Source organism: Alosa alosa, chromosome 12 (assembly GCF_017589495.1).
Source record: "Alosa alosa isolate M-15738 ecotype Scorff River chromosome 12, AALO_Geno_1.1, whole genome shotgun sequence".
NCBI lineage: Eukaryota > Metazoa > Chordata > Actinopteri > Clupeiformes > Clupeidae > Alosa > Alosa alosa.
Window position 1 is genome coordinate 25,508,346 of NC_063200.1, and position 62,173 is coordinate 25,570,518.

At 41.7% G+C, this 62,173-nt stretch overlaps 5 protein-coding genes across 6 annotated transcripts in view; 1 reads left to right on the plus strand and 4 right to left on the minus strand.

Annotated features, from left to right (window-relative positions):
* fgfr1b (fibroblast growth factor receptor 1b) overlaps positions 1–7,980 on the minus strand; it is a 21,352-nt gene extending 13,372 nt beyond the window's left edge. The window contains 2 exon segments of the mRNA XM_048258935.1: positions 1,748–1,945; positions 7,440–7,980. Of these exon segments, the coding sequence (XP_048114892.1) occupies positions 1,748–1,853 (106 nt within the window). The 5' untranslated portion in view covers positions 1,854–1,945; positions 7,440–7,980.
* A 16,964-nt stretch (positions 7,981–24,944) lies between these two features.
* On the minus strand, positions 24,945–31,947 carry kctd9b (potassium channel tetramerization domain containing 9b). Its single transcript, XM_048259910.1, has 12 exons — positions 31,681–31,947; positions 31,218–31,339; positions 31,082–31,125; positions 30,859–30,958; positions 30,590–30,648; positions 30,342–30,470; positions 30,158–30,225; positions 29,974–30,069; positions 27,251–27,400; positions 26,903–27,008; positions 26,636–26,769; positions 24,945–25,760 (listed from the first exon to the last, which is right to left on the minus strand). Exons 1-12 carry the CDS (start codon positions 31,789–31,791, stop codon positions 25,644–25,646), a joined length of 1,236 nt encoding a protein of 411 aa, XP_048115867.1. The 5' UTR covers positions 31,792–31,947; the 3' UTR covers positions 24,945–25,643.
* A 1,944-nt stretch (positions 31,948–33,891) lies between these two features.
* On the minus strand, positions 33,892–39,403 carry actr1b (actin related protein 1B). Its single transcript, XM_048258381.1, has 11 exons — positions 39,204–39,403; positions 38,000–38,064; positions 37,809–37,884; positions 37,514–37,639; positions 37,255–37,379; positions 36,932–37,148; positions 36,722–36,814; positions 36,391–36,565; positions 36,208–36,269; positions 36,046–36,086; positions 33,892–35,744 (listed from the first exon to the last, which is right to left on the minus strand). The coding sequence occupies exons 1-11, from the start codon at positions 39,249–39,251 to the stop codon at positions 35,642–35,644; spliced, it is 1,131 nt and encodes a 376-aa protein (XP_048114338.1). The 5' UTR covers positions 39,252–39,403; the 3' UTR covers positions 33,892–35,641.
* A 464-nt stretch (positions 39,404–39,867) lies between these two features.
* Positions 39,868–44,493, plus strand: marchf5l (membrane-associated ring finger (C3HC4) 5, like). Of its 2 annotated transcripts, none has more exons than XM_048259706.1 (7): positions 39,868–40,021; positions 40,643–40,731; positions 41,556–41,758; positions 42,045–42,175; positions 42,522–42,696; positions 43,775–43,941; positions 44,095–44,493. In XM_048259706.1, exons 2-7 carry the CDS (start codon positions 40,703–40,705, stop codon positions 44,254–44,256), a joined length of 867 nt encoding a protein of 288 aa, XP_048115663.1. In that variant the 5' UTR covers positions 39,868–40,021; positions 40,643–40,702; the 3' UTR covers positions 44,257–44,493. The 2 variants fall into 2 exon arrangements, with proteins under 2 accessions (XP_048115663.1, XP_048115664.1); XM_048259707.1 differs by having other exon boundaries at positions 39,879–40,025.
* Positions 44,494–51,298: 6,805 nt separating this feature from the next.
* On the minus strand, positions 51,299–58,020 carry npy8ar (neuropeptide Y receptor Y8a). Its single transcript, XM_048259705.1, has 2 exons — positions 57,885–58,020; positions 51,299–53,500 (listed from the first exon to the last, which is right to left on the minus strand). The coding sequence occupies exon 2, from the start codon at positions 53,353–53,355 to the stop codon at positions 52,234–52,236; it is 1,122 nt and encodes a 373-aa protein (XP_048115662.1). The 5' UTR covers positions 53,356–53,500; positions 57,885–58,020; the 3' UTR covers positions 51,299–52,233.
* Positions 58,021–62,173: the final 4,153 nt, after the last annotated feature.

The following is a 62,173-nucleotide window of genomic DNA, read 5'->3' on the forward strand; positions in this document are numbered from 1 at the left end:
TCCATATCACTGACTTATGATAAAGCCCTTCTTTCAGCTATCCCACACACATACACACACTTTCACACACACACACACACACACACACACACACACACACACACACACACACACACACACACACACACACACACACACACACACACACACACACACACACACACACACACACAGGTGTGAGCACATAAGGACATAAGCACCCTCCAAACCCAGACAGAGGGAGCTACCCCTGAGACGGATATTTAAGCGCAGGGTATAATTCTCTTGGGCTTTGTTTAGGCAATTGCACTCGCTTAAGTTTCTTAATTGCAAGCAATTTCAGCCACGCCGACCCTCGCTAGGCTGTGCTTACAGGCCCACCAGACATCCTTAGGAGTGATTAACCCTCCCATTTGAATGAGAACACTACATTTGACTGAATGTGAGAACTATGGTCGCTTACCACCATACTGTGGAATACCAGTGTAATGCTAATCGTGTCTGCATTGCTCAGACAAAAAAAACAGACAGAGATGTGGAAAAGGCATTACTGTAAAATTCTTGTCAAATGGGAAGAGCAGGGTATACACTGTGTATCCACACAAAATAATCTGAAGTCTTATTTCATCTGAGACCCAGACGCTTTCACATACTGAGCTTATCCTTTCAAGTCTATCGTTCAAAGATTACATAGTCTGTGTAATTCATACATCACGGGAGGCAAACAGAGGCCTTGTCCAACTTCTCAAGAAAAGCATGCACAACAACAAAAGCCAAGGAACGTGTGAGACAAAAAGAGAGAGAGAGCAGGAAAAAAAAAAAAAAAAAAAAAACTGCTAGTCATTAGCATCTGGAACGTGAAAGCGTAAAGGGGCCTGATGAGTTCCAGCCATGCTAGTTAACTCCACATCAAAACAGAGCTGGCAACAGCCGAAGGAGCCGAGACGCCAAGATGGCTGCCATAGGAGACGGGGTCCTCTGTTCGCTTCACATCAAACGACCCCCATATCATTTTTGACCTAAGTCATTCCAAGTGAGAGCCAGACCATCAATCACTCATAAGCAACCCCATGCTCAAAGAAAATTATCTGGAGCCTATGTTATATTATAAAACTAATGTTTATATGACACAGCTCAGTATTAAACACACCCATATCTATTACGGGTCCTAGTCTTGGCTTAACAAACAAATATCTGAGCATCACTAGCTTGTTGGAGAAAATTAATGTTTGGATCAAATTTATTGAAAGAGCTGACAAAGATACTGTCATCTTATACAAGTGGAAAGACAAACAAGAGGGCTGTGTGTGTGGAATAATGAAATCACAGCACCAATTCCAAGTTTCCAGCAGATTCTGATCCAGCAGAATAAAAGGTTAAACCACACAGTGGATGTTAACCAAATCATAAAGTGGAATAATGATGCCAGGGAAGGCAGGATAACAAAGACGTCATTTCTGAAGCACCCGCAAACTCTTGTTATGCTGAATTGTGTGTGTGTGTGTGTGTGTGTGTGTGTGTGTGTGTGTGTGTGTGTGTGTGTGTGTGTGTGTGTGTGTGTGTGTTTGTGTTTATGCACTGGTTTTCAAAGAGACGGAAGTCCTACACATTCACATCTGGCTAATCCCAAGGAAAACAAGAAGAAACTCCAGGCAAAAGGTAACAGACGAGCACCAGAACAAACCCTCCCCCCCCCGCCCACACACACACACACACACACCCACAGGTGGCTGAGGCCTTAGGCATGCAGGGATGCGTCAGTGGGTACCTTGATCGGTGACGGCCGGTCTCGCTCGCGCCCCTGTCGGCAGCTGGGTCAGCACGGTCCACAGGAGGAGCAGACTCCATGACAGCAGCATTCTGTGGGTGCCCATTCCACTGGCAGAGGCAAGGCACGGGCGACGTGTTCAGACAGACAGCTGGGGGCATCAGCACAAGGCCATGTGCTCCGCTGCAGGTGAGCTACCTGTCAAGGGGGAGAGAATATGTAAGCATCAAACAACCAAAGAGACCACATCATAACATTAGACTTTGGAGAAGAGTGGGTTGAAAGTGACCGATTATTTTTTTCCCCCATTGCCTCTCATGATGTATTGAATCCAAACTGCTTATATCCAAACTAACATTGAGTTCAGTGAACGTTTATTTTGAAGGGTTGTGTTCCCTCAGACAGCTGACCCACTGACCCTGGGATCAAGCCTGCTGGCTGATCTTAGGCTACATTTTTCCATTTCCCATAACTCATAACTAGGGTGCAGTTCATGTCTGTTCAGCCACTCCTTGAGACAGCCGCAGTGAGCGTCTTCTCCTGACCGTGTCCACTGACGACCAGCAGCCACAGCAGCAGCAGCAGTCCCCCCATCCATAAAGCTCTTGGTACAAAGACCAGATCTATCTGATTGGCTAAAACCATAAAGCCACCCCGTTATAAACTCCATCTGGTGGGCACTAATGCTTCCCCTTAAACCACAGTCCCTTTCAGTGCTTATTAAAGCCGAAGAAGATTAATGAGTTTTTACAGTGCATCTTTCCAAAACATACACACAAGGGCTGGACCCAGAAGTGAATTCAATTCACAGTGTATAAAAACACTCTCGCCGGTAATAGAAAAATAGATGTGGTTACAGGCATCACCAACCTTTTTCACAAAGAACACTTTTTAAGGAGTTATTTACTTGTAGAAGTTTATTTCTATTCTGCCTGAAAGAGCTTGAAAATAAGTAGACCTCCTTAGGGGGAAGCTCATAGAGCAATAGCTGTTAGCGGTACGGCTAAGAGCAGCTGTGAGGAGGTGTTGAGAGGTGGTCTATGAAGTGTGAAGCACACATCTGTTAATGTTATCCCCCCCAGGGATTGCCACTTGTCACTTGTTTCCTCTCGGAGGCCAACAACGCCTCAGACCCAGCCAAACGTCCCACAACAAAGGGCTGGCCATCCCAGAGTTGTTTTTAATGCCACCCTCCTCCGACCATTAGGCAAATGACCATTTGCTCCCACTTGTTCCCTGCCTCTCCAAACTCCCCTGAGAGAAAGCAACACACAGAACTCCAATTATATCCATTTGTTATGCTTTCTAAAATAAGGGCAGTGTTGCTGACTGGCATCTGACCAACTTGTATCCCTTCCATAAGTTCTCCTTCAATACCTATATATATACTATATCTAAAACAATATGTTTCACATATTAGATTGTCTTGCCTCTCAAATCCATGTGGAAGAAAACTAAATCTCTTTAGGAAAATGAGCATGAATGCAGAAGCTTTTTATATTTCCAGTTTTCTCCTCTATTTAGCCAAATATATGAGCTTGGCTCTTGATTCTGATGTCCTCTCACCAAGAGCATGCCTGTGGCCAGGGCTAAAACAGGCAGAACTCCTGTCAGGGCACTGCATGGCGCTTGGCTACTCAAAGTCTATAAGGCTGTAAAAAGATTCTGGACCCTCAGGTCAGCTCTCCATGGGGACATGGTCTAATTGACATACGTCTTCATGTCCTATCATGTTTTGGCCTCAGCCTGTCCCCTGCTGCTTCTGGACGGCAAGAGAGAGGGGGAAAAATACACTTCCTCTTTCTCTGCTGTGATATCAAGACTGTGTTGAGATTGGACTCGTAAAAGTGATGAATGAAGCGTGTCCATACATTATTGGGGCCTGATTTTACGGCCTAAACGGCAAAGTGTTCATCACACTATAGGTCTTCGTCCTTCAGGGTTTTTCCTGCAAAGCGATAAAAACGCCGATGCAGGCTCCGACCCTTAAATGAAAAATGCCGAGCGGCCACGTGCATCAGGTTTATGAAGATATCATTAATGCAGTTCACTTCATTGAGGGAGCCTATAACTCTCTCCAGCAGTAAACTTTAAAAATCTCTTAAATTAATGAGAGCCTCCACAAAGATTTATGAAAACAAAAGTTACTGCAGTGACTTTCCTGTGAGAAATCTCAGCACCTTATATGCATTTCTGGCAACACAAGAAATATTAAAATAGACTCTACAAAAGCGAGACTGCATTAAGCAAAGTTATGGGAATGGCAATAAATGATTTAGCAAACAAGCCTGAGGTCAATCAGACATTAGATTCATTCTTGCCTTGATTTGTTTACCTCTCCCAAATGTACATTCAAATTATGTGTCTCACAAATAGTTGCATGGCCACACATACAGATTTCTCTCTCTCACTCACTCACACACACACACACAGTCCCTATGTTTTAACACCAGTGTGACCTTGCATGATGGGTGTGTCAGCAGGAGAGAATGCCGAGATCTTTCTGGAAGATGATTCATTTCTCTATCATACACGAGGGATTAGCAGAGGAGTGCCTGTGCCCAGCATTTGCGAATAGGAATATTTTTTTTTTTCATTCGCGACTGGCCTTGTCCCATGAACCCCCACAGATGGCTGCCGTTTTTGGGAAGCAGATTCAACTTTTCGACTCACAGCCCTCAATGTTTCTTCTCGGAATGAGATTCCGTCTTTCCTGAACTTCCTTTCCAGAGAGCCTCACCTACACACCTACACCTACACACAGACACTCACGCGCGCGCACACGCACACGCACACGCACACACACACACACACACACATGCTCATGACTCAAAGTAGGCCTCCCACTCCTGCCGTCATGGTAACACAGTCAGCAACACCTGTACAGCTCTGTCAAAGTCTATTACCTGTGAGGTGGAAAATACCACAGGAGCTACCTCACAACTATGGATACCGAAAGTTTTACTGCTTGTTTTACTACATATCTCAAGCCAGAAGTGAATAGTTATCTGTCCAAGATTTGAGGGACATTACACTGAGACAATGACTGAAATATTGAATAATCTAACAGACCAGAGAGGAGAAATTCTGTAATGGAGAAAGTTGAACTGCTTACACCACCAAGAGAAGTTTACAGGTTGATGAAATTTGACAAGCACAAGTGAGAGGTTACAACACTGCATGCCAAATGGTGTGCAAAACACTAGTCACTATGAAAACAATAGGTATGTTAGGCTTATATTTGGCTAAATATTTACCACCCAGGCACACTGAATCCTCTTCTTCCTACCTAGGCTTTGGTGGGGGTAGCTGGGGGTAAAGCCAGTGAATAAGCCCTTTGTGATAATTAAAGGTTTGGGTCGACTCTCTACCCCCCTGTGAGCTGAACCCTTGCTCTTAATTACTGAGCTCCTGCATCCATGCATGACATTCCTCAGCTCTGTGTTTGTTTTCCGAGACAGGGACCCTGTCTCTACTCAGTCTTAGTCTCTCCCCACCTCATCCATCCTCCTCCTCCTCGTCTGTGATGATAATTCATCCAGGCGCCTTTCACCTGTAGCTGCTAAGATTCCCACGGAAGTCCCCTCAACCCACCCATGAAGTGGCACCTCCAGGCTTAAGGCCCCGTCCTTTTGTTGGGGAGTTGAACTCCTCAGAACTATTATGAACAATCGCTCAAACAGGCTCAGTCTAAATTTCAATGTTAATGTACATACAACTGGCATTTTCAACAGGCATTTTATTCTATAGTTGTGGTCTGTTCTGGGAATAATCAACAACACATTGTGTTGCTAATATAAACAGGTACAAATGTAAACATATAAATGGCAGCTGATGCATACATCATCTACAAAAACCCATTATGAACAATAACCAATGACTATTCCAGTGACCCAAATGAGGTTAGAGATGTCTTCTCTCTCTCACCAGAAGCAAGAGAGCCTTCTTGGAGCTACACAGCCAACTCCCTGAGCTTGCCCAGGAATGGCATCCCATTCCACTGCTCTTATCAGAGCCCAGAAAATGACACGGAGGCAGCATTAGCGGGAATCAGCACTCCCAGGAACCGGCAGAGGTAGTCACAGTGGCTGCTCTGGGGAAGGGGAGGGGGTTGACGGAGAAATGGTGGAGAGCAACACAGCCTGACCAGGTGCAGAAACCGAGCGGGATCCTCTTTCAGCGCAAGGCAAAGTTAGTCATTCAATTTGGCCTTCCTCCAGATGCCAAGGAAGGGTATGCCACTTAGCTATAACTCACAGACTGAGCAGTGCTGAAACGGCCTGGGGCTTGTGCCAACACTTTCACCTGAGGCTGCTGGAGCTCTAGAGACAAAGAGAGAACGCTGCCTACTAAATCACTAGTCCCAAATGATTAAGTCCACCAAAACTCAAAGTCATTCCTATATTTAGATAGTTTAGTCCGTTCTCTGTGCAGCAACACTGCATGGAAAATATCAATCAACCTGTGTCAGTGGGGAAAATACTCCTGAATAGAGGTAAGCACCCCAAGATGAGTATTTTAAACATTATAAACACCAGTAGAGAATTGAATTTAAGTTTTAGACCTCTGGAACACTGAACTCTGACCTGTGGAACACTGAACACTGACATAGCCTATGTGAACTGCATTGAGTATTGAGAGATACAAGATGTTAGGCTGCATATAGGCCTACCATGATAGTGAAATTACATAGTTTTCCAAACTATAGTTATACTACAACTTCTCTGTTTTTTTTCCTCCAAAACATCAAGGCACCTAAACCTATCAACAACCCTCGCATATTTAAAACGTCACGAAGGCCGAAGGGCCATTTTCATTTACATTGGTATGCAAAATAACCACATGCCAAAACAATGAGGTATTCTAATGCCATTCCTCAAGCTGCGAGGAGACCTGACCGAGGTTAATAATTCATTTCGAACAACTGATTAAAGGAGCAATAATTGGACTATAGGCTCAAATTAGAGAACCGTTAACTTCATACCAAATCAAACTCTCCACAGATGGGCTAACACTGATGGCAAGTGGTGTAGTTTGCGACAAAATGTGGATTTTATGTGTAGTTTTTAAAAGCTCAATCTTGTGTGGGGATACTCGGAGCACATTCTAGAATCACCAGCTGGTTGAATTCATAAACCGCCTCTATATGAATTCTGATGTTTATGTGGAGGAAACCGCTGGGACCGCATGCAGCAGACATTCACACCCTAAAACTACCAGTGACCAAAATGGTTCATTATGCTATTTCATTACAACCTGATAGAGTCAAAGATAAGCAACACATTCGGAAACAAACTGGGAGTTGGTGTAGGATACAATGTATCTCCATTAGTCAACTAATGTAATACTAGTAGCCTACACTAGTTACATAGTAACTACAACGTTTATTTGCATTCACTGGGTAGGCTATATGGATTGGATGAATCTCAGGGCGAATTGGGAAAAAAAACTATGCAGTCTACACAGAGTAACATTGGATTTCTGATATTGATGTAAGGTAAATCTTCAGTGTAATTTTTTATTCGAGGAAGAAAAGGCGAACAAATGCAAGACTGGTAGCCTACAGCAAGAAATCACATCAGCTCTGGCCCACCTTTTAAAGGTAGGCTAGCCTAACGTTATTCGATAAGAAATGTTTGTAACAGTAAACCCAGCATGGTTGCAAGATGAACATAACAGCAGACGAACTTACCCGATTAGCCTATTCCACGTATATTTACTGTCAGCAAAGTGGGGTAACGTTGTGCGTTTTTGTGAAGTGCTGCAGATCCTAAATCCTCCAATAGTTTGAGTGGCAGAAGCTGGGCGCCACAATGCGTCCAGGAATGTCCATAGAACGAAAATCGAGTTGTGCGGAGTGAAATCTAAAGTCACCGTTCAAACATCACTCGTGAATGCCCCTTATTAAGTAAACTAACAAAGCAAAATGGTTGCTTAACTAGATAATAAAACAGCATAAATTAGCATTAAACTGAACTATGCGCATTTCGACGAACCTGATCTTAACAAAACCGTGGGAAACTCTGCTTTATTGTTTCGGAAGGGGGATGGCGACGTGTTCCCCCTCTAAACAGACCAAAAAGTTATTTTTTTTCTTAATAAGGCTAAGGTCTGTCTCTTTCGCTAAACAACTTTCCAGCACGCACGCTCATATGTTGGAAAATGAAAAGTGTAGCAACCGATTGCTTGTCTTCCAGCTTCTCTCCGCTTTCAGTCCTTCGTTGTGTTTCTATCCTGCCTCATGTACCGTGTGGTTGGTACACTGAAGAGCGCTGCTGTTAGCCTGCACGAAGAAACCTCCCACTTGAAAGAGTTCAAAAAGTTTTAACCTGGCCCTCTCGCCCCCATCTAAGCGACAGTCGGCCTACCCAGCCATCTGAATAGGTATGTTGTCTCCAATGTAAACACACATATGATTAAAAAACAATCATAAACGGATGTCATGATAATACTTATTTATTAATTATTATATAATAATTAATTAATTAATGAAAATTAAATAAGTTAACATTTATGCTAACGTATCGATTGCATATTCTAACATTATTTTTTTATTCTATTATTTAAGTTAAGAACAGTCGGACATCTTGGAGAGACAAGGCAAGGATGGAATAATTTCCATCAAATACTAGAAAGTCTGACCCATTATGATGTTGCCTGACCCCGTTTGGTTACTAAACATCGATAAAACAATTAGACTGGCCCACAGTTTCTAGTAAATTGATGCCGATGCTTTTGCGGAGTTAAAATTATGAACCGCAAAAACACTAAAAGGTGCATTAAGGATAATTAGTTGACTGTGCTCTTATTAGATAATTGGATTCATCAATATCCCCTAAGTGGCACATAACCCAATTGTTGACAATAATTGCGAGGCTCCTCTTTCCCTAAATAAAAACAGTTCCCCTTAACATGGGTTTGAAACCCATAACCAGACTTGCATCTGAAAAGAGGGTTTAACCATGTAAATGATAGCCTGTTGTAGGAAACAGTGAATCCATTGCTTTTGAAAGCATGTTTGAGTATTCTAAAACCATCCTGCAGGCTAATACTAGGCTACATTTTGTATACTGAAGATAATTCTACTAATGCCTATAACACAGCAGTTTACCACTACACTAAAAGACATTACGACAGGCCTGCTTCTGTAAATTGAACATATTATGTATGGAAGCTAATAAAGTGCATGAATAAAAACATCTATTTTTATGGTCTACAATTGCAAAGAGAACTGTCATTATCAGAAAATGTAGCTTACAAGAAAGTCCCCCTGGTTTAGGAAGTCAGACTTCATATGGGTTGTTTTCATATTGGGACCACTATTGGAGTGAACAATTGTGCTCCATGGAGGAAAACAACATTACAAGTTCAAAGTAGCGGCAAAAATAGATGTGATCTAATCAGTTACAGAAAGATTAGCTCAAAGCAAATTTATTGTTTCTGTGCATTAAATGGCTTCCAGTGCAAACCCTATCACCATGACTGACATATCTGAAAGCCCTAATAGGGGTCTGATAACGCTCCCCCGCCAACCTCCTGTATGAGTGTATTTGACTTCCTCCAGTTTCAGCAGCTCATGTTTACAACTTGATACAGAGAATCCTGAGGTGAGCATGTGAAACCCAGGACAAATGGCGCAGTCAAGTCACCTGAACTTAAGGAAGGAGATATCAGGTGCCAGGAGTACCAGCCACCCTGGTTAATGACAGGGCAGCTAGCAGGATTGCATTGCTCTTAACTCAAGTCGCAATTTGAAAAGTAATTTATGCAAACATTATTTAACACTGCCACGACACTTGACAAGGTCTGATTGTCTGGTAAAATAATCTTTCCTAAATCCACACTACACAGTAAGTAAGCCACCTGTTTTTTTATATAGAGTTTGATGTGGTAAATGGACGTCTTTGAAGGCAAAAAAGCTCCTAGTCGGCTGTTTGGGAGACGCCAGTCGTTCACATCTGCAGATCAGCTTTGCTGTTGCTCTGACAGGCTGTGCATGGGGGTGGGGAGTTATTGGGAGGCCCTCAGCATGATTTTGTGTTAATGGCATGAACATTTGAGAAATCTCTGGCCCCAATTACACTGTGTCCTTTGAGAAAACTGCACGTGTGAGCTATTAATTGCATGTGAGAAAGGATCAAGACTTGACAGAGAAGCAGCCACACAATGGTATTTTGTGCTCTAAACTGCTGAAATCTATACATAAGTAAAGTTGCCTGCATTACTTAATAGAAATTCATAATAAAAAAATAATAAAAAATTACCTTTGTTACGATTTAGCATAAATGACACTCTTGGCTTGACACAGTTAAGTCCAAGTTCTGGTTCTTATTGGTCATGCCCAGATGGTCAACAACAGTGGAGTAAGTTCTGGTTTTGAACAAGCTGGAAGTAATCTTGAAGGAAAGGGGTCTAAACATCAGCTTATTCACAATGAAAATGAATGCAACATGTATATCCTCTACACTTGGTACATTATACTACTTACTTCAGCAATAATCCCAAGTGATGACACATTATGTGAAAATAATAATCAAGTTCCTGTGGATCTTGGTTACAAAGGCCCTTTATTTACAGTTTATTTACATTCCCATGTTTATGGAGACAGTGTAAAGCAATTATAAGGGCTTTTTCCTCTCGATTTCCTGAAATCAATAATGCCTGTAACTCTACAACTTTGGACAAGCTCCCACTCTCCATTTCAAGAGCAGCTCAGGGACATTTATTGGCTCATGCAGCTGAGTGCAGCTATGTTGGCCTACAACACTGATGTCCAAACAAGTATAACTCAATTTCAAGGTAACAGTGACATTGACTACAGATTTTATGCAACAGTACCAAGACCACTTGAGGGGTGATCATGTTATTTAAGGAAAATACCATAAACACAGGTAATATAGTTGTGTTGCATTGTTGAATAGTCTCTCATTTTCTATACTAAGACATTTATTTGCTTATAAATCTGCACAAGTGTAAGTGCACCTTCTTGGCATAAATATAAGGTCAAGACTGAAACCATAGCATGGGTGAAAAGAAGCTTGGTATTCTGAAATTGAAATATGCCCTCAGGATTCTCCCAAGCCCCAGACAATGCCTTAGTGTCAGTCCACTGCACCTTCCATGGTATGGCCTTACGTGTGAGTGTCAAGACCGGTAATCTGTTTTTGGCTTTGGGCAGCCATGGCTGTTTCAATGGGAGCATTTTGTTGGCGGGATTAATTTCGCCATCCACAGTGGTGTCAGTACCTGTCTGCGTGTCTTGAGTGTCAGGGTGTGGTGAGATTAGATCTTCGCCCGTCTACAAACTGGAGCACTACGGTGAGGATCGGACATCACTGTCGTCATCTGAAAATCCAGCTTACAGTCCAGGTCCTCTAATTTACACTGACCACTGATGACATGACATTTTGGTGTGGTTCCCCTCCTCTGTCCCAGATGTTTAATTTTAGAGAATGAAATGTCTTTCTTGCTTTCCAACAACTTTGTTTTGCTCCTCTGCAGCAACCCGCACGCCATCGTTATGAGTTTAATTTCAATTTTTATAACAAGCTGTTTGTTCATCTTGGCAAGCTAGTTATGCTTCTGAAATTATATTATGTATATATAACCCATCCCACCCAGATGCAAGCCAAAATAAAATAACAAAACAATTACACAGAAAGTCTGATGCAATGTTGAGAAGTAACTGGAGGAATGGGGACATCCATACCAGACTACCACTCTGGACCGAGCACTTGCCCCTGTGACCACAAGCAGCAGCATTAGGGCTCTGGAAAGAGTAGAGAGGTGTTCAAGTCACCATCTGTCACCAAAATACATTTTCCTTAAGCGCAGGCTGAGTGCATTTAGGGGCATAATGGCTGACATGATGCCTTGATTGAAACCAGCACAATCTACCATCAGTTACAATGCAACAGCCGGGAAGTTCAAATCACTGCTGTGGAAATAGGGAACTCTGACGATGCTTCAGGGAAAAACTCACTTAATTTTGGGTTAGGTCATGTCTAAAAAAACAAAAACAAAAAACAAATCAAATGTATTTCATTATCCGAATGAAAAACTGCGCTGAAGATCCATGCAGAAGACTGTGAATTAACTGTGTGCAGTATGCATCATATATAAAATTGCTCACCCATCAGAAAGCTACAATAAGGAGGGATACATTTACAAGGAGGAAGAATGCTCCTGAGAATCTTTGAAGCTAGATTAAGGGCTAAGAATATCAAAGACAAGACGAAATAGAGGGAAATTCCATTTTATGACAGCTGCACTGTTGACTCAGTATGAAAACCTATGCATGTGCATGCATGTCCACTCACTGTCCAGACCACATGTGTTGTGCCACACACTTTTTATATACAGTTTTTTTGGTCCGGTTTCGTGAGCGTGTGTTGAAATGTGACATGTAAACCCTTAAAACTCTTTTTTACCAGCTCCACTATAATTCTCACAGTTTTATTCCTTTGCCACAGACCAAGAGGAACATGTCAACCTCAGTGATTAATCGGTAAGGTTTCAAATGTGGAAAGTTTATTACACGTATCCTCCCATGACCCCTAGGCCTATGAAGGAGGCCCCTGGACGTCATCAGCATACAGGCTAGCATGTGTGTGTGTGTGTGTGTGTGTGTGTGTGTGTGTGTGTGTGTGTGTGTGTGTGTGTGTGTGTGTGTGTGTGTGTGTGTGTGTGTGTGTGTGTGGCAGTGGAGGACTTGACAGGCCTTCAGCCTCACCCCTTCAGCTTTCTGGAGACAGACAACATCTGACAAATGTTAGCATACTGTCCCCCCGAGACAGACGAGACAGGCATCAGCATACTATTGGAGTGAGGTGGAGGACCACTAAGCCAATGCAGAAGCAGAAAGCCGCACAGACAGGGAGTGACAGAAGGTCATGACGGAGAAGACACCAAACACAAGGGTCTCCCCGTCCGTCACTGAAGTCATTGAACAGCATCTGTTTACAATCTGTCTCCAGGAGAGAAAAAAAAAGCACACACACAACATTTTGCATTTGATTATTCCTTGTGAAATACCAGCATGAGACGATAACAGAAAAAAAAAAAACCTCAGTGTGCGAAGTTTCCAGATGCCATGTTCAGATCTGCTTCACACCCAAGTCCCAGATCAAGAGTGTTCAGCATATGGTTCCAGTATTGATGATTGCGTGTTTATTTCTACCACACAAGCAGTGTTGTTTTGTTGGCTTTCTCTTTCTGTCTGACACATTTCTGCTGTTTTAATGTACGACGCCCACACTAAACCAGAAATGTGACCTCATGATCACATGGGAACAACTTTCTCTCTCTTGACACATGATTTGTATCTTTAGCCTAAATGTATTTTGTAGCCAAATGTTTTTGTCAGGAGCCTAAATGCACTTGTGTATGCAGTAAAATCATATAGTGAAAGTAACATTACTATTAATCAGGCAAAGATGATCATAACCTTGTTGATATTCACTGTGATAGCACAACTCTGTGTGGCATTCTGCAGTTCTATAACCATGGTGGCATTTAACGTTAGAGCTTTTAATTTGGCAACAGCTTTTGATTTAGCCATTTCTTGCAAATTGTCGACAAATTATTATGCAAAACATTGTCTGAAAACAGGTTAGTGCTGTAAAGTGGACAGATGCAAACAGTAGCCTATGTTGCAGTATTGTAATAGTTTGTCTTTCTATGTATTACATGTTCTGTACAGCAGCCCAACTATTTTCTTGCTGATCACCCTGAATTTACACCTTCTTTGGCACATACACTTAAATAATGACAACCTACTGTGGTTTTCAGAATTATGTCCCCTGAAGAAATGACATTTGGGTCAATTAAACAACGTTTACCAGAATTATTAGTTGTAGTGGGTCAAGTGCTTATAGAACCAAAACATCCAGTAAGAGTAGTATGGCTTAAAGGTCTAATTGAGAGGAAAATCCTGTGAGACTCTGGGACACGACGGCCAAATTATAGCCTGTTGCTCTTTACTTACACCCAAGCCAAGGTGGGCATTTCAGGCAATAAATGAAGTCCCTTGCAATCTGTGTCTGGGCCTCCACCTATCTGGTTTCCCTGAAATGAGCAACCTTGATGTCTTAATTCCTACCTCTATATATAAACTCCCCTCTCTGCAACCTCTGCCCACTTTTTACCTTACACACGTATCTGGTTGCCTATTTCTCAGTACCTCCAGAGGTACATAGTGTCCCAGGGTGCATTTGCATTAGCAAAGAAAGAGAGACTTCTCTGCCACAGAAATGAAGTCAAGGGTGGGTAATATAAGGACAGGCCATGATTCATTTGAGTTAGGATCCCCATATGAATATACCCTGAACAGACCACCACTGGACAAGACTGTTTACAAATGGGTTTTTAAAATGTGTGCGAAATGTGTGCTTGGATGTGGTACCAAGAATACAAATCTTGCATGGCATCACAGACTAGATCTGTAATCTCGAAATTATCATTATCAACCATCCTGTCAGAGATGTTCCTCTGAAAAGCTGTGAATTTCTCTACATCAGACAATAATGTGCATGCATGACACAAAGGGGAAAACTAACTTCAAAGACCAGACCACAGCTTACAAAGACGCTTTACCATTGCTGCCTTTTCCAGAGAAAAAAATAAATATGTGCCTTTTCATTCATGGAAATCCTGACCTTGTGTAGGAAAACTGTTGAAATGTTCTTTCTATCCCTTGTGATGTAATGTCTACTGTCTGTGGGATTTGTTCAGCAGTGTAGCTCTGGACACATTAATGGCACAGAAATGAATGATAATGTGCTTTGTGGTAAATACTAATAAGTGTCTCTTCACAACATTAACAAATAACAGGTTGAGAGGGTTGATGATGTCCAGATGCTCCCTTCATCTTTGTTCTTCACATCAAGCTATAGTTGATGTCTTCTGATCTTCATCGGTGAGGATAATAGAACGTATATGCAGGCTTGGAGCCATTAACGTTCAGTAACCCAATCTGTTATTAATATTAATCTTCAGATATAAATTGAAGATGGCAGTGTCAGTTGATATCATCATGTCTTTTGATCATTTGTGAACAGAAACAGCAGGTCGGCTTGATTTGATTTTAAACTCACACCGGGAGTTCATGTGTCACTACAAATATAACCACTGGTGTGGCGAATTCGGGGTAATGTAGGGCCACACATACCCACGAGTGACATCATGTCTGTGACCTACATTGATCAGCTTGACATGGACTTAACCTCTTCATTCAAAGTGCATATCTGATAAGGTCTAAAAACAGAGCTTCAAGTCTCAAATATCGAAGTAGCTAATACCAACCATCACAAATAAAAGGTATGGTATATGAATTTTGGGTTACACTTACAGTATCGACATAAGAGTGACATGACACTGTCATGAAAGTGTTATGAATCTGTCATAAACAAGTCATAAATGTTTATGACATAACGCTTCTGTTATAAAGTGTCATTCGTTTTTTGTCATAACAAGTTAGGGTTAGGATTAGGGTTAGGTTAGATTTAGATTTAGGGTTAGAGTTAGGGTTAAGGTTAGAGGTTAGAGGTTAGGATTAGGGTTAGGGTTCATGTGTCATGACAGTGTCATGTGTTCATGACAGTGTCATGTCACTCTTATGTCGATACTGTCAAGTAAAGTGTTACCGAATGTTGTGGCAAATCCGTTTTTGATGAAATAAAATAACAGAATGGAAGAAACAGAATGCCTGACCCCTATGATTATATCAATGGAGAAAGTGGAAAGTGCCACAACAGGGCCCTGTGTTATGCAGTATAAAAATAAGCAACAACATCAACAACAACAACAACAACAATTCAGTCACGAAAGTGGCAACAAACAAGGAACTTTTCAGTTTTCAATTTTCTTAGGATTTCCAAACACTCTGTCTCCATACTTCAAGCACATGTAATCAGCATATTTGCTAAACTCTAAATGTGACAATCGTTTAAAGATGTCTGCAGCGGAGCATGCACCACCTCATCACACCATTCCTCCGCACTGGCCAGGCTGGAGCTGTCTGACCACGGCTCATTTTCTGAGCAGCACAATATCCAGATGAGCCCTAACTAGAACTTCCTGAGAAGGAAGTGGGTTTTAGGGCCGTCTAAAGACTGGAACATTCAGGCTTTTCTGTCCAAATAAAGTTTGCCAGATGAAATGGCATCAAGATTCCTTGGGCTTGTGGTCTCTCTAACATGCTTTTTACACGGATGGACTAAACTCAGTTTTTTGAGGAGATGAGGATGAGGATGTTTTTTTTTAAACCCCCCCTCCTTGAGTTATTTTCTTGGCATTATTTTAATGGAAACCACTGCGTTTGTTCTCTTAGTAAATACTTTTTTAATGCTCTGATTCACCATGAGGGATCATTCAGACAGTTTTAAAATAGACCTCTGCGCTCAAACACAGAAGGCCAAATGGGCAAATAATAAAAGACAGAGGGCTGAGGTGATGGGCACACCACAGTCCCAAGCCTCGCTTAATGTGTGTGCGTTTGAAAATCAGGGTATAACAGGGAAAAACGGTATGATGAGGATGAACTCAATCATGAATGTGTCATGGAAAATGGTGAAGAGCTGTGCAGTGTTGAATTCAAGTATACTCTGAAGACATAGATTCCACCAAAAGCAAGAAATAGCCTTGTGGTAAGTGTCATGGTGGTTGGTGATTGATTCAAGTTTGATATCCTTTCAAAAAGGTACAGTGCTTATGAAGCCAAGGTATTCATATGTGCTTTGACTTGCTATAACATATAACTGCAGGCAAAGATGGTGTTAGTGTTTATTTTAAAGGTCTCTATGCTTCTTAAGGCTGGGATCCAAAACTAACTTTCACAGACATTACTTGTGGATGAACCTGGGTAGGCCAGTTTGATGGTTTTCTCCCTGTCATTTTTATAACGTGGCATGCCCTGGAGCAGCAGTGCTTTATTTAGGTATCATTTAATGAGAATACCATCTTCTTCCAACCAACCCCTGTAGTCACAGGATTCAAACTATTGAACAAGAAAATATGAAAGCACAGGGAGTTAGGAATATTCAGAGGCTACATAAATTCAGTTATGCCAATATCATGTGCCGTTAGAGCAGTGTTTTTCAACCTTTTTTGTGCCACGGCACACTTTTGACACTCAAAATGTCCCACGGCACACTAACATCCTGTGTGAAGAAAAAATAAACATACCATAGCCTAAAATTTCAAATAATACACAGATATGGCCTTATTATGGCTTCTATGCAAGACCTGCTCAATAAAACAAGCACCCTCTGTTTCATTTGTAGGTGACTATATCTAATTTAATTGTTGTTATGAACTGGATATGTGATGATTCTGTGAATACTGGATATGGGGCCCCAGTTGTACAATGCCTGCATACCACACATAGTGCAATCATACAATCAATGAGAGCATGTGGTTATAAATTCTTTGATGCAACAGTTGCTTTTCTGGACCAGTGTGTGTGTGTGTGTGTGTGTGTGTGTGTGTGTGTGTGTGTCTGCAAAAGGTTACCATGAGGTGGCCCCTTTACTTTCTGTGAAAATCAGTGTTGCAATATAATGGAATGTCAAGTGACTGGAGATATTCCTTGGCCAATTTTCCATCTTTATTTTATAACTATTTTCTCCTCCAGTCTCCAGTGCAATTGTCTCCTCCAATTAATTGTCTCATGAATGTGGTATGCACTCTTTTACACATTGTCAAGAAATGATGCCACTGATGTCAATTTGTAGTCTAAGTGAGTCTAAGCTTTCCATATACTCAGCACAGTGGGAGTCTTCCTCTGCTTTCTCCTTAGTCAAGGGAACGTCCAGAGAGACTCCACTGCAAGCGTGTAGAACCACTAACATCGACTATCGTCTTGGTTATCCAACCCATACCACACACAGAGAGATGCACACTGTGCGCTGGCAGATCATGTGAGAATGCATCGCCACCGCATTCAGGGTCTCCCTTTAAATAGCAAGTACTGCCATGTATTTTCTGCTCAATTCTCCACCAAGAGTCTATCATTACCCTGAAAAGTTCAGCGGGGTCGCAAATCTCCTGGAAATAACACGCTTCCCCTGTCGCACATTGCTGCATATTCATAATCCCATGTGGTTCACCAGTAAACAAAATGACGACCTTAAAGAACAAAGGGTGTATAGGCATGTCGGTCTGAGGTTGCAGCACTTTTGAAATCAGACCGAAGACACGACTGCAACTTGGATGATCTTGTTTGGTCCACAGTAAGTCAGGGCCTTCAGCTGTGCCGAGGTCATGTGTCGGGTGCTCATGCAGTCATGGGAACATTTACTGCAGTTTGCCAAAAATCGTTCCAAACTGGCATGCAAAGTTGCTGACTGAGTGTTTCCAGTGTTCAAATACATCTGTGCCTCCATGGGATCTGAGCAGTGGACGGCACCTTGCCTGACACTGCTGGTCGTCAACACTGTCTTCATTCCATGTGTCATTCTCTCTCTTTTGAACGAGCTGGAGGCATGAGATGGGGCTCTGCCTGGGTTTGAGGTCCTGCCCTGCCTGCCACGTTCAGGGTGGGGAGGCTCGAATAGGGCCAGCATTGAGGGCTGAGGGCTGAGGCCTCTGTGCTGGGCTGGGCTGGGTAGGGCTGGGTCAGCCTCAGGGTCTGGGTCTGTGGTTGCTGGATGTGCAACACTTGAAGCGCAGCTGGAGGAGCAGAGTGGCGTGCCCATGGAGCTGTCCATGAGTCCGTATTTTTAACTCTCCCTCCGGCCTGCGGCGAGCCGGGTCGGTCGGATCCTGCTGGGGCTGGTATTCAACCATCAGCCACTGACAGGAGCACAGCGTGTCCATCTGTCCCTGTCTGGGGAGCGGGGCTTCAGCAGACAGCTGCTGCTAAAAACTCATTATATTTGATACTGAAAACAGAGAGTACATTCAGAACTCAGAATTCAGAATTCAGAAAAGAATTCAGTCTTACACTCTTGTCTATAGCTCTCACATTTCACCGCTAACACACCAGGAGGTGCCTAATGAACCTTGCAGCTCACAAACGAATACAGCACCTGTACATGCTCTTGAGCTCATGAAGACAATGAAATAAAATCACTCTACAATATGTGCAGTGTGTGTGTGGGTGCAATCATAAACTATTGTACTGCAGTGGTCACTTTGCTCTTTTCTACACATCCTGTTGCATGCAAACACGTACATACACATATAAACACGTGATATAGGGTGTCCCATTTGGCCTCGCCCGTGATCTGTCATGCATAATACCATGCAAAATGCATAATATCAGGGAGTGAAGAACACACCCCTTAATCAAGTGTTGCAAATTGTTCATCGTAATAGTCATAATAGTCCATATAGCAAGATTTAAAAAGCCTATGAGCAGTTTGGATTAAAGGGCCACTGCGCAGAATCCCTGTTTAGCTTCAGTGACAGATTGCAGCAGGGCCTTGTGGGCACATGGGCAGACCGCTGGGCACCTCCAAATTGCTGGGGCTCGGGGACCAGGGCCCCCGTTTTTTACAGGCAATCAACAATGTTTATTGTTCAAGGAGCGGACCCGCTTCTCTGAGGGAGCTTGAGACAAACAAATACGCCACAGTCCTTCCTGGGCATAAACAGCCGCTATGTCCTCTCCGCCCCCCACCCCACACCCCTAAGGGGAATGAACGGAAGTCCCTATGGCTGCTGATGGTTGCTTTAAATGATTCAGACACAGAGCTTAATCTATAATCTATAAATAGCGTTGACACAACCTAGTATACATCTAGTGCCGTACATACTCATGCAATTGTGATAAAACTATTTCATTGCTGAGCCTAAAGACTTCAAAATAAGAAAGATGTTATTCTGTGCAGATAGTTGCATAGATAGATAGATAGATAGATACTTTATTGATCCCCAGGGGAAATTCAAGGTGCATAGTGGCAGGGCAAAAATAGTATGTGCTGTTTGATCTTAAATGCTGTGAACCCACAGTAGTTCAGTAGTTTTGCAACAGCCAAATGCAAAAATCAGTCCTTGTTATGATATCCCCTCATTATGCACACGATAGAGATGAAATAAACATGCTGGTTCCCACATCAATAACCTCCATTGCTTCCACTGAGGCAGATCTGTTATGGGTATAAATGATAGAGGGAGCGTGCCGGTCTGTTGCACGTAGAGGCTTTGCTGTGGGCTGGTGGGAGATGGCTCGACAAGGCCTGTCAGATGAGAAGATTTGTGTATTTACAAAGAGGCTCCTCTACGCCCCAGCAAATGAAACAAGAAGGAGGAAATGTGAGTGGGGAAATGGGACTGAATATTTCATGCAAGCTTAGCACCACAGAGACTAAAACATCCCAATGTACCGGAGTGTCCATGTTTCTCTTGAGTGTAATTGACCACCCACCACCCCAATCTGTGATCTACCCCCTCCTGTGTGTATGCTAGTGTGGCGTCTGGTGCCACAAGCTCCAGATGTGACTCCAACCCCCCCCCCCCCCCCTCATGCTCTGGAGAGGCTGGAAGGGCTCTAGGCGGCACCAGGGAGAGAGCCAGCTCCCCGGCACACCTCGGCGTCTGCTCGCCACCGGCCCCTGGGACACATGTGTGCGGCTTTGTGGGTGAGGCTGATCAGACACCCACAAAACATGGCAAATACGTAAAAGCACTAACTCACAAAAGACACTCTCACTGGTTTATGGCTGCATGACACGATGAAAAAACCCATGCAGAGAAGATGAATAGTGTTGAGAGAGGATAGCATGTTCTTTTACATGCTTCACGGAGTCATAGAGCCAGAAACTACAGATGTAAAGGTACTTTTTGCAGAAATGAATGGGATCCAGGGCCAGGCTTTCTTTTTTCATCCATGGTAATTTATTGGTCTGGGGAGAAGAAAAAACTAGTTTGTGTTAAATTTAGTAAATCATAAAACTGTAGCCACAATAAGAGCGACTCAGGGTGGGTTTATGGTGTTTTTCATTAAAGCTGGGCCCTGGTTGAATTTCCCCAGAGTGATTCAGGGCGAGTGAGTGAGCGTGCCTGTGTGTGTGTGTGTGTGTCTGTGTGTGTGTAAAATGCGGCTATGTGTGTGTGTGTGTGTGTGCCTGTGTGGGCCTGTGTATGTGTGTGTATGTGTATGTGCGTGTGTGTTTGTGTGTGCGTGTATGTGTGTCACTGTGTGTGTGTGTCACAATGAATTTTCTCAGAGTGTGTGGCAAAGCCAGCCAGGAGACAGGCAGGCAGGCAGGCAGGCAGGCAGGCTGCAAGCGTGAAACAGGCCACTTTATTGAAAGCTTCTCTGACAGCCATTATCACAAAGAGATGAGGCAGTGGTGCTGGGCTGGCCGCTGCCATGGAACAAGCCCACCATTGTTGAGCTCCATTGTGATGCTGTCAAACCTGGGAAGATTTGCTAATGCTCAGGTGTTCGTCTGGTGGTGGAATGTTTACGGACAAGTGAAATAGTATACCGTCGATTCACTGTCTTGTTTACAGTGCATGGTGGTGGAAGGGGTAGTGGTGTGTGTGTGTGTGTGGGGTGGTGTGAAATGTCAGATTAATGTAAAAAAAAAATACATCTGACAGGCCAACGAACAGAACTTAAACTGTCAGTAGTGCATACAAGAATGCAGTTCTTTTGCTTCTTTGCATGTATTTTATTCTTGCTCCAAACCCATTTGTTCCTCACAATGCATTTTTAATGTAAAGGGTGCCCAACATTATCTATTCACCTACAAGGAATCATCAAGTCAAGGCAACAACTGAATGTACCTCAAGTTTCTGTTGGAGGAATTGCTTCCATACACATTGGACAAATTTCACGTTTCCTGGAAACATTGGCTTTGCATTCTCCCATTTTTGGGACTGAAATGAGTAACACCACGATGACTGCTGAGCATGGCTGACACCGACTAATTATGGGCCCGCCCTGGGGTTTCCATGGGTTCAGAAGGTGGTGCATCTGTTTGACACACTATGTCATAGTTCTTAATTGATAGCTTAGCATTTTAGTATAACAGCCTTCCATCTTTTTTTTAAGGGTGACAGAAAACATTCAACTTCACTACATTCACTATATTCATTTGAAGCCTGATAGCATTCCTCTCAAAGCCAACCTGCTTATAGTTTTGCACCTGTAAAGTCACTATTTCCAGATTTCACTTCTCCCTGACAGGACAAAAAAGGCATCTATACTTAACTGGTTTCATGAGAAATCATTTGAAGTACCTCTATGCTGCCATCTGCTACTTTCTGAGTCATGGTTTTTATAGGTAACTACATTTGGGTATAATCTTCATGTGAGAGTATACTTCAGGTCTGTGATATAGGACAGAATGCTCTGTAAACATATAAAGGTTTACACAGCACAACACCAGAGCCCATCACCGATAGTAACAACCATAAAACACCAGTTAGCATGTTACACAAGAAGTCCAATGTGCGGCTGTGTAACAGGCTCAGCAGCAAACACATACAGCCTGCTCACGTGGATAATCACCCCATTTCTCTGCCCCCCCTCCTTCTCTCACTCTTTCTCCCTCTTACTGTATCCCTCTTTCTCCTTTAAGACATGTCTGCATCTCCATCTTTTCTGTGCGGCCACTGTAGCCCGTGGAGCATTTTAACCAGGGCCAGATGGCCATTAGGCCTAATAACACTGCGGTGGAGCGCGCCGCGTCCCACAGGAAAGGAGTGGAGTGTTCCTGGGGCAGTGCGTCCCCGGGCCGGACGCTGGCAGGCCCGTGGGTGGAGGAAGGAGGAGGAGGGCCACGTGTGCGCCGCCGGGGCGGGGGTGGAGAGAAGCAGGGGTGGGCTGCACTGGACTGAGCTGGGCTGTGCTGGATTGGGATGGAGTGTGTGCTCAGTGCATGCGCTGGGGAAATGTGACTGAGGCTCTTCCCGTGCTCTGAGAAAGAAAGAGAGAGAGAGAGAGAGGGAGAGAGAGAGGGAGAGAGAGAGTTCCCCACACTGCGGTGACTCAAGGAGCCAAGGAAATGAGAGAGAGGGAGCGTGGGCGGAAGTGTGGGTGATTTCTTTCCCCTCGTCTTTTTTTGTTTAACAGAGGAAAATGTTAGGTTTATAAACTCTGAGACACTGACAAATGCAAAATGATTTCACAACCCCATGATCAACTTTAGAAATGGGATGTCACCACCAATCATCTTGAGTAAACTCAATATGCTCTTTTGGGTCACCGCTGACTTTTATCTCATGATTTCTTGAATTCTTGGATATATTTTTGGGTTCATTTTTGAAAAGTTGCGAATGGTTAGTTAGACTGGGAGTACAGACAGAGCCTACAGGAAGTTCGATGCACATAATCTACAGTGAGCCTTTTACTTTGGTGATTTGATCAACAAGTTGTACACCGTCACTATTCTTAGAATACTTCCATGTTGCATGACAGTATGCATTTACAAAGGGAATGCGCAAAACCACACATCCACAGACAATCACTCTCTCACCCCCTGAAATGTCCATTAGAGCTCAAGCCACCAAAACCCCAAATTAACACCTTATCTTGTCAAAACAAACTCGGTGTCACTGCAATCACCCTCTGTGGTTACCACCTGAAATAACAAGTGCCTTGCTACACTGACCAGCCTTGTGGTATCCTGGGGATGGGGGCAGAGTTGGTTAGAGCACCAGCTGTCAGAGAGAGAGAGAAAGAGAGAGAGAGGCATTGAGAGTGAGGTGGAGAGAGAGACAGAAAGATAGAGGCATTGAAAGAGAGAGAGGTGGAGAGAGAGAGACAGAAAGATAGATGGAAAGGTGAAGAGAGAGATAGAAACAGAGAGAGGTGGCGATATATAGAGAGATGGAGAGGTGGAGGGGCAGAGCCACAGTGGCTTCCTCTGGCCCCTGTCCCAGTGCCGAGGAGGCAGATGTGGTGGGCTGCAGCAGCAGCAGCAGCAGTACATCTTTCTGGGCTGACTGGGCCCGGCACAGGAAATAGTAATAAATGATTCAGATGAAGTGCTCCGAGGAGATGGTCTGCACCGCGCCATCGGCAGCGCGTCCAAAACAAATAGGCCTGTAAAAATGATTCAGCCGCGGGGAAGGCGGGCGGGCAGGCAGGCAGCTGCCATAGGTGCAGCTGGAGGAGGAAGTGGCCTCGGGGAGGAGGCGTCGGAGGCCTGCACGGGGGCCTGTTGTTTTGACACCCACAGATCTGTTTGCGATGGCTGTTAACGCCACCAAAAACAGACACTGCCACAGTGTTTTATGAGTTGTGTGACAGAGTGCCCCCCCACCCCACACACTCCCTTTTACACACACACACACACACACACTCACTTACAGTACTTGCATCACCTTAACAATCTTCTGGCATTGATTCTGGCACTGATATTGACGGTTTCTTTTTATTTATGTTTTTATGACTATTGGTCCAGTGTGTTTTTCTGTATTATTTGTCTTAGTCTTTATCTTTAGTTATCCACTGTACAGCACTTTGGTCAGTTTATGCTGTGTTACAATGTGCTTTATAAATTACATTTACTTACTTACTTACAATACAAATACAGTGCTAGTCATCATGAAAATTTTCAGAATATCCATTACATGTCCAAGCAAAGTAGTACTTATGTTGTTGGATGGGATGTGCTTTTCAAACATAGAAATGAAGGCTTTCCCAATACTTTCCCTTTTCCCTATACTTGTTGAAGTGGTCATCTGTCCACCTAGATCTTTTTTTGCATGCGGTCTGGCCAATCAATCACCCTTGGCAGCACATCCTGGCAAACAGGGTTCACGGTCTGCTACAGTAGTTATCGTCCATGTTGAACTAGTGACCCGGATGCCTTTGACAGATCCTACACCCAAGGTGTGCTCCACATCTGCTTTTCAGATAGAACCTGGCTGCCTGCTGGTGCTCCTACAGAAAACACAGATTCTGCTGCCCCCTGCTGGTCATACATTCAGATATTTCCACCTACCAGCAACAATACAAATAAATGTGACATAAGAGTAAGCAGGCTATAAATGAGGAACTCAAAATACTAAAGAGGATGTAGGGTGTAGGCTACAGCAAAATGGGCGTAGCTCAGAGTTAAATGCAGCTGATGTTACACTTTGGTCCCACTGATGAAATGAACAAAAGTGTCACTAGTGTGGCCGTTTCTGCTTAGTTGACCACTTAGTTGTTATTTATGGTAAACCACTTCTTAAGTGTGAGAATTACACAGCGTTTTGTTGAGGCCCTGCTAGAGTCAAACATCTACTGTGAAAAACGTATGTTTAAATGTGCCTTTATTTTTCTCTGAAACATTCATTGTAATAAAGTACAAAATACAGTATGTTTGCACCTATACCCATTTTTGGTTTGTCTACATAAAAACACAGACAATATAATACACCTGAACACTAAAATAGCAAGACAATGCACAAAAAAGGCTGATTCATTACCAAAGAGACAGAGCACATGATTATTCACTATTATCACAATCCTGCAGTGATGTTTATAAAAGCTTTGAATATTTCAACACGGGACACAGTGAAAAGACAGCTGCATATATAATACAACTTCACATTCAGGTACAAGCTTATGACACAAGCTCCTTTGTTTGTGGAAATATCTGGAGATCAGAATTCCCCATGGACAAATGTACAGTATTCTGATTGCATCTGAGAAGGACAACATGCAATGATAATCTAGACATAACCATTCAGATCAGTGCAAAAACTAGAGAGACAATAACGAAGTCATCAAGGACAAGTTCTTAAGCAGAATCAGTAGAAGTTTGTTCTGGGAGTAGACTGTGCACATCTTTACATGAACAGCAGAGTAACAGTCAGTCAGTGCTCTGAATAAGCGGCCTAGCCCAGTGTACTGTCCAGCTTCACTCACCTCTGCTCGAGAGAGAGAGAGAGAGAGAGAGAGAGAGAGAGAGAGAGAGAGAGAGAGCCTGTGGAGAGAGGGGAGGGAAACTGTCTATCGGACACTCTGGGACATGTGCAGTGGAGTCAGCATCTCCTCAAAGATGGCCCCCTTCACGTTGGAGCCCCGCAGATTAGCCTCCTGAAGGTCACAGCCGGACAGGTCACAGTTCTGTCAGAGGGACGGAGGGAAGAATGTGTGAAAAGCAGAATTTTTTTTTTTTCAGTCCCCAAAGTGTGCAACTCAGCTCTAGAGACTAATAACACAGAACAATCTGCATAATAGATAACAGTCTTGGAAAAGTTCTCTCTTGCATAACAGCTACACACTTGAAGTTCATCTTATAATGAATGCATTTTTGCACTATATATTGCAAGCTATAGAAAAGAAGAGACTATTTATTTTTTTCTTTAGATTATAATATTACATATTAGTGTTTTATAAACTAACTTTAACATGTATCCATCAGAACCGAGCTGCAAATAACTACACTGAATTGTGCATGTATTAATTATAAAACTATCTGATTTTCAGTCCTCATAAAAAAACAGTGTTGGCACTGCCATAACTACTTTCAGGTAGTCAGGTTTCAGACAATGGAAAGGGGGGCATCACATTGATGGCCTTTTATACTATTGAGTGACAACTGAGAAACAAGGGACCACACACTAAAGAAGACTAATCCAGTCGCGTGCAATCCACATTCCTCTGCTTACCAGCAATTTATGGCAAAAACAATGGTTGGTATTTTGATTAATGACTAATTTGACATCAAACCATCTCAACCTCATATCAACTCCAGATGCGCAAATAACCCATAAAATATGTCTCCCAGATGTGTACACATGGTATCAATTTTTTTACGATGATAACCATTTACATGCATGCAAAGGGATCCCTGCCCAACAATTTCGCTTCCTGTTCTCCAATTATTTTTTGTTCTAAATTAAGATTAAATTCAGATTTGTATCACTGACCAGTACAAAATAACCATTCATGTTTTTTTATTTAGGTATTTAAAGTATTTTTCAATAAGGTTCCCTCACCTCAAGGTCTGTCCCTGCAAGTGTGGCCCCTCGTAGGTTACAGTTCTTCAGCTTGGCATTCTTCAGGGTGGCCACCCGGAGATTGATGCCAGTCATCTGACTGCCCTCCATGTCAACTCCTTTCAAGTTGGCACCTGGGAGAACATCAGTTACAGCACTGCCACACATTACAGACCATTTTTGGCATCATAATGTTTTGGAAATATAGGTCAGCTTGCTTTATAAGAAGCAGCCTATATATGAATGAGTTTTACTTCTCACACACACCTTCCAAATTGGCCTTGAGCCCAGCTGGATCCTCAAAATTGCAGCCTTTCAAGGTGGCACCCTCTGCATTGGTGCACAGCATTTTCACACCCTGCAAATTGGCACCCTGGAAACGTGCAAGACCAGCCATTAACATTGCTTACACCCAGAAATAAATAATGTTATTTAATGTCTCAAAAACTCACAGAATGGAACGCTTCTTTGAATATACACCTGCACTTCTTTGAATATACACCTGCATATATATTTATATATATATATATATATTATTTGTTTTTTTCACAGTATGATATCTAAGCATCGTGTCGGCATTAGGTTTCTAAACATAGATCTGAGATATGAGCTTACCTCTAGGTTGGAGTAGGATAGGTCTGCCCTCTCCAGGTTGGCCCCACAGAGGTTGGAGTGTGTGAGGTTGCAGCGGCTGAGGTTGGCCATCTTGAAATTTATGTAGCGCAGATCAAGACGGGAGAGGTCTGCACCACTGAAATTCAAACCCTGAACAAAGAGTGAAAGAGTTAAAGGTGATGCTTTTATTACAGTAGAGTAGAGTTTTTCATTTAAAATGTTTACACAGTAGAGGGATGAGCAGTGGAGGAAGATGACTCCAGCCACTTTTACAGTTGATTAGCTCCAACAAAGCAAAGTGTGAGATGTCAGATGTCACATTTGGGAGACTTACAGTTTTTTCTGAATGCTTAAACACAACCGTGATTCTTATAGCACAATTTCTAAAACTATTAATACTTATAGCAAAACCACTCACTGAGCAAAACTAAAAGCACAAACACTGCTTTGCACTCAGTTTGCAAACACACACTTTGCAAAACTGTAGGCACAATTCACTGCACAACACTCTTTTTGCGGAACTGTAAACACAACTCATGCTTTACACTCAATTTTCAAATGATTAACACACTACTAGCAAATCTATACCAAATGCATGGCTATTATTTTCACTATTTTGCCAACTCTCTGGCACACTTTCTCATGTGAAAACTTTTTTTGATAATTATTTCACTTTGCAATCAGCCTAAGCACTATAAATAAGCCACAGGTAATGTACAATGGGTTCAATGAAGGGAGCAGGAAGAGTGAGAAAAGTAAGAATTAGAGGAGGCTAAAGAGTAGGACATGGAGGTGAAGAAGTAGGAGGAAGAAGAGGAGGAAGAGGATGCGGAGATGAAGAAGTGAGAGGGAGAGGATGACAAGGACAAGGAGGTGAAGTTAGAGGAAGAGGACAAGGAGGAGCAAGAGGAGGATGAGGAGGGGGAAGAGGAAGGGTAAGAAGAGAAAGAAATAGCCCTTTTACAGGCAAAAAATCAGTCTACATGCACATGGGGATATTGTCATGTCAGGCCTGGATACGGCATTCCACAATATATTTTCCCCGGTGCCTTGGACTAGGACATTGCATGTGATGTAGACGAAATTTTGAGAGAGACGACCCGATGTAGACTGATTTGTTTTGTCTAAGTGAAATTGCTATTTTGTGTTTTGACTTAAAAAAAACACACTTGTGTTTGTTTTGATGTGTGTAAGAAACAATAGTATATAAACACCAATACTTGAAGTTTGGATCCCTGTATGTTTACAGAACTATGACAAAAGTATGACCTCAAACTGACATAGTCTACCTTGTGCACAGAGAAAGCAAAAGCCAGATGTGTTTTTTATTCATACCATCAGTGTGTAGTTGGCACATTGTGTGCTTACTATTGTGATGGCTTGTGTTTACTGTTTGATACGAAAACACAATTTTTACAAAGGTGTGAAGAGTTAAGCAAGGTGTGTTAGCTTTTGCAAGAGAACTACAATGTTTTGCTGATTGGGTGAAAGGTTTTCCTATTTGTGTGTAGAGTTTTGCAAAAAAAGCCATAGTTACAAAAAAATGTGCTTAAGCAATCAGAAAAAACTGTAAGCATGTTTATGGAGCTAAACAAAAGGCTATCTTTACTAATGAGCAGATCCTAAATCTTTCAAACTGACTGCTAAGTTTTTTTGTGTAATTTAAGTTCAGTTTGTTTTCAAAACTTCAACGTAGTTATAGCACTAAAAATGTAACAATCCCATTTGCCAGTGAAATGAACTTGTGCCATGTTTGGACCCCAAACAAACTAGACAGGGCCATGCCCTCTTCCCTACCATAACAATTTCTGTCATATGTCTATGAAAACGTATCATATGACTGTAAAATGTCTATGACTAACACTAAGGCTTTTTTCACATTACAAGCCACATTCTTTAAATATTATTTTTAGATCAGACACTTGTATTTAACTCTAATGAGAATGCATCAATCTTCCAAAACGTGACACACATGCACATTGGCGCACGCACATATGTGTCACCAACAAGAAGAAAATGATGCTGCATTCCAAACAGGTAGGTTGTCAGATATTTTTAAAAAATAGGCTGTCAACACCCACATTGAGTGTTACACTGTACCTTCTCTAGGAAATTTCGACTTCTGAGAAATTTGACTTCTAGAACAGGGAAATGATTACAGAGTTGTCTGGAACACAGCATTAAAACTGACAAGAAAAGTATCTACAGTATGTATAACATTTCGCTCTTGTGGCAGCTGTAGCCTACATGATCACGTCTAAGGCAAATAACTTTTGCCATTGTTGCAGAACTTGCTGCTGCAACAGGAGATCGGTAGCCTACCAGAAAGGAGCATGCATATAGGCAAACAAGATGCATGAATACCAATCTGACCATTCTTATTCATGTCGCATGGCCATGAATCAGATATACATCCGATCAAGAGCCACACATGGAAGTGACTCAAATCTAATAGAAAAATATCAGATTTTAGTATGTTCACACAACCTTGTAAAACATCTGTGTCACATCAAGGATAAAAAACTTCAGATACGAGTAATTTCAGCTTGATAATGTGAACGTAACCCAAAAGTCATTCACTAAATGATTAGTGATGTCCATCTATTTGTGTATCATTCAATATGCCAGGTCATTGTCCACTAGTTCATTTACCATGGGTAAATAATGCACAATGACAAAAATAATCTCTAATAAATCAATATCCCAGTGTAAATTCTCTGTACCTGACAGCGTAGCTCAGATTTAGTGGGTGTGGCCAGCAGGAAGCGCACCAGCTCTTTGCGGGAGATCGGCGAGTGATCATCAGGTGGCTGGGAATTCTGGGAGAATTCACAGAGCAGATCAAAATGAGTGCTACTGGTAGTCACACAAGGCACCATGTTTGAGCATTTTAGGCCTTTTTCCTACCTTTATTAAGCCTTCCAGCTGCTCAGCAAGCTCTTCCATTCCGAAAAAGCGCGCCTCCTCCAACACACCTGATAACAGCCAGTTACGGTCAGTCAAACAGTCTACTGTTTGGGGTTTTACTACAGGGACATATTGAGTGTGGGCACATATCTGCTAACAATACCAAAAGCACTGGCACACTTACCCCGAAGATTGATCCCCTCATTGATAATTAACTGGCCGTGTCTGAGGTAGTTAAGAATGGGCTCAAAGTAGTCTGGACTGCGATCAATGAGGTATGCACCTTGGTCATCTTGTTTGTTTCCCCAAACATCTAGTGCAAGTTTACACAAATAAAGAATCAAAATCACAGACCAACGCCCTTAATCATGTTGAGGATCGAAAACAAGCAAAATGGCTTCATTGGAATGCTGTGGGCCACTTATGTCTTACCTTTGTCTCGAAACATATGAGCCAACATACTGTCTGGCTCCTTGCTTACCAAAGTGCTCCTGCAACAAACAAGGGAAAAATATATTTGGTACAGTGTGCAGTATGCTAAATATGTTATTAAGTTATTTATTTATATATATATATATATATATATATATATATATATATTTTTTTTTGCTACAGTGTTAATTATGGAATGGAAGGCACGTGGGTAAGTGGCTGGGCTCTAACCCTGCAGTTACTGTATCTTTGCAGTGAAATACCCTTACCTTGTGGTGGTGAAACAACGTCCTCCAACATTCAGGGTCAACCAGTCAGTGTGAGCCTGGATGGGGAAATCGCCATGATCCTCACAATCTTCTTGTGGATCTAGACACAGATGACACAGAAGGTATAATGATTTGGCAGAAAGAAACACTCTTCAAGCAGGTTTTCATTTAAACATGCAACTGTTTAAAAGACAAACACAAATGTAGGCTATAAGAATCTCACCAACAAAACTATCTCCTTCTGACACATAAAGGACATCATCATCCCTGAAAAAAAGATCAATATACTTGAAAAATGAGGAACACTTTAAACACTATGTAACCTACAGAGATGGAAGTAGACTACAATGTTACCTCACCTTACTAGGGCTATGTCGTCAATGAGGCCTCCCTTCCCGTTATAAATGTTCGAAGCTTTGATACCAAGTTTGCTGCTTGCCACTGACAGTAGGTCGACTAAGGTCCCATACACAGCCACAACCTGACAATGAACCATTGAAATGTATGAAAATGAGTATTTCCAAGAAACGATTCATAATGAAGGCAGCTATACCACAACTTAAGTCTAAAAAGCAATTGGTGAAAAAGATGATGAAGACAGCCTGCTGATGTTTGGCTTCCTCTATTTCCCCTTTTGTAGAATAGCATAAGCAAATACATAACAATAACTTGTTTATTAACACAGATACTATCTTGAAAACATGAAGAAATGTTTATTATGCATGTTTTTGTAGGTGTTAAATGTAACTTTAACGGAATGATTGTCTACGGCTAGTTTTGTATTTCGAATGAAGAACAGGAAACGGTCAAAATTACACACACCTTGCCATTGCTGGAAGTTCCATTTACAAAGAGCGTCACTCTCCGCATCACTTGTGGATTTTCAGTGTTAAATAGGCTACAAGAGTCGGCACAAGCTGACACATTTAACATTAATTAAAGGCGTAGGTTTACCATTCATAACCTGAAATCGCCTAATACTAATGTTGTCCAAGAATACCTAGCAAGCTAGCACTATTTGCTACTGGGAGTCGCATTAGGCCCAGACTAGTCACCACCCACTCAGCAACTGCACAAAACACAAAAAGGACGTGTTCATAACGATCACGACTGCGCAGATATTTTCGTCCCTCCTAGCTCGCATAGGGTCATTCGACTTCATGTGTCTCTGCGCAGCTGGCTGAGCGTGATGCATTCTGGATAAAAAAAAAAAAAAAAAACTGTAGGAATCTTATAATATTTTGGGACAATAGTAATCTTTTAGGATTTCAGGCCTATTGGAAATACTTTATTTTGTGATTTATTATTAGGTAATCTTATAAATACTATTGGCACATCCTGTATTTTGGGACACTGTAGAAGTAGCCTAGGCTACTACTGTAGGCCTATTATTACCGATTGTTACAGAGGGAAGAGTAGAGGTATTGCTGAACATCATAGAAGTATACACTACCATAGAACTAATAATCTTATAGTAGTTACTTTTCGTAAGGGATTCCTTTATGGTTTCCGGGAATGATGGGAGAAATATTTTTCCCAGTGGAAAAGTTCATGTGATTACCACTTCCTCAGTGTGGGAAAACCAGTGGGAAACTTTGAGAAGATTTTGCTAATAGTTTCCCATGGACTTGTCATCACTTTGTCGGCATTAGGCCAATTGTAGTCCTAGACAAATATTATCGTTTTTTTTTTTTTTTTTTGAGAGCAGCATATTTTTTTTCATGGCATAGTTTTGAGCAAATACAGTTTATGTATTATTATTGTGCATGTTTTAATCTTCGCAGTGTTTTCCCCACATTCCGACTGCAAAGCACATTAACACATGTAGTCAGAAGAATTATATCACTTGGGGATGGAATTCTCATTATTCAAGCAGATCTCCAACATGAACAAAATCAAAATAAAAGCATGGATGTCAGCATGTTTTATTACATGGGTCCAGCTTGTACAATTGCTCACCTTTGGTTACATCAACGTGGAACAAATTCTGTGTTGACAGAACTTCAAAAGAACAAACTAACCCATATTATGCATTATGTTGGCCATTTTTTGTTTTCACTGTAAAATAAAACATGGGTATTTTTATTACAGTGCTTCCACTTCTTCAGCAACAAAGAACAAACACCACGAGATTGGCCATTGTTTTCACTGTTGCTACAGGAAGTTAATTACATCCAATTCCGTTATATGCTCTCCAGTTGTTGGAAACTAGGTGTTCTGCAAATGATCAGCCTTAATCAACATTGCAAAAAGCAAATATCATGGCTTGATTCAATTTATTCATACATTTATTTATTTAAACATTTACATGAACAACCTTTCATTCTGACTGAAATCATTCCGATTGAAGATTTCGGCTCAAGGGTTTACATAGGATGTGACCTAATATAGTCTATAGTGTTTACATGGGCCGACACACTTAATTGAAACAGCTGCACACATCATGCATTTCGTAGAGAAGCATTTACCAGGAGGATGTTCATTGTGTGGCAGAGAGACTGTTGGGCATGTGCATGTACTTGCAGACATGTTTTGTAAGCTACAGCACAGTTGACACCGAAAAAGTTGGCAAGTGTCAAGCGATGAAAAGTGTCTTCTCATTTTGTAGGTTATAGAGCACAAAACAGTACATTGACGAGTCTAGGTAGCTAGTAGGAAAAGTGCTCACCTTGACATGACATTTATACTTGCTTGTTTTAACTGCACTGTGAATATAGATATGCAGGTGAAATGGTGAAAGGCAACTCAATCTCATAGGTCATTGAAAAAAGAAAATGACAAAGTTGTTCTATTAATAGTTTTCAATATTGTATTGAGATTTTTTAAGCAATTAATGGAAATGCCATAGTTTTCTTAGCATTACATTTTTTTGTACATACCTACCTACAAATTCAATCACTTATTTAGTGTGACAATCTATGTAAAAGGAGATAGATATTGAAGTAAATTCAAGAAATCAAAGAGATGTATAATCAATTGGTCTGTCACGCCATCTACAGATGTCTCTTGTCCATGGAAGACAGTACAGATGAATTCAGACAGCAGTCATTAATTTATTTATTATATTGAATTTACAAAATGAAAAGTAAAAGCAACAGTTGAAGAAACAGTTTTGTACATTTTAGTCCTTTTGTGACTTTTTTTCTCTTTTTTGAATAGCAATCCACTGTACACAAGGCTGATGAATTGTTTACCTTTTAAAAAAAACAACAAAGCATTTTTTGATGTTCCAATGCAGACACCAGAGTAAGGCGAATCTAATTCATGGACAGAGAATGGGACTGTAAATAACCTTTTGCTGCACCCCAACGGAAAGCACCCCACATCTGCCAAACAAATATTTTACCCAAGCCTAAGCAGGGCACAGACGTTGAATCGGAAACTCACTACATTGTGCTTCCGCATACTTCCAACACGGTGCATCACCTTACAGCACGTCAACTGTCTTCTTAGTGTGATTTCATCTTCTGCACGTGTGATTCAGGGATGAATTCAGTGAACAGTGAACATGTGGTCATACAATCTGACTGGGCCTACTATAAAGAATGCTAGTGGACTAGTAAAATATGGAAATACTGTAATAACCATTCAAAGGCAGTTCAACAATTTCAATCTTACATCAAGCCAATGATGAGGGGGGGACCAATCACAAATGAGAAAATAAGGTTGAATTCTCTAAAAGACAATCTTAAAGCCCAGTGGAATATTGTGGCCAGTTGTTGTTGCCAACTGTGCTCATATTTGAATATTCAGACAAAAAAATGGATAATTTCATGGTTCATCCTTTTTATCGCCGATTGCTCAGTCTGAGTTGCTGACATCTAATACATGAGAATCATCATATACCCAATTCTGGGACACCTTAAAACCTTCAGTGCATCACTGAGGTGAAACCATTACAAGTTCAAACTTTTACAACAGCATGCTCTGCTATGGTAGACAGTATACCTGCTCAAGTTTCTAGAAGTATCAACGCTACCTACCAACTATGTTATTTCTCTTCTCATGCTATTCAGATGTTCTCAACTGGAGTGGTATCAGCCTTGATACAGTCAAAGAGAGACACATGGAGTGACACAAGACCACACGGCCTCAATAGTGTCCTTTACAGAAAACTGGATCAGTGGTAAACAATTGTTTCTTACTGCAGATTTCTCATTGTTCGCACACGGTAACCATTTTGACAAGCAAAGAGAAAAGACAAATTTAAACTGATTTCTACTTTCAACAACCACAGGGTGTCATCAAACTGATGACCGGGGAAGGACACACTGAGAATCCTCTATATTTTGGAATGAAATTATAATAAGAGCATAAAATATTTGCCTTCGTGTTCATTAGACTGGATGATATGATCCTATCTCACAGGGCACAGTAAATAGTGTAATAAATACCTTTTGCGTAACGTATAAGCACTGCCCTTTGATAAATGGACAAAACAAAAACAGTTACCAATATTCACTGATGCCCCTTGAAAGCCTTTGTTTTCTTAAGTTTGATGGTCGTGGATGGGGTGCAGACCTGTCTGAGAATGCAATGCCTGCCCATATCCTTTTCCCAGTCCTGGCAGGAGTCCCAATAAGAAGGGTCAGAGATGGGGCAACAGAAGGCATGCCTAGCTGCGATGAGGGGTCCAGCAAACTCCCCGACCAGAGGGACAAGAGGGGGAGAGTCTGGGAGTTTAAAGCTAGGATGGAGGGTGGGGTGGGGTGGGGTGGGGTGGGGGGGGGGGTGAAACTATAGGCATGAGGGGTAGCTGGGGACTTAGTGCAATTTTTCCATTTTAAAAGGTCTTCCTATGGATGGCACGGGCACGGTCTTCTTCATACTCCTTCTTGGACACCCACATTTTCTTGAAAGTATCCAATGAAGCAAGGATGGATCCCCTGAAGAAGAGAGCCAAAACAATATCCTGTCATATGTCCGTCATATGAGCTTTTGTGTGCAATGCAGATACATGTGCCATCTCGCAACTCCCTACAAGTATGTGCTTTATTTCATCTTGCTAATAAATAACACCCTCTCCCACTGGGAAATACAGTATATGAGCCATAAACTACAGATGATATTACGCAAAGCCAGTGGTTTTAACTGTCATTTTGAATAGTGATAAAATCCAGAGTGAATCATGGTAAACATCATAAAAATATACCCCTTGATCAGTGGGTATACACTTGGACATCTTACCCTATCCATGTGGAATACAGTCTCTCCTGTGGCGCAGAAATCTGTTGCAAACACATTAGTTCACATTAAGAACCAAAAGATAAACACATAAAATACAGTTGATATGCTATTATTGCATAAAGCAGTTAATTACAAGTAACGTTCTCAATTGAGTTACTTTACCTTTATTTTAACATCTTTGGGTGCAAGCTTCTTCACTTCACTCAACAACCGGTCCCCAAAACCTGTTCAGAAAATAAACGCAATAATTACACCAAGGCGTTACTTATAAATATAGATGTGTAACATGACTAAAAAACAACTTAACTACATGTGCTCAAAATGTCTGAGTTGACCGTTATTTACCTTTCAGGAGTGTTGAGCCTCCAGACAGGACAATGTTGGAAAAGAGTGTGCGTCGCAGGTCCATGTCTGATTTCTGGATAGCGAAAGCCAGCACTTCATGGATGCCCTCACTTTCATCTCCAATCAGGTCGGGTCGGAACAGGAGCTCAGGAGCACGGAACCGTGCAGGCCCAATCTGAAAAATCAGAACAGGTTAGAGTTCTGATATAAGTACCATGATATTATAGTGTCATTTTTTAAGATGTAAAAAATAAGAAGTACTAAAGAGTATTGCCAAATCAATTCAACTGATCGATCGTTATCAAATGATGACAATGACACCATTACTCACATCCAAAGTGCTCCCATCAGGAAGGGTGTATTGTGCTTTCTCGGTCTCAAGCGTTTCATCCTTCTGGGGGTTCAGGGACAGGTAACAAGCTCTCTGCAATCACAAACGTGCATTTTAAATATATATACACACCCTATTAGAAGCTGTTAAGAAACTCATATGGAAGAATATCTTCAGGACAAATACACTGCTGGCCACTGTCTTCTGTACCTCTTTGATGGTGCGCACCACCTCAAACTCAGCTGAGGTGTGGAAGTCATAACCTTCCTTGCGCAGGAGCAGGCGCAGATAGCGGGAGACGTCACGCCCAGCGATATCTACCCGCATGATGGAATGCGGGATAGCAAAACCTTCATAAATGGGCACAGCATGTGTCACTCCATCCCCTGCATCTAACACCACACCAGTTGTTCGGCCTGTGGCATACCTATAAAAACCAGCATAAGAAATTTAAGAAATGAAAATATAACTATAGTTAACTGTTACACTTTCACAAATAATACAATACATAATTGTTTAGAAACATTACTCACAAGCTGAGAACTGCCTGCATAGAGATGAAAAGGGCTGGAACATTGAAGGTCTCAAAGAACACCTCAGCTGCACGCTCACGGTTTTTGCTGGGGTTCAGTGGTGCCTCAGTAAGCAGTACAGGATGCTAAGAAAGTAGGTTAAAAGCAACAACTTCATCATCATCACCGTCCAATGTGTACGAGGCTCTCAATATACTAATAAGTACAGGATATAGTGATAGACAGATCTGCAGATAGTGAGACATTCTGAAATCCAAACCTCTTCAGAGAAGGTCTGCAATTGCTCCTTGGAGTAGACATATTGCCAGATGCGTTCCATGTCATTCCAGTCTTTCACAATGCCATGCTCCATGGGATATCGCACAGACAACAAACCTCTGTGCTCCTGTAACATCACACAATTAAAGGTCACCTTATCTTCTACACAAACATCAGTGACATAACTATACCCATGACCGCATACCCATTGTCATGACTGGATTTTGTGAGAAGAATGCACACAATTAGGTAGTGATAACACTGATCAGCTATTAAGCAGGATTCGGTGCAGTTACCTCAGCTTTAGGTCCGATAAATATATCCCCTTCCAGGGCACCAGCCATAACTCGAACATGCTTTGGACGTCCCACACTGGATTTTAAAAAGAAAGAGCAAATACGTTATGTCGTGTGAGGGTAGAAGAGAGGGTGATTTCATAGTAAACTCTGGCCAACAACACTGTGTGCATAATATGCATATAACTTACTAATTTGGGAAGCAGTATTTGGGGATCTGGTCTCCTGCAAAGCCAGCTTTGACGACACCAGAGCCCTATGAAAACAGAATAAGAATTCAGGGGAAACACAGGAGTGGGTTGTGACAAAAAGCAAGCTGAAAGAAAGTCACTGTGCAGCAGATATCCTCTTGAGGGAACACACTTAGACTCTTTTCATCAAGCGTTCCCCTCTCACATTCGAGTCATGAGACAGAGCCTGGGGAAAGAGATCACAACCCAACGCCCTTGCCTGCTAAAATGTCAACAAACCTGGTTGCTTTCTCCCACCGACTAAAATAGAAAACTAACAGATTATTTTTCACGTTTTTTCTTCTTTTTTTTTTGCATGAGAAACACAACACTTGTCTTGCAGAAAAGCCTGATGACAGAATAGGCCTAATACTGTAATGTCACAGAACAGAAGAGCATCCATCCGACGAGCTGATTTGATCAGATTATGTGCTAAATATTAAGATTACTCTAATGTTATGTAGTTTTTTGAAAAGAGGGAATTTTACTTTTAACCATGACAGACAAATGCCTGACTGGCAAGGCAAACAACATGATAATCACTGTTAGCTGGAAGGCTACAGAAAAAAAAAACACTAGGCTAGTGGGCTTGCTGACGTTAACGTAAGCTATCCAGTTCATATTAGCTGCAGGAGGCTAATGTCCCAGCTACTGAGAAAAACACCCACTGTTAATTCACACCACTGCAGAATCGTTGATGCTTTTAAGTTATACAACGTTTTATGCCGATGTAAACGGTTGATTCCTGATTGTTAAGACTATAATGACAATCGGCTCGTTTGCAAAAAACGGCACTACTCGCCACCACACCAGTCAGACACGCAATTATGTTAACTAGCCTGCAAAAAAGCGCCTGTCACAGTTTGGCTAGCTGAGTTAGCAAGCTAACGGCTTTGCTAGAAGAAATATACGCCGGATGACATGGAGCTACAACAGAACGTAATTGTTGATTAAGCCGATTTCAAATGGCAGGACACATTACTAATTTGTGTCGATACACACACACCCCACGTCCAGTAACAATGCTCTAGTGAACCAGCATGGTATCCTATTTTGCTTTTTTGAAACAATGATCGACACAATACAATGGTTATTCAGCATGCTAGCAGCCTCGGCTACTACTTCGGTTGCTAGTAAGGGTGTGGATGGGTGACATCATACTTACATTATCAATCACAACCGGCTGGTTAGCTATAATGTCATAAGACTCCATGATAGTCCAACTGGGTTGTATATTCCTCGGCGAACGTTGTATGCTCAACCAGATTAACGGTTTTATTCATAAAAATTCCACCAACTCTGTTGGATTCGGGATAGCGGCCAGCGGCTGTCTGGCTGTGTTGTCAACCTAACTACAAGCGAAAAGCAAAGGTAGGCGAACCAGGGTTGACAGACGGTCAAAATAGCCAATTGGCGTGCTGGAAAAGAATCCTCGCTGTGGAGCACCAATCATCGGGTGTGTGCTAGTATTTTGTGGGCAGAGATGTATAATATTTCTGTGCGTTTTTAAAAACATAGATTTTACTGTCTATGGTACAAATAAGAAGCCATATTATTATTATTATTATTATTATTATTATTATTATTATTATTATCAAAAATCACTCTTATCTACTACTTCTGGCCGACAAATGAAAATGCACCTGTAGAAGTCTAGTCTTTTCGACCTCTAACGTTACCTAAGGATAGTTACCCTACTAGTAATATATTGGTAGTAATCACTGGACCCTGTTTAGACTAGAATCTAGGCAACGATAACTTGGCTGAATTTGTCCAGACAATTTTGCTCCACACAGTCGGCAAACTAACTGGCCTGCTTCTCCTTTAAGAGAGTGTTAAACCGGAAACAAAACTGTTCGACCTGGTGTAACGTCAGGTCTGGTAACGTAATGAAAAAGTTGACAAGTCAGGATCGGTTTGCTTTGATGTGCCTAAATTGAATCTACATGAAAAAATATATCGCCCTAAGGACACGTACTGGACGTAGGTAGCTCTAACATCCTTCATTGGTTGCTGAAGCAACCTTTGGTTGTAGCAGTACTGAAGGCAAACCTTTCAATTTGGCCCATAGTGCTACGCTAGTAAACATTAGCTGGCTAGTTGTTTGCTGTATGTCAAACGTCAAATGGGCTGTCAAGCAGTCTTTAACAGTAAAATTATGTCACATTGCATTTCAGACTTTGTAACGTCAACTGAATGTAATTATCTCGACATTTTTGCTAAATGTACTGATGGTTGTCACAAGCTCAGGAAGGAAACTAGCATTATCTAACGTTAGCAATGCCAGGGCCATAATATAGATAAGATTCGTGTGAAATCATCCATAATCACAGTTAGTTCAATCGATTGGTTGCCATCAATTTTAAATGTTGTTATGCACTAGGCAGGCCTATACCCTAATATGGCAAGGATTGTTGTTATGGTATGGACCCAACGTTGATATTAACGTTACTTTCAGTTTGATACATGCAGAAGTCGACATTTAACGAGTCTAGTCAGGAGGAGGCTAGAGGAGGCTAGTCATGCCCGTAATGAAGACAAATATTATGGTTTCCCAAAAAAGTTTTGGAATAGTTGGATCACTATGTTTTTTTTTCTCCCCAGACGAGTAAAGTTTGAGCTGACTGACTCATGTGTCAACCCAAACACCCAAGCTGACACAATATGGCCTGTACAGAGGAACCCCCAGAGAAGTAAGAGATTGCACAACCCCTCATGTGAAAAGATGTATCACAATATTGTTAAAAACTGTCTGGATGTATGAAAAAGATATATATATATATATATTAAAGATAGTAAAAAACATTGTTTTTAGTAGTGGTATGTAGTAGTAATAGTAGTAGTAGTACCAGCCTTGTAGTAATTGTCAAGTTGACCTAGGTGTTGGTAGTTCAGTTGTGTTTGTCTTGGTGGTGCTGGTAGTGGCAATAGTAAGAAATAGTCTTAAATTGGATTTTATATAGAAAACTAAAGAGAAACTTAGAGAGTGCAGACCTCCGCTAAAACCAAATGCTCCTGGGCTATCTCTCGTTGTTAATAAAAATAATGAATGATTCTGTTCTAAAATGTAATGGGTTCTTCCTTCACCCAAGCTACCCCTCCACAAAGTTCCATGAATGTCGGCCCAGTAGTTTTTGCATAGTCCTGCAAAGAAATGGCACTGAAAATATAACCTCCTTGGTGGAGGTAATAATCACTTTTGTTTGCATGATTTTTATATACTAAACTATTTTTTTTTAATTAGATTAGATTAGATTAGATGAACTTTATTGTCCCATAAGGGAAATTTGTCTTGGGCATACAGTGCTACATACAGCATTACAATACAAAACACACACAAGTTCAACGCCCATACCACATAAAAGACAACAGGAATAAAACAGAGTAAGCACAGCACAGCACAGTTTTTTCGTTATTGTTTCTTTTCTTCTTTTCTTGTATTGACCACTATTGACAGCATTAGTGCTTGTCCACTTGCCTTTGGTAGAATAACCCTGTCTTCACATTCCACCTGCAGGCACTGCTGGGTATGCTTTGCCACAGAGCGGGAGGACCGGGTGGCAGAGTGGGTGAGCCCCTGTCGGTGTAGAGGCTGCACCAAGTGGATCCATCAGAACTGTCTGCAGCGCTGGCTGGACGAGAAGCAGAAGGGCAATGGTGGTGGGGCTGTCAGCTGTCCACAGTGTGGCACTGAGTACCGCATTGTCTTTCCCAAAATGGGTACATATGTCAAGTAAATTTTATTCACATAGTGTATTTAGAATGAAGAATCATTAGTTAATTTAATAATTAAATATCAGGTACTTTTATTCAGAAACACTGAACTACTAGTATTCATTTGTTTGTAAATGTGCTCTTGACCTTGCGGCGGGTCGACGATAAGTTTAGCATCTTCCTGTTACTTCTGTGAATCAGCTTTTACAGGAATTATTACAACAAAAAGGGTGCTCTTTGAAGTAGTTTATCGAAGACTGTTTGAGAAGTAATGCTGTTTTGCTTTTCGTAGGTCCATTAGTGTACTTCCTGCAGCAGGCTGACAGAGCTCTGTCCAGAGCCAGTCCATTTGCTGCTGCAGGCGTGGTGGTTGGCACTGTCTACTGGTCAGCTGTCACCTATGGAGCTGTCACTGTAATGCAGGTACATTATGCACACGTCTTGATGATTGTGTGTGTCATTTTGTTTGCATTTTCTCTGCTGTCTTCTATACACCTAGAACCACATTTTTGAAGACCCAGCTCTTCACAGAGAGTACCTCTTCTCCTAGCACTACCAACAACTGGACATGCTTGCTCAAACTAACTTGACTATCCCTCTTCTAGAACTGCCATCCGATTATATGCGAGTAGTATTTATTGCCGAACTAACATGTCCTTGTCACACTGTACCTTGATTGTCACTTTGGATAAAAGCATCAGCTAGATGACTAAATGCAATGTAATGTAAGTGTAACCTCTCTGAGACTTTTCAGCTTTGTGCTCTGCAGGTAGTAGGCCATAAAAAGGGCTTGGACGTGATGGAGCGTGCTGACCCACTGTTCCTGCTCATGGGTTTGCCCACCATACCAGTCATGCTGGTCCTGGGGAAGATGATTCGCTGGGAGGACTATGTGGTGCGGCTGTGGCAGCGACACTCTGCCAAGCTTAATGGCCTTGTCCCTGGTAAGGCTTCACTCAACAATACACCAAGTCAATTGAAGATGTATACAGAGTTTATACAACTCTGGTATCATCAATAAGAGTCAAGTATATGGATATTTTTAGTGCTGTGCTATTGTTCGCATGATCATTCTGTCCATATTTATTTTTCATGAGTGATCTGAGGACTTGTATAATACGTAAGGGATAATGTATTGAATGCTGCCTCCGCTTCACATCGGGGTCCTGTTCGCTCTCTCTGGATTTATTTTCCAATAATGTCCAGCGGACAATACATTATCCCGACCTCCAAAGATTGGGAAGGTCTATTCATGTGAATAGAACTTTCTGCAGCACTCTGAAGAGCCGTATAATAACTTTATATAATACTTATATATTAATGTGAGCGAGGTGATCTGCAAGTATAAATAAGCATATAAACTAAAATAACACCAAGCAAGACTCTTGCAAGACTCTAGCAAGACCTAGTTCCAATTAAGCAGTGTTTTCCTGTTGTGTAAGAAGTAGGGTCATTCAATGGCATCAATATCCTAGACAACAGTAATAAATCAAATAGAAAGACAAGTGGTAGGCACTATACAGTTCTCATTGAAAGGCTGAAAGGCGAATGTATTGTGATCTATATTCATCAAAGTAGTGGGTGTGGAATATGGGAGCATTTCAGTCAGGGAAAAAATTGAATCGGCTGATTGATAACCGCCAAGTGAAAAATCTATGTAAAATATGGAAAGAAAGTGTCGACTTAATCAGGGAGCACCTCTAATGGGATGGCGCACCTAGACACCTCTAAACAGTTTAATGAATAGAAGATAAATAGCAGGCATCTGGTGTTTAAAATGGGCATTTATTTTCTGACTAAGGTCTAATCACTTTAAAAATTGCTTTGCCTGTAATAGCATATTGACAGTTTTGACAGTTTTGTAAATCATGGTTCGAAAGGTTTGACCCTTTATGTCAATAGAACTACTAATTGTTGGTGCATATTTCTTATTGGTACATTGGTCTAGGTCCTGGTCACTCTCCCCAGGAAGCCCTGTGGTATGTGTTTTCACACCTCTAACGTCCCTCTGTGTGTGTTCAGGCCTCGGGCGGACTCTGCCCCGTATGCCAACAGATGGGGGCTATGGGGGGGACCACGTGTCCGTGTCGCGCACCCTGTGTGGAGCCCTCATCTTCCCCTCCATCGCCAACCTGGTGGGCAGGCTCATGTTCCGCAGGGTCACCTCAAACCTCCAGCGCACCATCCTAGTGAGTAGAGGGGGGAGGGAGACGTGTCATGTCATTTCCCCAGGCTATCTGTCTGTCTGTCTGTCTGGCTGGCTGCCTGCCTGCCTGCCTGTCAGGGTTTTTGTTGTTCTTTTGATGCCTGGGTTCTGAAGCTGTCAATGCTCTTGCCTACAGGGAGGCATTGCCTTTGTTGTGATTAAAGGAATACTGAAGGTGTATTTCAAACAACAGCAGTACCTCATCCAGGCCAACCGTCACATCCTTGACTACCCTGCTCGGGAAGAACGGGCTGATGATCACAGCGAGGAAGACAATGAGGACAGCGGAAATGAGTAGAGACAAGAAGGCCCCTTCACTGCAGTCTCCCCAGTTTTCCTGGGTTCTACTGTAAAAACTCCATTACCATCATAAACAGAAACAATCATGGAACTGTTTCAGTTGCAGTAACATTATTATTATTCATTGTAAAAGCCCATCAGAAATTATTGCCTATGGCCATTTATGTAGACTGTAGAGATAGAAGATTATTTTATTTTATTTTGAGATTTCAATTAATAAACTTATATGATTGTTGAGGGCCTTTTTGTCTCATAATTTCTACACAGTTTTCTGTGCATGCTGAATTCATGACATCATATATCACATCACTGTCTGGCAATTAAAGCAATTCAACTCATTCTCATACCTTAGAGTAGTCATTTTATGAAATTATTTTCTATGTTATATGCTCACACTGAAAAATCTGTGAGATTAGTTGAGTCTAATTACTCAGACATATGCTATACAATACCACGATCAATACCACCAGATGGCAGTCACAGTTTAAAATAAATTTCAATGGGTGAGACAATCTGGGAATATAATTTTTTAGTGCCATGTTTTGGGATGCTTTAATGCTTTTTCTAGGGGTGCTGTGATTGTTGATAGTTTGTTGATGATCAAGTGAGAATTTCTACATGAAAGATTTTCAGTTTCTGTATCCATGTGACTTGAAACTGTGTTTCCTTGTGGTTAAAATGTGTGTTTAGGAAGACATCCTATGTAAACTTGAATAAGAATCTTTGCCCTCCTGAACTACAGTACATAGATATTGAATTTCATAAGTATATAGTATGTATAGTATAAGTATATATACTCTTTTGATCCTGTGAGGGAAATTTGGTCTCTGCATTTATCCCAATCCTGAATTAGTGAAACACACACAGCACACAGTGTACACACAGTGAGGTGAAGCACACACTAATCCCGGCACAGTGAGCTGCCTGCATCCACAGCGGCGCTCAGTGAGGGGTTAGGTGCCTTGCTCATACACATAACTTTCACAAAAAAAGCAGAAATGCTTAAATGCTAACCGTGATTCTTATAGCACAATTTCTAAAACTATTAATTTGTATAGCAAAACCACTCACTGAGTTTACAAAACTAAAAGCACAAACACTGCTTTGCACTCAGTTGGCAATTTTGTTACACACACTTTGCAAAACTAGGTACAATCCACTGCACAGCACTCTTTTTGCAGAACTGTAAACACAACTCATTGCTTTACACTCAATTTCCAAATGATAAACACACTCCTAGCAAAACTACACATGTATGCCTATTATTCCACTATTTTGCCTAGTGTCTGTCTGGCACACTGTCACATCATGAAAATGGTTTTAGATAATTAGTTCACTTTGCAATTAGCCTAAGCAGTGTAAACAAGCCACAGGTAAGCTGTCCGTGTGGAGTACAATGGAGGGAGCAAGAAGAGTGAGAATTAGAGGAGGCCTAGGAAGAGGACGAGGAGGTGAAGAAGTAGGAGGAAGAGAAGGAGGAAGAGGACGCAGAAGTGAAGAAGCGAGAGGGAGAGGATGACAAGGACAAGGAGTAGCAAGAGGAGGACGAGGAGGGGGAAGAGAAAGGGTAAGAAGTGAAAGAAATAGCCCTTTGACAGGCAAAAAAATCAGTCTACACATATTGACCAGGCATCATGTAAGGCCTGGATACGGCATTCAAGAATATATTTTTTTTTCCCGGTGCCTTGTACTAGAGGACATTACGTGTGGTGTAGAGAAAGTTTTGAGAGAGACGACACGATGTAGACTGATTTTTTTTTTTCTCAGTGATATTGCCATTTTGTGTTTTAACTTGTGTTTGTTATGATGTGTGTAAATAAACACCAATACTTGAAGTTTGGATCCCTGTATGTTTACACAACTATGACAAAAGTATGACCTCAAACTGACATAGCCTATACCTTGTGCACAGAGAAAGCAAAAGCCAGATGTGTTTTTTCCATCAGTGTGTTGGCACATTGTGTGCTTATTATTGTGATGGCTTGTGTTTACTGTTTGATACGAAGGTGTGAAGAGTTAAGCAAGGTGTGTTAGCTTTTGCAAGAGAACTACAATGTTTTGCTAATTTGGTGAAAGGCTTTCCTATTTGTGTGTAGAGTTTTGCAAAAATAGCCAATAGTTACAAAAATGTGCTTAAACAATCAGAAAAAACTGTAGGCCTAATGTTTATTTTATGCAGGTGCTGCTGTCAAATATGTTGTGCTGTTTTTGGCAGTGTACAAACATGTTCTGTTTGGAACTGCTGTCCCATCTGGACAGCCAGGGAGCACTTACTGCGAGTCTCAAAACTAGAGAGAATGGTGCTGAACAGATGTGCCTACTAATGCATGCTGTAGAAATGATTCTCTTCTGTTTTCCTCATCTCCTACTATAGTCATCCATGACAAGTCACATAAAAAGTCACATTTAAGAGCACCATTCTGTTGCATTTTACTTGTTTGCTTAATTTTATTTTCTCACATGCCACCAGCCCGAAAGAAAGCTTAAGATGCAATACAATACAAAGTCCAGTGATTGAATAAGTTCATATTTCTGTACATGTTGAGAGTTTGGATGCTGTTGGCTGATGGTGAAATTAGCTAAGCAACATCAGTTAGGCTAATGAGGAGGATATTGTGAGTTGAGTTAAATGCATGGCCGGATCTAGACTGGGGGGGGGTTATCCCCCTCCAAATATGTCTTGCCCCACCTATGTGGCAGACTGACAGAAATTGTGCTCAAATTCACACTCCTCCTTCTCTGTTGAGTTGCTCGCGGAGTGCTCGTCACACAGATATCACACGCATATCACTTGAACGAGCGAAACCCAAGCTTTAAAATTTATGTTTGAACTTACATGAAATTTAATCATATTTGCATTCTGCACACAGTTCTGCACAACCATTATTCTCAGTGAAATGGCTAAACCATGGCTTAACACATGGCAAACCATATATCAAAATTAACAGCAGCCTTTACCCAATACGAAGATATGAAAAATGTCAATACGTGGTTTCCAAGTAATCCGGTTTTGAAATTGCAGCAAATTTCTACATGGTCTGCAACTTTGGTCTGAAATTCTGATTTATTCTAATGTAAACTATTTATGTCAGTTCATACTTTTTTGTAAATTGCTTAGCTATAGAGTATTCCACCATCATGATTCTTATATGGACAAATTCCAGATAGTCCCACCCACACAGAAAAATTCTACTGGCCTGCCTAGTGACATTAATGTAAAAATATGAAAAAAAAAGACTTTACTTTCTTTTTTAAAATTACTTTCTCTTGATGTAAAACTGACATACTTACATACTTTCTTGCGTCCTTAAAGTGACAGCCACTCAATTAGACCCACACCACCATACAATGTAACAGTTTAGCTCACAAGGGGGATAGTGGCCATTTTATTGTTTCATATCAATTTCTGCCAATAATGTACTGTAAATGAAAAAGTTGAAAATTAACACAAAGGAAAAACTCCAATAATCCTGCTGCTTGTAACTGGCATTTTTTCTCATAGCATATTTGTAACTCTCAATCTGTCCATTTCTTTCAACAAAACTTGCCAGAAGTCCTCATTTAAGGAGTAATTTCCCTAAATGTTCTTCTGCGGGAACATGCCCTCAGACCCCCCTATTTTAATTCAGTTATCAACTTTCTGTGACTAACACCTCCACTGCTGAGAAATAGGGGAAAAAAATATTTTGTGTTCACAAATCAAAGCCTACATGTTTACTAGGAAAATGGTCCACTCATTGTGCCTACTTAAAAATTATATTTGCCCACCATTCTGAGCAGTCTCCGGCCCTTGTTGGATGCAGGCACACATTCTCACACAGGCACACGTGTCTCAAAGGGAATCAGTTCCTTCATTGTCTTTAAGATTTTATATAACCATTAAGTTTTGTATAAAATAAATTAACTGTTAATGCATATGGGAATGTGGGTGCAGTTTCAGAGGATACATGTGGAATCACATTTAAAATGAATTAGCATTAAGGATTTTAAAGCCGTATGATTAGGGTTGTATAAACTGCACATCTATGCTATGAGTTGAGACCACACTGGTGAGATAGGTCAATTTTGTTCCAGTTCCAGTTTTGTTCCAATGATTAATTAAACATGAGTATGACCTAAAGTGTCTCTTTTATCTGGATCGGCTTGGATTGTCCCTTGACGTCTGACAAACCATAAATCAATCAATCATCTTCAGATTGTCTGTCATGATGAATCTCTCATGGCAGACAATTAAGATACATAATTTGATCTTTAAAATATTACTCAAGCCTAGCATGAAAAGAAAACAGATGTTATTCAGTGGGGAGATGCTTATTTGAGAAAGAAAAGTAGAGTCTTATCACTTCCACTAAACATCTATTAATGCCACTTTGGAAAAATAGGCTTATTACCAGCAAAATACTCTTACAAGGAGTAGGCGCAAGCATCAGCATCTTTTTCTCAATGTTTGGTTTACGAATGCTTCAAAGCAGTGTCTCAGGGCTATGTGAGTTCTTATCGACTCAAAACAAAGAGCCATGTTAAATAAATTAGAGATGGTAAATATTGATTAAGAAGCTGTGTAAAGCTTTGAGAAACCAGTTTAGGGCTGGATTAATGTTAAGCCTGGGGTGAAAGTCTATGCTTAAAGCTCTCTAAAGTATGATAAACAAAATGCAAAACATTTTCTTCTCAGAGAAAATAGGCTGACCCCTGGAAACCTTAACCTTAAGAGAAAGCTGTGGTTATTGGCACTTTAAGGTAAACAAAGCTCTAATTATGAGTGCCTGTTTGTGAGATCTTTTGATAATATTATTGAAGAACACACCTAAAGTGTATTTTGAGCCAGATGTAACCTAGGAGAAGAATCATTGCTTTTCAGGAGATGGGAATTTTCTGTCAGACACATTATGGTCTGCTTGATTAGGCTACTTCCCAAGTCCTTTTTCAAGACAAGGAGAGTGCAGACGCCTCTTACATCTGTTTCTGAGCACTGACAAAACGTTCTGCTCCGTTCTCCAGCCGACATCTTTATCCTGTGCCCCTCAGCTCCAAGGAGGCACATCCTGTGCCCACTCCGACACGATCGCTTTGAAGAAGCAGCCAGTAGACAAGGGTTGGGAGAAAAGCACCCCATAAATAAATGATCAGGATGACATTGCTCTTATCTTTTATTTCATTATTTTTAAGGAGGGGAGAGAAAACAGCATGAATGATGCATGAGCTCGCGGATGATGAACGGGAAGGCCAGAGAGGGGTACGCGGGGAGAGCTGAGAAAGTGAAACTGACCGTGGCATTGACGAGCTGCTCGCTATACCCACTTTTGGCCCATTGTGTAAGATCTCACATTTCATTTACTCTGTGCGTAGACGACAACCAGAAAACACCGCTCTGAATTATGGGTTTGCAGAGAATAGGCTACATTAATTATAATGATAGCAATTGATTTGTTGGTTTCTGTACTTAATAAAGATGGTTGTTCAACTTTTTATAAGACAAGAACATGAACACAATATATTTGCAGGTGTCGACATACTAGATAATTATCGCAGGACCACCCCGAGACAAGAATGTAACCGTGACCCAACCTGCCATGCACCTAATTAGTATGGGCTGAGGCTGGCTAGTGCTGAAGGATCCCTCTGAGCAGCTGACCCTGAGATTAAGGCCAAATGCATGTGAAAAAGAGAAAATCATCATTTGTCTAGCTCTCCAATGGAATGCAATATACAGTATTTGTTTTTAATTATCTACTAGGTAGTATATCCTACTTATACTCTACATTGGTGACACCATTTTCCTTTGAATCCTATAACTTACAAGTCTTGACTGTGCCATTTTTGCAGTGTATTATGCAGATCAATCCTGCCACCATCCGCCTTGCTTAAGTTTAAACTAATATCCACTGAAAAGTCTGTGACACCAAAGAGGCTTAACTGCGCGCTCATTCGCTTGAGAAAAAAAAAAAAAAAGCAGAAATGGCATTTGACATTCACAGAATGACCCGTTCCTATGAACTAAAAAAAAATAACATTTTAAGAAGCGCAAAGCGATGTGATGAAAAGGCAATCCCCCTGGGTCAATGGTTAACCAGTTTATATAATCCAAAACTGCCCATCCATCATAGGCAAACCCTCAAGGATTTTGTCCACATGCCTACGGATAAACCGCTCTGATTTTGGAGTGGCAGAGCGGCGTTGGAGCTCACTGTGAGAGCTCCAACCCCCCCCCTCTGAAACACTATAAGGGTCTTCAGAGACCAAATACACCGATCGAGGAGAGCAAGGTCACACAGCCCTGGAACACATTTCAGCAGGGGCCTGTGACACACAGTATGTCCGTGGATATCATTTCTTTGACATTGCACTTTGTTCACGTCATGTATGTGAGAAAGAGAGAAGAAGACCTTTGCCACTTTATGAAGGTTACATGCAAAACTAAACCAATTATTTATCCACGAAAGTCTACAATTATGTATTACATAATCAGCATTAAAAGCTGCAACTGTGTCCCAGGACATCTTTCCTACATCATTCAAGGAGAATACTTATGAGATGCTCTCTGATGCAGCTGGGGACCGAGGGAACTTCACCTGTGTTGTTCTTGTGTTGTTGTTAATAAAACATGCTCTACCTGGGCACGCAGCTGAAACCCTAATCAAGTGTTGTTCAGGGTGGTAATCATTTTTAAGTGCGAATGTTGAGGAAAAGTACTACAAAATGCATGCAGGACTCTGATTGAGAGAGTGGCTGGACACCATCTGTTAGATTCGTTCAGCTCATGATTTGAATCATGAGTGGAAAACAGGCGATAATTGTGTTTAGCATCAGTTAAACACATGTGTGGCTTAGTGGAAAGCCAGAGACAAACCACAAAGCCGACCCTGCCAAAAAACATTGCCAAATTGAATATTTCACTCCAAAAGCCTTTAGGAAGTTGTGTTATGATCCACCTGGCAAAATTACTCCACTCAAACACTGAGTAACGTATTACATTCATTGTAACATTTTATTGTATAGTATATTAAATACAAATTTAAAATACAATTCTTGCTGTTCAGCCATTTCATGATTACAGTTCATATACCATTAAAACAGATATACTAAAGATCTTAGCCTTTGCAGTCTAAAAGACATACTGAAATACATACTTTATATGGCAGAATAGATTAAACACAGACAAATTATTTGTAAATTACTTCAACTTATTTCAACTGTAATGCAAATACTGAATTCTTTGGGACAATACAATTTATTTAGAATACTAATAAGACAACTTTCAAATGTTAAAAAGAGCTGTTTACATTATGGAGGCACAACTGCATTCTAATTTATATTCTTTTTCACAATGACACCACTACAATCACATACTGTGATCACAATACATTAAAATACTACACACAGGTATACATATACGTATGCTGTATACATATTTCCGTTTTAGATACAGGATTTAATGTATTGATTGCTACTATACATTTCAAACCATAAATATCCATTCCAAGCAAACAAGGACTTTAGAATCAGCACTTTAAGGCTGATGAGAGCACTTTGTCAGTGCATGGAAGGACATAGTGCTTTAAATCTAAGTCCAGTTCAGGCAGCATGATTGTCCTTTGAACTCTGGGTTAAAAAATTAATTGCAGCTTTATCTAGTACACATTCAGCACCACTTCTGGTGTTTTAACAGCGAGTTTCGGCTTTACAAAGCCAGATGCACACACAGCTAAAAGCATTAGCTCTGTGCTAATATTACAGCATGTACTTTGCGCATCTACTGTAAGCTAGCCAACAGACAGGGACTGGGTTTAAGTCCAGAGAATCAAGTGATGCAGGAGTTCATACGGCAGTCTCACAGTATATGTCTTTGTGAACCACCTCGGCTGTCAATCATCCTAGTGTCTTTCTTTTCTATTCTTGTCTTTTCTCCTTCTCTTTTTTCCCTTTTGCTCCCTTTGTTTAAGTTTTTTTTTCCAGTTCAAACCATCTTTTTAAATTAAATGCGAGCGCTAGCCTCTGCCTTGACCTTGAAGGAATCTTGGTGCATGGCAGACACCTTGGTGACGTCCGTGCCCACGGTGGACAGCGGGAAGCTCTCGTAGCTCTCGGGCACACCCCAGCAGCAGCGGCAGCGCTGCAGCATGGCCTTCAGCTCCTTCTGGAAGTTGCTGTTGAGGAATCCGTAGACCACCGGGTTGACGCAGGTGGACGCCATGGCGGTCAGGTGGCACGCCGAGAAGATGACGTCGTGCTGGCAGGCGGGCAGCGCCTGGTGGTACCAGTCGAAGAGCGTGTTGAAGACGTTGAGCGGCAGCCAGCAGAGGGCGAAGGCCACCACGATGGCCACCAGCATGGCGTTGATGCGCTGCGCGCTGCGGGCCTTGCGCTGGCGCGCGTCGCTGGCCTGCTCCACCATGTCCTTGCGGCGGCGCAGGCGGAGGAAGATGCGCAGGTAACAGAGCAGGATGAGCAGCAGTGGCAGGCAGTACTGGAAGAGCAGCAGCGAGGTGGTGTAGGCCAGCCGGTTGCGCTCGGACGGCCACAGCTCCATGCAGATGGCGTGGTCGCTGAACGGGTTGAAGGGGATGCTCAGGTTCTGGAAGGGCTCGTGGGTGAGGATGCTGAAGGAGAGGAAGGGCAGAGAGATGAAGCAGGCCACCATCCAGGTGACGGCCACCGCCAGGTAGGAGTGGCCCGCCACCGGCGTCCAGCCTGTGGGGTGGATGATCAGCTGGTGGCGCTCCAGGGCGATGAGCACCAGGGAAAAGATGGACACGGTGACAGACATGCACTGGACAAAGGGCGTGACCTTGCACAGGGCCTCTCCGAGGATCCAGCGGTCCATCAGGGTGTAGATGACCGTGACGGGCAGGCACACCACACACATCAGGATATCCGAGCAGGACAGGTTGGCGATGAGGATGTTGGTGACATTGCGCATCTCCTTCTGCCGGAATATGATAAAGACCAGGCAGGAGTTGCCTACCAAGCCGACAGCGATCACCGTGCTGTAGGCAACTATCAGGAGCGTGGTGCCACCTACTGAAGGTGGGCAGGGGTTGGCATTCACCCACGGCAATTCATCCAAATTATCCAGACTGCTGCTGTTGTTGGGCATCGCTGACCAGAAGTGTCGCGGTGTGTTACGAGGAGATGCGGATGAAGTAGTGGGCAGGATCTGATGATCAGGCTCTTCACAATGAAACAAGATGTCTGGTCATCATAGGATAATTGGCCAGTACAAGAAATGCCAGCTGATATATCTAGTAAAAAAAGGTAATTGAAATCAATGGCAGTAGATAAGAAAAGAGTCAGCAGATGCACAACAAAAGCTATCCAGATTTATTTATTATTTCAAATATTCAGTACATTTTCCTCCTCCACCCATTAGAGGTTATCAAATTAGAAGACTTTTGAAAACATCCCATCTCATGAAAATCTGCATTTAATGAAGCATTTATTATGACAGTTCATCAATCAAGTGAAAGCAAACTGCATGCAGGAAGTCCCTTGTATACATTAATAAATCCTATTTGACATGAATGACAGAAAAGCAACAGAAGTATTCCCTTAATAAGACATTGTAGTCATCCTCATCTCTGGACTGGCAGATGGAGGGCACCCTTGAGAAATCCCTCCTCATCCTCAATCTAAAATAGTCTTTCTTTTTTCACATCAGAATGGCATTGGTGAATTAAATCTCTCTCTCTCATACACACACACACAGACACTTTCTTGGTGTGTATATAATATGTATACATTATGTGCTACATATATAATCTATGGTCAAGCTAATTTGCAAGCAAAAAGATAAGAGTCAGAAAGATGAATTAAAAATGTGCCCTCACACTTGTCTGATTATATTTTATACATGACAACACTTCCTGCCCAGAATGAGCAAGGGTTTAATTAACCCTGAGGTAATATCCACCTCCCCTCTGGTACCACCTAACCAACTGTTCATGGTCTGCCACCCCAGCTCATTACATCACTCAGCCATGGCGCTACAGATGTAAGGCACGGTGTTTCAGGAAAACCTTAAATAACACTGGCACAGATAAATAAATAACAGCGATGCAGAGAGAGAAGACAGTACTGTGTTTCCAGGACACACAAATAGATCTGCTGTCACCAATGACAACTGAGATAACACAGCGGGTGTGGAGACAGAAGACTATTACACACCCATGCTCTGCAGCACTGTGTGTGCTGAATTGGATCCTATGAGAGAGCCTACAAAAAAAAAATCTGAAAGTGTTATCTGTTAGTGCGTTTGATAGCCTTCAAATGCTAATGCCTGTCCTGCTCATCTTATTGAATTGGCAATTTGGTGTTGTCATCTTTCAAAGGGGATATTCTATTTTGGTCAGAAAAGAGTCCCTCTAGTTATGAATGGCTAACACCAGCTCTTACATCATTTGATCGTCATATTTCTCTGTTCGAGCCAAGCATAACACTACCGCCTCCTCCAGAGAGGCAATTTCAACGAATCAGCTGCCTTTGATTTTATGTGGAGAAGCCATGGTCTGACTAATTCACTAGGAAATGTCAGACATGCAGATATGTGCTTCTCTCAAATGTACCTATAAATAATCCAAACACCTTTTGCTCTTCCACTCATCAAGACGAAAGTCCACATACATACAACACATGCAAACAGATAGACATAATTTCACACAAACACACATCCCAGTCCATTTAAGTTTGAGATGGGCCAAGTTGACTGCAAGACCAATCGGATCAAATAACCATCTGGAAGAGAATGTTAAGTAAATGAATGTGCTAATGACTAGGCTGTTTTCCTTGTGGTGGCGGCAGGGGTCTGCCTGCTTCTGGCCTGTGGCTTGGCCTTATTAATCTGCTCTGGACCGACTGGAAAATGTGCCCACCCCCACCCTTCTCTCCCTCGCAGTTATGGCTATCCTCACCCCCATGTTGTGAGAGCTGCCCACAAACATGTGCAAGTTAGCCTCTCTAGAGGAAGCCATGGTACGCAGCATAAACATGCCCTCTGTCCACACAAGCATGGCCTCTGTCCACAGAAGCAGAACTCTCGGGGTGTCTCTGTATCAGCATGTAGCCTATTCTCCCCAAGCCGGAATGTTGTGATGCTGCTGTGCTGTTTGGGTCCTTTCTGATTCCTTCATTTTCACACAGCAGGTGGGCTCGTGGAGCGCTGAATGCAGAAATGGAATCGGAGGCCAAATGTGACTGGCCCTGAATCACCCCAAACCTACATAGAATGAGTCACATCTCTGTTTCATCAGCCCCTGGATGAAGAGGCCATCCTATCTCTAAATGAAACCAGCCTCTCACAGCCTAAGATTAAAGACACTCCTAAAGGCCCTTCATCCCTCTGTTTTGGTAAAGGTAATACAAAATTGAGTGATTTCCACAAAACCAATGCTTCATTGCCAGCCTCTGATTTTATACCTGAGCTCCGGGGAAAAAAAAGCAATTTCAGAGATCCTCTGCCTCAATGTCCTCATCGTCACTCCCTGTTATAATGAGATGGGTGGCAGGATAATAGTGAAAGTGTGGTAGAGAGGGAAAAATGCCATGGGAAATGAAGGTGTGGGCCTCCATAGGCCCTGAGAGGAGGAAGGGAAGAAGGGAGTACTTAGTGTGATACTGCCATAAAAAGTAGTCATAATCAGGACTGCAACACATTGCTGCAACCCTCTCTCTATGAACATGCCTGAATCAGTAGAAAATAATGAATTCAGTGCACACAGATATATGGCCGATTTACTTTTTCTTACAAACCATGAAGTCAATAGCAAACCTACATAACATTAGATACACTAGGGCTCTGAAACATTATTTGATACATTTCTAGGTCTAATTCATTCTAAAATGATCTAATTCATTCTAGAACGCCAAAATGTAACACTGCGTATGTTACACTGTGACTCTGTCATGTCACAGGATTACTGTTTTTGCCCTGAGTCATCTTGAGTTCTGTGACGTCTTGACAACTCTCACCATTTCTGAAAATGACAAAATGGCTGCCAGAGGCTCTCAAACACAGCAAAGGGCATCAGCTCACAGACCACATCCATCTTTGGATACACGCTTCCAGACAGTCAACTTTTCCTGAGAAAGGGATGCTGTCTCACTCAGATTCATGAAAGATGTGTTTTTTGAAAACTGCTTAGTCAAAGAAACATGCTGCCATTTGCTGAAATCATATTCACATGACTGATTAAGTTTGACAAACCATCACATACTATTGAGTTCATCTAGCTGAGGGTTTCCTTCGGAAATCCAAGGTTTATGTTTTTTTTAATTATTTGTAGTAGTATTATTATTTATTTTAATATTGTGCCAGTTGGGTCTTCATAGAATCTTGACCTATTTTACGTCACACTTCATACTTTCTCCCATATATAAGCTGCACAGAAATGATAGCCTGTGTAACCTTAGGGCTTAAGGGCTGAAGTACTGATCTTTCTTAATTATTCTAAGGTACTAGAGCAGGCACCACCTACGTGTGCATACATTAGGCCAAACTCATCAACGAAAAACAAGTCCAGGCTTTATGTTTTTGACTTAAACATTTACTGTTGTCAATTTCAGCTTTAAACTGTAGTAATGACACAACCATGTAGCCTTTAGGCCTACCCTATGGAGAACTTAAGACCACTAGTTAGATCTTCAATAATGATTTCATTGCAGCTACCATTACTGACCCGTAGGCTACAATTTTATTTTGCACAAAACTCCTGTTCGGTTACATCAGGGTTTTTGATGATTCAGTGATTATTAAACAGTAAATTTCACTTGGCATGCTCTTGAAATATAAATTTAAGACATATTCTTATTGGAGATTACAGTTTGGGGCAAAAGGGTCCAGATCAGGTGACATGCAGTACAGTGCATTGAAGAGAGGACTGAGTCTACACACACACACACACACACACACACACAATAGACTGCATAGCCTACTACTAAAACCATATGGTGTTGGTTAAATGTTCACTTTGAATAAATTATGACAAATAAAGACACACTGGCAGATTAAAAGATGAAATCTGACTGTGCCCAAAGCTTTTATTTGTCTCTAACATGTGCTTTTATTAAGCACACTGAAGTGCTGTTAAAACAATTGTAAAATTGAGAGCAGTATTTTGCCTTGTCCACGTCCTGACAGACAAACAGTGTCTGAACCGTGGACTTAAACCGCCTAAATAAAACACATTATCAGGTTAATCTTCAATACGTTTAGGCAACCACTGTAACCCTGACCATGCATCAAACCCCATGTAACTTTTTATTATGTCTCCTGACATTATTGCTTCCTTCCATCAGAACCGCATTGCCTGCCTGGCGGAATTTCCCGCCTGCTTTCGCGTCATTTTTGGAGACAAGAACATTTCTTTGAAACACTAGCCTACAATGCAATGTTTACATATTAACCGCCATCGACTGTTTTCACCCAACAGATCAAGTGGCGACGCAGGTAGATGTCTGTGAATATGTCAAAATAGTTATGTTTACATTGGGCAGATACCCAGAGCTCCGACGTGAAACACCTGTTCCAACCTCTCTAACCAGTGACAAATAGCAGAAATGACACAAGTCACAATAGCAGACACACTGTTGTTGTGCATACGGTATGTTATACACCCAAAACGAGTAGCTTACCTGTGTAGAGGGAAATGCTTTGTTTGGAAGAAAATGTCTTATGATATATTGTATTTCGTACCGCTGTGTTGAACTGCTCGCTGCGTATCATCAGGACTTCAGATATCTCGAATACTTGACTGGTTTACGGTTGCTGCCGTGGGGGAGGCGGCAGCTAGGGAGGGCTGCGGGAGGGAGTTTGTGGGGTGGAGGGGGCTGGAGATTGGGTTGGTTGTTGCAGCACCTAGTTATAAAGCAGAACTTCATCTTTTTCTTCATCATATTCTGGGGGTCCGGGGTGTGATGAGGTGAAATCTGTGTTTTTGTTGTAGTTCACTTCTATTAGGCTATAAGCAAATATGCATCACTTAATTCAGCTGATCAGAGGTGAATAACATAGCCTACTGCAGAAGAAAATTCCCCTCAGTTTTAGCATGCTTCTCCCCCTGAATATTTGTCCTAAGATTGAATTTATGTTAATTTAAATCAGGAGGTGATTTATGTACTAACAAACACACTCACACAAGCATACGCCTAAACACACACACACGCACATGCACGCACGCACACACACACACACACACACACACACACACACACGTATGCATGCAAACATGTGTGCACGCACACTGTACTGTATGTACTAACAAATACACTCACACAAGCATTTGCCTAAACACACACACATGCACACACACACGTATGCACGCACGCACGCACGCGCACACACACACGCACACACACACACACACACACACACACACACACACACACACACACACATTTTTCATTTTCATGATAGCTGCAGTAAGGACAAAAGCTAAGTCGGGCATAGACAGATGGGGGGGGGATGGTGTCATGGGCTCAGTTTCTACTGTTGTGATGAAGTTGTTCTATCCATGCACATTTATATGGTGGAAACCGTCATTCTAATTGGCCACCCTTTGACTTGAAAACAGTGTTATGTGCTTCAGATGTTCTAGAAAAAGTTATTTAATACTTCATATGTCAAATGGCTTATTTTGAATTCTTCTTTCCATAAAATGCACAGTGCACTCTAAAAATGCTGGGTTGTTTTTTCAACCCAAACGCTGGGTTGAGGCTGTTGGGTCATTTTTTTGGGTTGGTTCTACTCATATTGGGTCATTTCTGTAACCCAGCTTGCTGGGTTGATAGTTTATGACCACTTTAAAATTCCATTCAGCACATCAGAAAAAAGAGAGGCCTGTGTTGAAATGCGCAGGTGTTTTTTGGAAGCTGAAGTGCATTATCATATCCTGTTTGTCTCTGCTGTGTTCGGCTCAGGGACTGGACGTGTAGTACTTTTTGACGGGTTGGCCATGTTGGGGCTCAGACTCAGAGAAAGGTGGCATAAAAACATGACAAGTAAAAAGTAATAGATGTTGAAGCAGACTCAATACTAAATTGTGCAAAGTACTACACATCGAGTCCCACAGCCGAGCACAGCAGAGACAAACAGGATATGATCATGCACTTCAGCTTCCAAAAACACCTGCTCATTTCAACACAGGCCTCTCTTTTTTCTGATGTGCTGAATGGAATTTTAAAGTGGTCCTTGGAGAGGAAAAAGCACAAGACCAGTGTCTATGGATTATGCAGAGACATTTGAGAGTCCATTTAGCTGTAAAAGGGACCCTCATTATACTTTCAACCAACAACTAGATGTACCGCAGAGCGGTACAAAATATGACCGCCACCCAGCCCAGCACATTTTTTCCACAAAAATAAATCACGCTGAAAGGCCTATATGATTCTAACTGTCTCATTAAATTGCATTATCCACACTCAATTCTCACTGGTATCTGCTAGACAACAAGTACCAACATGATTAGTTCATAGATTTCACATGTAAAATTGATTTTATACAAGCCCACCTCCATCTTGCCTGTTCATAATTCTGAGAAATTCTTGAATTGTGTGCATGTGTGCATGTACATGTTTACGTTATGTGTGTGTGTGTGTGTGTGTGTGTGTGTGTGTGTGTGTGTGTGCTTGTGTGTGTGCCTGCGTATGTGCCTGTGCATGCATGCGTACATATGTCTACTGTGTGAGTATGTGTCATACGTATGATTACTGTGAATGTATGTGTGTGCGTGTGTATCTGTTTGTGCACATGTGCGCACATGAAATGGGTTAACATGACCCTTGGAGGCAAACATACAGAAAAAATTGGTCATCCTAGGCCCTACAGTTCTCAAGATATTCACAGAGAACTGTGTCTGCCCTACCCTCCTTCGGGGGTCCAGTCCAGCGGGGGGGGGCTACAGATCAAAAGCAGCGGTTCCATGCTATCCATGTGGGGTTACATGCCCATCAAGTTTTGTGTACCCCGGTCTTTCAGTGTTCCGGGAATCCTTGACGGAAATTTGGGCATGCGAAAAAGAAAAAAAAGAAAAGAAAAAAAGAAGAAAAAAGAAAAAATTGACTAAACCTATATGACCGCCGCTTCGCTGCTGCGGTCATAATAAGTTGGTTTAGGGTGGCCAGATGGAAGCGAGTAAAATGTGATAGCAGGTAGGAAATTAATGTCATTTCATATTTCCTTGAATATCATTACTTTCCCTGTCACCTAATTTCTCCTCCTGTCTTTCATTCATTCTCTCTCTCTGTCTTCCCTCCTTATTTTCTCCTTACCCTTGAGACATCAATGGGTCTTTTTTGTTGGAGAAAAAATAGCTACTTTCAAGGTAGCTGAACATGACCATGACTAATGAACAGCGCTTGCAGAGTCAAATATGTAGTATTTATTCTTAATAGGAAAACCCTGAGGTTGATGTATACTATCTATGGCCCCGGGAATGTGAGAAAGATCAAAGACTGCCGTAAGACAGGATCAAAAATGTGGTTTAATTATGTATGTGTGTCATCACCCACAGAAATATAACAGAACCAGGACAGCTCAGTCATTTGTCTTCAGCCAGTTTCTCAAATGCATCTGTGCTGTCACAAAGCGGGAGGCAGAATATTAGATGTGTAGCATGTCCTGTGTACACAGAAAAGTTCTGGGAAAAAGACTGGGCACAGCTGGTGGTGTCATGTCTCCTTTGTCTTTGCCGCATTTGTTCAATGAAAAAATAATCATTGCTGGATGAATGGCTTTGTTTGTGTGAAATAACCTTGCACACAGCCCTGTTTTGAAGATGCATTCAGAGGAGCTTTGGGGTTCAAATTGGCTCCCAAATTGCCTCTACTGAAGGTGACAGTAAAGTCACTTTAGAATGGCTGAAATGAGAGACAATTGTGATGTTGCATTGTTTAGAAGTGACGATCACATCAATTTGTCTGAATAATGAGTTTGGAAACTCTTGGAAATGGATTGCTTAGCAAAGGGAGACAGGCTAGGAGTGTGATGTAGAAATGAGAGAATAAATTGTAGTGATTAAATAAATTATGGTGAACAGTTTGTAGCACAATGAACTGTTGGTGCACTGTTGTAGAAAATATGCAGTGAAAATGAATGTGTTTTGCTGAAGTCCAATATCACCACAACCTTATCCCAACATTTTTCAAGACAGATTGCTGGCTAAGGCTTCAACCTCAGTAATAAATGTCTTAACCCTCAAGCAAAACTATGAGACAGATGGCAAGAAAGATTGTCATTACCGTTTTTTCAGGAAGAATACCCTCACATCACACACACACACACACACACACACACACACACACACACACACACACACACACACATTGTGAAAATGAAAAGCAGTCATATAGGGATTTCTATTTTGTGATCTTATCTCTGACAGCTCCTCTTTGTTGCAATTCCTTAATTTAGGCTTGCAGTATTAACTGAAGCTTGGACTCTCCTTCAAATGTTGTTACTTTCAATCTGTTCAAGATATTTGTGAAGTAGATCCCTTGATCTCACTGCAAAGAAGTGGGCATCATAGCACACACTGCTTTTTTGAGAATTAGTTTAAAAGGGCTCAATGTCACCTCTCAGATTGGTTTAGAGAGGGTCTAAGATTGCCTCTTGCAAGCAGACAGATGAGTGCTGCAGCTGCAATCTAAAAATGAGTCCCTGATGCTCTTGACAGAATTTCTTGGAAAACTCAAGATGGGAAATCTGCAGCTTGCACATTGTTTTGGCCCACAATGATAAAAGCCATGCAGCACTGGACCTGAAAGTATGGGCATTTGGTATTTTAAGAACACTCCACGTTAACTTAATTTTTACCTGGGAATTTGTTCAGCCTCTTTGTGGTTGGCTAAGCAACGGCTTGCTTCCCTTGACAAATGAGATTAAACAAAATGAGTTTATTTAGATCATTAAAATGGGAAAATCTCTG

Coding starts and splice junctions, on each gene's coding strand:
- kctd9b (XM_048259910.1), bottom strand. CDS start 31,791: ATGTTAAATGTGTCAGCTTGTGCCGACTCTTGTAGCCTATTTAACACT. Junction 31,126..31,217: donor GACGACATAGCCCTAGTAAG/GTGAGGTAACAT, acceptor TCTTTTTTTCAG/GGATGATGATGTCCTTTATG. Junction 27,009..27,250: donor TATCCTACTCCAACCTAGAG/GTAAGCTCATAT, acceptor GCACGTTTCCAG/GGTGCCAATTTGCAGGGTGT.
- actr1b (XM_048258381.1), bottom strand. CDS start 39,251: ATGGAGTCTTATGACATTATAGCTAACCAGCCGGTTGTGATTGATAAT. Junction 37,640..37,808: donor TTATCGGACCTAAAGCTGAG/GTAACTGCACCG, acceptor GTGATGTTACAG/GAGCACAGAGGTTTGTTGTC. Junction 36,815..36,931: donor TGGTGCGCACCATCAAAGAG/GTACAGAAGACA, acceptor TTGTGATTGCAG/AGAGCTTGTTACCTGTCCCT.
- npy8ar (XM_048259705.1), bottom strand. CDS start 53,355: ATGCCCAACAACAGCAGCAGTCTGGATAATTTGGATGAATTGCCGTGG.
- marchf5l (XM_048259706.1), top strand. CDS start 40,703: ATGGCCTGTACAGAGGAACCCCCAGAGAA. Junction 40,732..41,555: donor ACAGAGGAACCCCCAGAGAA/GTAAGAGATTGC, acceptor TTCCACCTGCAG/GCACTGCTGGGTATGCTTTG. Junction 42,176..42,521: donor GAGCTGTCACTGTAATGCAG/GTACATTATGCA, acceptor TGTGCTCTGCAG/GTAGTAGGCCATAAAAAGGG.